This window comes from Megalobrama amblycephala, linkage group LG16, assembly GCF_018812025.1.
Source record: "Megalobrama amblycephala isolate DHTTF-2021 linkage group LG16, ASM1881202v1, whole genome shotgun sequence".
NCBI classification, from domain to species: Eukaryota; Metazoa; Chordata; class Actinopteri; order Cypriniformes; family Xenocyprididae; genus Megalobrama; species Megalobrama amblycephala.
The window spans coordinates 247,393-319,481 of NC_063059.1; the positions used below are offsets into that span (position 1 = coordinate 247,393).

The 72,089-nt window shown below is 39.6% G+C and overlaps 1 protein-coding gene and 1 long non-coding RNA gene across 4 annotated transcripts in view; both read left to right on the forward strand.

The window, feature by feature from the left end:
• Positions 1-22,525: 22,525 nt before the first annotated feature.
• Positions 22,526-44,060, forward strand: LOC125248450 (patched domain-containing protein 3-like). Of its 3 annotated transcripts, XR_007180312.1 has the most exons (6): positions 22,526-22,628; positions 26,347-27,116; positions 34,780-34,907; positions 34,988-35,133; positions 35,203-36,897; positions 43,999-44,060. XR_007180312.1 is itself a non-coding variant. In XM_048160326.1 (5 exons), exons 2-5 carry the CDS (start codon positions 26,421-26,423, stop codon positions 36,834-36,836), a joined length of 2,604 nt encoding a protein of 867 aa, XP_048016283.1. In that variant the 5' UTR covers positions 22,526-22,628; positions 26,347-26,420; the 3' UTR covers positions 36,837-37,307. The 3 variants fall into 3 exon arrangements, 2 of the variants coding, with proteins under 2 accessions (XP_048016283.1, XP_048016284.1); XM_048160326.1 differs by lacking the exon at positions 43,999-44,060 and having other exon boundaries at positions 35,203-37,307; XM_048160327.1 differs by lacking the exons at positions 22,526-22,628; positions 43,999-44,060 and adding an exon at positions 22,852-23,416 and having other exon boundaries at positions 35,203-37,307.
• Positions 44,061-70,276: 26,216 nt separating this feature from the next.
• LOC125249795 overlaps positions 70,277-72,089 on the forward strand; it is a 7,706-nt gene continuing 5,893 nt past the window's right edge. The window contains exon 1 of the long non-coding RNA XR_007180647.1: positions 70,277-70,779. This is a non-coding gene — a long non-coding RNA (uncharacterized LOC125249795). The remainder of the gene's footprint in view (positions 70,780-72,089) is intronic.

The following is a 72,089-nucleotide window of genomic DNA, read 5'->3' on the forward strand; positions in this document are numbered from 1 at the left end:
TAAAGAAAGAGAGTGATTGGGGATATAAAATGTTGCATATACAAGATTTGTATTTGTTATTTGTTGCCAGGGTGCAAACTATGGTGGAGCTCGGCTCCCTTAATAAGACATGGGCTCCCCTGAAAACATGATTTGTGAAATTTTGGGGGGGTCTCAAAAAATATTGACAATGTGTTATTTTGACATAATGTGATCATCGTGGATTATTATGTGTAAAATTGCAAAAATATTCATTCATGCATGACAGTGATTTAAACCTAATTCACTTCAATAAAGATAACTATACATGCTATTCTTGTCATGAGCATCAAGGTGTGGGGGCGCTGCGGTGCTAATTCCACTCATGTTTAGTGCATATTAACTCGAACAGCAAAGTAAACTGACCCCAGGCCTGTGTTAAGGTAAGGCATGTTATTCACAATTATATGTTGTGTCTGGGTTGTTATAGCTCTGCGTGACTCTCGATGTATTAGACCTAATTTAACGGAGGAATTTTGGTATTCTTCTGTAGCCTGACGAGTAACTTTAACCGTTGTTCTTGTGAACTCAAAGACAGCTGATGCTTTGTTTATATGTTTGCTTTGTCTATTTGTGGGTGGCTGTTTGTTGTTTCACCTATCAATGCTTAAAGGTGCCCTCGAATGAAATATTGAATTTATCTCGGCATAGTTGAATAACAAGAGTTCAGTACATGGAAATGACATACAGTGAGTCTCAAACTCCATTGCTTCCTCCTTCTTATATAAATCTCATTTGTTTAAAAGACCTCTGAAGAACAGGTGAATCTTAACATAACACCGACTGTTACGTAACAGTCGGGATCATTAATATGTACGCCCCCAATATTTGCATATGCCAGCCCATGTTCAAGGCATTAGACAAGGGCAGCCAGTATTAACGTCTGGATCTGTGCACAGCTGAATCATCAGACTAGGTAAGCAAGCAAGAACAACAGCGAAAATGGCAGATGGAGCAATAATAACTGACATGATCCATGATATCATGATATTTTTAGTGATATTTGTAAATTGTCTTTCTAAATGTTTCGTTAGCATGTTGCTAATGTACTGTTAAATGTGGTTAAAGTTACCATCGTTTATTACTGTATTCACAGGAGACAAGAGCCGTCGCTATTTTCATTTTTAAACACTTGCAGTCTGTATAATTCATAAACACAACTTCATTCTTTATAAATCTCTCCAACAGTGTGTAATGTTAGCTTTAGCCACGAGAGTCAAGAGCTCGGGGGGCGGGGAGCGCGAGATTTAAAGGAGACGCGTGCTGAATCGGCACATATTTAATGATGCCCCAAAATAGACAGTTAAAAAATTTATTAATAAAAAATCTATGAGGTATTTTGAGCTGAAACTTCACAGACACATTCAGGAGGACGAAGATAGTGTGCTGGATTGTGCATCTTATGATTACTCAGTGAAACTTTGAAAGGAAAAAACATTTTTAAACTATGTCAAAACATATATCACAAATTCCAAAAGATGGGAATATGGCCTTGATTTGCTTTTGGTTAATAGATGCTTGGAGTGAACATATGATATTGTGTGAGACATTTAATGAAATTTTGTTATACAAAAAGATGGGCATGGACTTTCCAACAACAAACTTTAGCTGCTGTATCAGTCCCTTAATGTATGAACATATGACACATAAGAAAGCTATTCTCAGATCAAAAAATGACATTTTTAGTCTTATAGATTGACATTTTTACCACTTTTTTATTTAGTTTATTTCAGTTGTTACATTGAATGACAGATTGGAAATGTCCAAGTATCGTACCAGAAGCTTTGGAAGAAAATTATCGTACGTTTTTAGTATAGATAAATGAATTAAATTAATAACTAATGATATTTACAACAGAATGAATCAATACTGAACTTACTTAAGCTGGACAATCACACTATTTTAGCTGCTGTAGGCCTATGGACAAAATTATGTTCCCTCTATATATCTGTAAGCTGCTTTATTGCAAATTAAATAACTAGCCGTACCTTAGTGGAAAACAACTAAGAGCCACAGCAGGGACATTTATTTGTGCTCGTGAGAAAGAGTCATTCTCCACGATGATTGGCCGAGAAGACGTAACATGAGATGAGATGGAAGACATACCTAACAACGTTCACGTTCTCCTTACAATCATGACGTAGAGGATCCACACAGCTAGATCAATGAGTTTAAGCCGATTAAAACGACCATCATTTGAAGTGTCAAAAATTATGGAATTATCGTACATTATGGGATTTTTTTCATTATTGATCGTACATCGTACAGAGGTCAAAATTATCCTACAAATACGATAATTATCGTATGTCTGGCAACACTGGTCTCACTAAACATACTGCAGTGTTTACTGACCTCTAGAGGCTAGACGTAGCATTGCAACAAATATACAAGCATTGCTTTGTGGTATACAAATGAAAAGGAGTTACAAACAAACAAATAAAAATGTAAATGTACAACTCAAGGGGGTTACAGTAGCATGCATAGTCTTTACGACCAGGAGACTCTTCTGAGTGAATTGGTATGTGGGGTGCTTATTTTGACTTGTGACGTAGCCTGTCACATGTCCATTTCCCTTCCATGTGACAGTCTCCACACTGTCAATCTCTCTGTGAGAGCATCTGCTTTCTCTGAAGATCAGTCCAGAGACTCTCTCAATCGATTCAAGTTCCACTTCGTAATTTTCAAGATGTGTGTCACCTTGTATCTCCTCATTGGGCATCTGATTTCAGCTCTACTGTATCATCCATGTTCTCCTCAAGTACTGTTAAATAATTTGTTATTTCTTGGGCTTCACTTTTTGACTTTCTCTGTGTCTTGGGATTTTTCCATTGTGCAGCTCATGTACCTACCTAGACAAAACAAGACGTAGTAGTCCTTGGACACACTGACACTCTCACACACAACCAGAAGTTGAAGACACACACACATTTGCGCACATACATTTCTTATTTATTATTATATTTCTTGAAATGCCATACATGGTAAGGTTTACATGGTAAGTCGTATGATTGGATGCTCAAGCCATCCTGGAGATTGTTGTTTGACCTATGTCTATAAATATGACCCTTCTTCCTGAATAAATCTGAGAATGCTTTGTACCACACTTGATCTGTGTCTGCTGGGTCATTCTCCCGAGATCTCGCACTGCTGCTGCCACACATCACAGGGGTTGAGGCGCCTGTTTCTAAACTGATGACTGAGACTACCTATTATTGAGATTTTGATCTAACAACTACCACCTTAAAGAAGTGAGTTGGCACTGCTTTATCTCCCCTATCTCCTATAGCACACCTCTTTTGTATCATCATGCAGGTAAAGTGGTCCAGTGTACACATGGATATTACGGATCTTATTTTGATATTTCCATATTTTATCTTGACACTGCTTTTCCAATTTTTCCCAGATGCCTTTGTTTAAGCTCTCATGCTGTGGAGTCATGTTGCTGAGCAAAAACGCGTCCTCAAAGGCTTTCTGACACCACCTGTGATTGTCAGCCATAGCAAGATGACCTTTATCATAGCCAGCAGTAACCTCTCTGCTGCTCTCAGCTGCTTGGTAGAATGGATGAACTGACTTATCCACGACCCCTCGGATTATATGGCTTCTCTAAAGTACTCATGTTCAATATCTCATACACCCATGCAGCATTCCTGGTTCGATTGTTGTATAAGAAAACATACGATTTTTTCCCCTTATTTCAGTATGATTAGGAACTCTGTCTATTAATTTATAGATAGGGCTTCCATTTTGAACTCTTACTGGCATATATTCTGATGCATTTCCAGTCATGACTGAAAGTGGGATCCGTATGTAGACAGTTTGAGGATCAGATTGGTTTGTATCAGACACTGATTCTTTGTTGGCTCCGTAATTTGTTCCTTCGCCTTTATTTCCACTGGAATCTGCTTCATTTTTTCACTGCTCACAGTTGTTAACTGAAGGGTGTAACACGGGTTAGAATTCAGTTATATAAGAAACAAAGTAAATAATATAATTTTGAAATAATTATAATTCTAATAAAATGCTGAAAATATTAAACATAAAGCTGATTAAAGTCATTGCAGTGTGAAATAATGAAATAATAAATTGATAAAGTGACAAATTGCTTAAATGATATATTTAGTCTAAATTGAGACCGCGCGTGACGTCATCGAGACGAGACGCGGGAGCAATGAGAGATACACGCATTGCTGATCACGAGAGAGTGAGCAAAGATCAATCTGAGGCAAATATCAAAATAATCCTTTCTAATATTCAAATAATATGATGTATAATATGTTGTAGACCTGTTATCTAACTATATTGGGTTATTTTTAGAATGTTATTGTTGATATTGCCGCTGATGACTACTAATTGAGAACCCCTTGTAAAATCCGATGCGGGATGTTAAAAGTATATTAACATACTTTTAACATACTAACCCCCCCCCCCCCCTCAATTTACTGAAAAAAAATGAATGTTATATATGTTTATTGATGTCCTGAAGTGTTTTATGTGTGTAATAGTTTCTGTAAACAATAGTAAAGTAATAGTAAACAGAGCTCAAAGATATAAAAAACGAAAAAAACAACAACAGGGCATTGAAAAGAAACAATCATTTCATTTGGTTTTATTTATTTTATTTAATTGTTATTGTGACTGTGTTACAATTGTTTTTATTATTTTTTTGCTCAACCAAAATACAAAGACATTTCCAGTTATTATCTGTGTCCTCGTGTGTCCCGGTTACTTACCCTCCTGTAACGAACCTAGAATCTGGTCCAACATCAGGTGCTTAGAGCGACCTGTCCCTGTTACAGTAACTTCCATGTTACAAGTATCCTTGTTCTCATTCTCCAATACAACATCCTTGGTTTCGCTGTTGCTCGAATTAGCAGTTGAGTTTACTTCAGCAGGAGAAGGAGCTGCTTCTGTGCTAGACCATGTTTTCTACTTATGTGAAAGGGGTGGTTGCATGCGATTTCACTTTTTTAACTTTAGTTAGTGTGTAATGTTGCTGCTTGAGCATAAACAGTATCTGTAAAGTTACAGTGCTGAAAGTTCAATGCAAACAGAGATATTGTCTTTTAAAGTTATGGCAGTTTAATGCCTACAAAAACGGGCGGTTTGGACTATAACGAGCTTCTTCCTGTGTTGGTGACATCATAAACCCTTGCTATTAACATAAACACTGCCCCCCGGGAACACGCAACAAAGTGGGCGAGGCCATGTCGAGCGGCATATGGAAGTGGAAGACTTGTTTACACCGAACGCAAGAGGCGCGGCATGACGCGACGTGACGCATCAAAAGATATAGACCGCTTTGGAGCAGACGTCACAATTACGTCACTTGCAGCTGCGCGCGCATACTGGTTGCAGAAAAATAGCGGTAGCAATTGGAGGAAAATGTGCAAAATCCACAGAATAAGAGAAAAACGTTTTGTTGTGCCTCTGGATGTTGGAATCGGAATGCAAAAAAATATAGTCTTCATTTTTAAAGAAAACCATCGTTGAAAACGTCCTTTGAAGCTAAATGGAGACGTTTCACAGACTGGACTGACGACACCTGCAAGGATTAGTCTACTATTAAAGCAGGAATTTGAAGTAAACAGTAAGTCTACATAATATTCACATATGCAGTTCAGAGGACATACATACATAGCAGTTACAGCATGAAATAATATTTAAACCTATAACATTTTACATAGATAACTTTTAAACATAGTCTATAAAATGTTCATTTCACAATTCTGACTTTTTTTCTTGCATTTGCGTGTTTATGACTCCCAGTTCGGACTTTATAACTCGCAATTGTGAGTTTATTTCACAATTCTGAGGGGGAAAATGTCAGAATTGCGGGATAAATTGCAATTCAGAAAAGACAGAATAACGAGTATATCTCACAATTCTGTTTTTCTTTGTAAGAAAGGTTTGCGAGAAATAAAAGTCAGAATTGTGAGATATAAACTCGAAATTAACTTTTTTTTATTCTTTTATTTCGTGGCTTCCATAGACTTCTACTGCTCAACTGTCATTTTCTGCAACCAGGTAGGCTCCGCCCATAAAAAATGTCATCGCTGTTTGCAAACACCACATTGGTCTATAGAACCCATTATAATCAGTGATATTTTCTACACTGGATGCGGCGCTGAAGAAGCTTCCAGAATCTACACGAGTTCAATGCTGGATTTGCACAAAGGCTTTCACTGAAAGATGAAGCAGTTCCCACTTTAAAAGCAGAAGCTGCTGTTTATTGGCTTCAAACTGTAAGTACGTTTTATTGTTTGTACATGTCTTTTAAAAGTAATGTTATAGTTCTGTTGCTATTTTTAATGCATCAAGGACATATACAAAGAGCAACTCGTTTTTGCTAGCCAGTTAGCTAAATTCTAGTGCAACAAACACCAACAAACTTTGTTCATAGACAAACAGTTGTTCATGCTATAAATTAAATGCTACCTTGACAGAAATGTGACTACTCAGGCATGCATTTACTACAGTAAAGCTTTAATCAGGATAAAACTGTATGAAAGCTAACAAACAGCAGTGACAGCATATCTAAACACTTTGACACAAATACTAAATGAAATACCATTCATAAACGTCCTTTAAAAGCTGCGATTACAGAGGTTCTGCTTGACCCTCTTCATCTGGGTCTGATTCGCTCAATTTGATACAGCAATATAGACGCCATTATTTACATTTCCTCTGAAGCGCTAACTACGAATGTTAAGGGGCGTGGCGTTTCCGGACGCTTCAGCGAATCACGATATACTGCGCCAGTTACCAACCTGCTAACCAATCTGAGCACACTGCGTATGTCGGAGGGAGTGGCTTCATAGAAGCAGGAAGTCAAACGAGCCGTTCATATGACAGTGGAAACAGAGGTGTAGAATAAAGGTAAAATATATGAAAAATACAGCGTTTTCAAAAAAACGAAGCATTAAGACATGTTAAACTGTGCCCCAAAAACACAATCAAGCCTAGAAAAAAACCACTGAATCACCCCTTTAAACACTCTTGTTTCACCCTTACCAAAACCTACTAGTCCTCCTTTTATTTGTCACGGCTTGAGCCGGTCGTGACACATAGCATACATTTTTAACATCGTAACCCCTTAACTGCCATTATATATATAAAACTATCTTTGTCTAAATATAAAATCATTTTGACAAAATATATATCTTTTAAAAGCTTAAAAATTGTAGTTTTCATATTGGCAGTTTTCTGATTTATGGGACAAATGACACAGGAACAATAATTTATTAATTTGCAACAACAATATTTTCAGACTCATAAGGCATGTTGTGACATTTATTTTGAAATAGCAATGAAAATGAAAAATCTTGTTCTTTTTCCATGTCTTTTATGTGATTGTTAGAGGTTGAATTCAAAACAAATACTGCCATTCTGCCCACACTACTTCTGAACAGGATATCATAAATTGTATGAACATTATGGAAATAAATGTTTCAGGTCACACAAACTATAGGCTATATGGAAATGGAGATTCCTCATGTGGTCACCAATGAAGCCTGGATTGTATCTAGTGGAAAAATTTGGTACTGTGCCGAAACAAATTACTTACTGAAACCTAAATTTTTGACATATCAACCTAAAATGTTAAACACAACTTGATTAGATTTTATCAGTATTCAAAATTTAAAACAATTTAAGTTGGGGTCTGTTCCCAAAAATGGGAGTGACAGTTATGTTACACAACATTATTAAAAAATTAACTGTTAAGCCATATATTTTATAAAATGTGAATGAGGGACAACATATTATTGTGTGTGTGTGTTGGATGATTGATTTGTAAGTAGGGTTGTGCCGATAGTCAGACATATCGCCGAGGGCTGATGCTTTTGACAATATCAAGACGATAATGGCTCGTTTTCCCATTAATCTATAGTATTATTACTATTACAGAGCTCAAGTCAAGTCAAATTTATTTATATAGCGCTTTTTACAATTGGTAATTGTTTCAAAGCAGCTTTACATATTAGAAGCACAGAAAAAAGAGAAGTGGTTAAAAATAAGCTGTACAAGCAAGCGTGGTAATATGTAACATATACAAGATGGTGCTACATTAAGCCAATGTCGGCTGACTCCCAGGGGTGGAAAAAACCCCCTAGGAGAAAAACCCAGCGTGCTAACACTGGGAAAAAAGTCCTAGGAGGGAAAAAACCCTTGGAAGATATATATAATATATGTAAATGGATATGGAGATCAAAATCTGAATTATACATTTTTATTATAGAGATTAAAAATAGATTATATATAAGTATATGTAAGCGGATACAGGAGATTAAAAATCTGAATTATAGATGCAGCCAGAACTGGATCTGTAGGCCCATTGTCTCCTGGGCTACGTTGTAGTCAGGTCCAGACACAGGTTCTCTAATATTATATTAATATTATTAAATTAACATTGGGGCCTACAATTTATTTTCCTTGCCTAAGTTGATGTAATTTGTTATTGTAATTTTATAATGACATTATGTACATAACTACACTTGTGACACAGACACGCACATATGAGGATTGAAGACTCCTCAAGGAAATGTTTTTTTTTTTTTTTTTTTTTTAAACGGACACCGCAGTTGCTTTATTTACATTACATTATGCATTTGGCAGACGCTTTTATCCAAAGCGACTTACATTGCATTATACTATACTTTTTTTTTTTTTTTTTTTGTATCTGAGTATGTGCAATCCCTGGGATCAAACCCATGACCTTTGGCATTGCTAGTGCCACGCTCTAACCACTGAGCTACAGGAAAGCTAAGGAAATGTTGTTAAAACAGAATACTGTAGTGAACATCAGACGTGATGGCACCAGAGCTTCGCAACAGACATCCCTTTGTCCCACTTTGATTCACCGCACGGATCTTCAAGCAGCCCAACTGCTTCTATAGAGGACTTTGACTCCTGACCTGCATAACTCAAGTACCTCCAACCTACAGAAGATGCTACGGACTGACCACCACCTGACCAACAGTTCTCAGGATTACACAAAGACCTCCAGCACTCAGTGCAGCTCTGCAACTGTTGGAAAGCAATCCCCAGATTCCCAGAAGGATGCCAGTGGACAACGTTTCCCATACCCAGACTGATCACCCAACCAAGTGAAAGCTAACCAAACCTTTTCCCAAAGGCCTTGGCATTACGTTGTTGCTAAATAAGATTGCTATTTGTGTAGAGACTGTTTATCTAGGTTCAGCGTACACAGATGGATACATTAGACACATTATCTGTGTGTTCTTTTATTTTATTTTTTATTTCTTTATTACAGGGACAATGCATATTAATAAACATTTCTGTCAATATGCCAGAGTTAGCCAGAAGGCTATTTTTCACCTGTAGTCCCTAGACAGATGGTAATAGTCACTCTAAAAGAGAGTAAAATTACATATTTAAATAACAATAAAACAATTACAATACATTTAGTAAAAAGTACTATTTAGCTATGATGTACATTAGAAACACAACAAACCAACAATCAGACAAACACACACACACACACACACTAAGCAAGAAACAAACAGGAGGCAACAAGAGCAGGGGCCCGTTTCAATAAGGAGGTTCAAGTTAAAACTTTGAGTTGACTTACTCTGAGATGGGAAACTCTTGAGTTTTCAGCTTCTATACAAAGCCATTATATATATTTATGTAGACTATAAAAAGCCATTATCAACGGAGCGCAGATATTATGATTCACCATGGCAACAGCACCCGGAAAAAAACGCTCTGCGTATTTTTCACCGGCTGAACTTGATGTGCTCATGCAAGCTTACAGTGAGCATGAGCACATTTTCCGAAAAAAAAAGCAACACGGCTGCAGCTGCAAAAGAGAGAGAGTTGGCCTGGGAAAAAATAGCTGCTCGAGTCAATGCGTAAGTTTACATTTTAGTTACTGTTATACAGTGATGGGTGTAATTAATTACTAAGTACTAATTTACTTTTTTACTTGAACAAATAAGGGATTGGCTACTCTTAATTTTTCTGTAATTTAATTAAAGTTACTTCTGATGCAATTGCATTAAATACTGATTTTTTTGTTGTTGTAAGAATTAAAAGTGCGGTTTACTGTCTATCCTTGTATTGTGGTTGAGGTTGTTATATATTTCTTATTATAAAGAAATTGGTAATAAATAATTAAATACTTTGTAGGCAGAGTAATTATTATATTAATCTAATAACTTTTTTTAGATTAACTTACCCAACACTGCTATTATAATATCAGAAGTGAAAGTGGAAGAACAGTACAATATTGAACCTAATTTTCATTTTCATGTAGGTGCAATCCTGCAGGCATAAAAAGGACGTGGCAGCAGCTAAAATGAAATATAAAAACATAATTCAATCAGGTAAGACTTGAGCATATCATGGGTGTAGGCTACCAGAATTAACAAACATATGACATATTATATAACTAAATGTCATCCAGTGTCTAGCAGTGCAGAAGCATTTTTGACATGGTGTTTTCAAACCATTAAATGTTCATTGTCATTTGACTTCTACTCAGCCAACAGAAAGAAGGCAGAGGCCCGTAAAACGGGGGGAGGACGTGCACCACCACCACTCACGAATGCAGAGGAGATGGCCCTGAGCCTGAACACCGGAGGGCCAGTGGCTGAGGGAATTCCTGGAGGGAGCTCATCAGAGCCAGTCACTCCCCAGGATACAAGTGCCTTCATAAAATGTAAGAGGCCTAGCTATAATTGTCATTAGTTTTGGTTGGCATGGGTAACCCCTATCTCCCAGCAGAAAGCCATCAATCTCTCCTGTAAGAAATGTAACATTGGTTTAGTGCTGCACAGAAGTGCCCCTGTAAGTGTGTAGTGCATGCATTGAAATAAGTGTACAGAGCATACATTTACTTACCACATTCCAGCCTGTTGCTCAGGGTGGACTCACGATATATTCGTGAGTCATGAACAGAGCCGGGCCACTTGGCCTCCACATTTGTGATGATATTTGCAGCATCACATGTGATCTTGACAGTGCAAAGAACTACACATATAAGTTATTGTGATGTAGTATTTGACCATTGGAATGGGCTAGTCAGTGCACCTGCACATTAATACTGTGGAAGGACTTCCTGCTGACATAGTCAGCTTCATTTTCAGAAGGTGCAATGATGGGAACATGTGTGCCATCAATGCATCCAACCACGTTTGGAAATCCTAAAGGGAATTCTGATTATTAATTTACAGAGGTCACAACAACATTTTATTAACTGATCATCATTTTTCAGATTAGCTTCATTAAACTGATTTACACCACTATCCTGCAATCCTGTGAAACTCCTCTTTGATGGCTCTCAGGGGTTTGTGCCCAGGAAACACCACACAAATTCGCAGAAAGCGCTTGAGAGCGAGGCACGCTTTTCTTACTGTTCTGCACACAGTGGCCTTACTAATGTGCTCTGCATCCCCGATGTTATAAAGAAAACTGCTGTTTGCAAAGAAACGCAAAGCAACACAAAGCATCTGCTCGGACGTAAGAGCACGGCCACGATGGCTGGTGTTTCTGATGTAAGGACGGATGAGATTATGAATATATCTAATTGACTGTAAAGAAAAATGCTCAAATAAAAATGCATGGGGATATGACAAAAAATCCACTCGGGGTCTCAAAATCTTCTCCCGATGTAAATGCAACTCTCTGCGGATTAATGCAGCCTCCTCATCGACAGGATCCTCCATAAAAGGACATGCCATTTTCACTGCGTGCAGGTCTCTGTATGTGCAATAAATGAATGTATCGAAAGAATGAATGAGGTATTTAAATACCACTTCCACTTTAAAAAGGGGGAGGAGACCGAAAGAAACTCTGGGTTTACCGAAGAAAACCTGCTCCCGACCAGGTTAGGTTCACAGTAGAGTAGAAGTTCCCTCTCTTTCAGAAACGGGCTTGACTTACCCTGCTTTGACATACCTCCCATTCTGAAACAGAAAACCCAGAGTTTCCCTCATTTCAGGGTTAACATACTCAGAGTTTTCACTTAACCTCCTTTCTGAAACGGGCCCCAGTTCATGCTGAATGAGCTTTTGTTCAGAAGATGAGCATCACAACAGCAGCAGCAATGGAGCTTCTTCTTTGGTGTTTATTGGCGGTTGGAAACCGAAACTTACTGGTGCATTACCACCACCGACTGGAATGGAGTACGATCAAGATACTTGCTTGTATATAGAATAGAAATAAACATAGAATAGAAAAAAAAAAAAAAAAAAAAAAACCAACCAAAACGCTAAATTATTTTATATAATTTACTTTATTTCACAAATTTAATAATATAATCATACAGCTTACTAGCTGTTTTCCCTAATAAACCTGACAAAGTAAAATCATGACGTTTTACTATCTTCAGTGATTGAAAAGGCGACGTCTCTCATTGTTATATTTCCTACAGTGGAGTAGCACATGCTCAACTGTTTCTTGTTGGCTACAGTGTGTGCATTCCCCAGCTGGATGTTTTCCAAATTTATTTAGGGGTGGTTTCCCGGACAGAGATTAGGCCTAGTCCTAAAATAAAATGGCCCTTTAAACCAGATTAACAGAAATCTGCTTTCTCTGTCATGGTTTAAAATAGACTGAGTCTAGTCCAGAGTTTAATAGGCTGATTTCCTGGAGGAAGACTAGAGCTACTCCAGGACTAAACTGAGGCTTAAATTAAACCTACCAGGAGGAGGTTTAACTTCAGATTAACACTGTGTTTCAAAGAAGACACATGTATTTCTTAATATATATCGATATTGATATACACTGTATGTGTGTGTGTGTGTGTGTATATATATATGTTTTTTGGAGATTAGCGTGAAGTGTTGAGCTTGTGCTTGGGTTGAGGACCTGCTGACAAAAATTGTCTATATTATATAATGAAGCATCCTAATTTGGATCAAACCAGCCCATTTCTACCAAATCAATTCCTAACAAACCAAACCATTTAGACTGTCAACACTGATCATCACATGTGTAAATAGTTATGTTTAGTTTGTTGCTATGTAAAGGACAAAACAAAAGCATTAATAATCATAGGATTATTATATATATAGATTTCCAGGCATTTCTTTTTTTTTTTTCCCCCTACAGTTGATGTATTTTGCTTGCTTTACAATAAATGTCTCTTGTTTAGTTTAGTTTTTATATTAAAGTCTTTTTCTGCTGCCATTGTTTTCCTTGGATTTGCTTCTCAGTTACATGCAATTTTAAGTTTTTCTTGGTTCATTCCATGTTTTACAGGCAGCCTCTCTCATGCTAATTCAGATTAGCACAGTTGGTTTAATTTAATCTAGTTTATTTTAATTCAGGACTCCATAGTCCAGGTTTTAGTAATCCGTACTTAATCTGTGTTTCAGAAAGCCATTTTTTAAGCCACGATTAACTATTCTAGATTAAGGCCTATCCTGTCTTAATTTAAACCCTGTCCGGGAAACCACCCCATAGTGTACTGTTGAGTCCAGTATGACCTATTCTCATCCGAGTTATGATCCTTCCTTCTCTTCAATTCCTGTTCTCCCTCCTCACAGCTTCAGCTTGATTTTGTGTATATAAATGCCTGCCTGTTTCAATGCCATCCCAATGTACCTGCCATACTGATTGTGCATATTTCCTGATGTGTGCTTTAGCTTCTGTTTTGCTTAATGGAACTTGTAGATCTATCTGTTTTAATTTTAGAGTTTGTTTAGCCAGAATATCCACCTTCTCATTCCCTTCCACACCGACATGAGCAGGAACCAAAATGAATTGTACTGATTTGCCCTTAGTCTTTAAATTATACATCTCATGGAATATTTCATTGATGATGTCCATTCTAAAAGATGACCTGCCAGATCTTATGCTTTCCAGCGCAGAATAACTATCAGATGCAATAACTGTGTTATTTCTTTCTTTCTCCTCTAACCACTGCAGGGCCAATAATATTGCCAATAACTCTGTAGCATAAACTGACAAATGGTTGGCAAGTCTTTTCTTAATATAAGAATCATACATTGGAATATATACAGCTGCCCCTGCATATCCTGTATCCGAATCTTTCGATCCATCTGTAAATAAAAACACTGAACCTTGGAAATGCCTCTCAAAATAATTCCTCGCTATACGCCACACTGGAATTTGTTTAGATTTGTCATTTATTTCCGTTGTATATTGAGGTCAAAGGCAGGCAAGAGGAATAACCAGGGAGGAATGGAGGATATTGGGACTGTATTGCTGTACTGTAATTGACTTAAACCTATATTCCTAGCCTTTGCATCACCTATCCACCCAAAACTTTGTCTTATGTTTCCAGCACTCTTTTAATACACCTTTGAAAGGATGCGAAACATTGTGTCCCTGGATATTAACCCAGTATGCCAACATTAACTTAATTCGTCTGATGCCTAAAGGCATTTCTCCCATTTCCACCTGCATTGATGATACTGGAGATGATTTAAATGATCTCTACAGATTCTTAGGGCTTGAGCTTGCAATACATCTAATTGTTTGAGGTTTGTTTCTGCCGCCGACATATAAGCTATGCTTCCATAGTCAAAGACAGACCTCATGAGTGCCCAGTATATATTTAGTAGAGATGCTCTACTTGCTCCCCATTCCTGTCCTGATAAACACTGAAGAATATTAATAATCTTTTTACACTCGTCCTTAATTTTATCTAAATTAACCTTCCATGTTAGTTTTTCATCAAACCAAACCCCAAGAAACCTAACGGATTTTACTTGCTCCAGAGGATTCCCATACGATTTTAAAGAGAGGGGTGTGACTTTATGCCGCCTTGAAAAACAAATGATCAGTGTTTTTGATACAGATAATTTAAACCCCCATTTATTAGCCCACTTTTCAACTTCAACTATTGAACCTTGATTTTTTTTTTTTTTTTTTATTAATATATGATATTACGACCTCTAATCCACAGAGCCCCATCATCTGCATATAAAGATTTTCCCATATTATGTTCAGCTTGAGAGAAAATGTCATTAATCATTATATTAAAGGTGCTAAAGAGGATCTTTTTGTCGACTGAGAAACTAAAGACTGTTAGTGAGTTTTTGAAATGAGCGCATGTGTAAGAACAACCCCCCTCCTTCACCGCTCATTTCGAGGGAACGCCTCCCAAAATTCGTGCGCGAGTATTGGAACACAAGTGTTTACCACCGGCATTCGCTGTGTCGTGTTAGTGGATTCATTATGTCGGACTCACCGCAGGTAACTCATAATCTGCAGTTGTTACTCCTGTCTCCTGACAAAAACATTGCATGCGGCGCCTGTGGAGTGTGGAAAGTTACTGGAGCACGCAGCCGCGCTCGTCTCTCACAAGGAACGTCACGGCAGTGATTGACAAGCCAGAGGGCCAATCGTTTACGCGATGATCGCTGATGGCTGATGTTTTTAAGGCCCTACCTCGTGCACAGATGTTGTATATTAATATTATTCCTTTCAGTGCACCTAATAAATAGTCTTTTATCAGTCAGTAAAGACAGTTTCAAGTAATATTGCAAAAATGTATAAAACAAAACATCCTCTTTAGCACCTTTAAATAATAACGGACTACATACACTACCTTGTGGTGTTCCATTCTCCACTGTATTCCTCACCTACTTTCACTTGTATTTTCCTGTCTAATAACAAGTCTTGAACCCTGTTATATATTCTACCACCAATTCCCAAAGACTTTAACTTTATTAATAATCCTTAATTCCAGAGCATATCATATGCCTTTTCCACATCAGAAAAGACAGCTACTACTACTTCTGTGTTGGTCTGTGCTGCTTTTCTGATGTCTGACTCTAGACATAATACAGAGTCCATTGTATTCCAACCCCTACGGAATCCACTTTCATAAGGAGATCTTTACTCTCTAGGAAGTTTGTTATTCTTTCTGTGATTATTCTTTCCATTACTTTACATAGATGGGATGTTTAGGCAATAGGCCTGTAACTAGTAGGATCCGATGGGTTTTTCCCAGGTTTAAGAATAGTAGTATTGTTGCTTGTTTCCAAACTGTAGGGAGTCGACCAGTATCCCAAATTAGATTAAATAATTTTAGAACTATTTCCAGTGTGTTATCTGTCATGCATGCCAACATTTTATAACATACTCCATCTCTCCCAGGAGTACCACTTCTGATTGCTCTTCTTAACTCAAACATGTTTAGAGGCAGGTTAAGTAAACTGTCTGACACCTCATCTTTCTTTAATAAATTAGGGTAATCCATTAATGTGCTACTCTGACACTGCCTGGCTTCTTCTGAACGATTATATGAACTTTCTTAAATGTTTGTACTAGAAGTTCAGCTTTATCTAGATTACTGACAGCCTTTCTATCTGCACCGATCATCACTGGCAACTCATAATGCGCTCAATGCACGTCAGCGTTCCGGATTGGCTTATACCGGCTGACACACTTCCGGTGACACTGACCACAAAATTCTAGCTCACTTGACCGTCAGACAGACCGTCAACCGGCAAACATGGCTCTCTTTTCCACTCGCTGTCTTCAAGAACTACCTCGTCTGACTATCAATGATGTGGACCGACTTGTCAAGAAGTGCCTTATGCAATCATTCGGTTGCACTTCTTTATCAGACTGCCCATTATTCACAGCTAAACATTCCTGCTGTTCTCCCGGTGCACAGCTGCACAGACACAGAGCAGATCTGGCATAAACCAAGGACACTGGTAAGTCATGTAACATGTGAACTGTACTGTTACTGTGCATATTGTAGCTATTGTAATGCCATGTTAAATGCGTCTCTGATGTTAGGGTGTTAGGCCAGGCCCTGTTGGAGAAATGGAGTTTCAAAATCCCAGCAATTCAACAACAGACTGTGTGAGGTGAGATTATCTTTACTATGTATCTCGTACATGTAACCCATTTTATGTACACTACCAGTCAAAACTTTGGAAATGGTTAGATTTTTAATGTTCTAAAAAGTGTCATCTGCTCACCAAGACTACATTTATTTAATCAAAAATACAGTAAAACAGTAATATTGTGAAATATTATTACAATTTAAAATAAATATTTAAAATATTTTAAAATCATACATCCTGATGCTCCATGGCGAGGTAGCTCTCCTGATGTAGTCACCTTTGATCCCTCTGAGAACCCACCATTTGCTCTCCTTGAGGTCAAATGCCCCAATATCCAGAGCTATATGGACTGCCCCTATCTAAAAATGTCCGGTGGTGCTTTGAAACTCAGGAGGCAGCACAAGTTCAAGGTCAGATGCTCTTGACGGCTAGAGTGGTGTGATTTTGTTGTTTGTGCTCAGGAAGACATGTCATTCGAGCGAATTTATAAAGATCTTGATGTAATCCACACCATTAGAGACAGAGCAGATCATTTTTTCTTTTACAACTACATACAGAAGTGTTTGCAGTAAGTCACTCCAATGGCCTTGGGCATAGTATCTTTCAATAAGTTTAATCAGTTTCAGTCAGTTCAGTGAGTTCAGGTGTTTATTTTTACAAATCTATACAGTATCTGAACTGATCTATTGTTCATTTTTGCGAGTCTATACAAAATGGAAATTGTTACTTAGTATAAAGTACACATACTGTTATTGTTTTACTGTTACACTGTATACTGCTGTTTTGCACAGATATTTTAAAACTGTTACATAACTGTCAGTGTAGACTGTCATACAATAGTAAAGCTTTTCCCAAAGTGCCCATGGACCATCAAGTCACTGTTGGTGGACTCTGAAAGGGATTTTGTGTACATATGTATGTATGTATGTATGTATTTATTTGCTTGCTTTAATAATTGTGAAGGAATGTTGTAGGTAACTATCATAATAAATGTAAATAAATAAATATAACTCCACATTCAAATAAATAGAAAAGGCACTTGAAAATACTGTATCTTAGTCTTGCAGAAGATTGACAGAATTAGAACAGTGTTGCAATTGCAGGTTTAACTATGGCTGCTCTGTAAGAACACGGCCAGGATTATCAGGTATCAACATAGGGGGAAGAAAACACATAATATCATTATTTGCAGATGATTTAATATTTTTTTGTGACAGATTTAAAGAATACGATTCCCAAATTAGTGAATTTAATGGAAGAATTTGGTGTATTTTCTGGATATAAAATCAATCATAGTAAATCTGAACTTATGTTTCTCAATGAGGAAGACAGACAAAAATCTACTCTAAAAATGCAATTCAAAATCACTACAGATGGGTTCAAATATTTAGGTATTAGAATAACCCCAGACTTGAACAAAATGGTTAACATAAATGATAATCCCCTAGTAGATGAAGTTACGGAAACTTTAAATCGCTGGTCAAACTTACCAATTTCAATGATAGGAAGAATAAACATCATCAAGATGTCAATCTTGCCTAAATTTCTGTACTACTTCCAGACACTCCCTCTGCCACTACCACAGTCCTTTTTCGATAATTTGAACAAATTGCTGAGCAATTTTATTTGGAACAAAAGAAAGGCAAGACTTCGCTTTAAACTACTTTATCTGCCTTATGTAAGGGGAGGTCTTCAACTTCCAAATTTTAGATGGTACTACATAGCAGTGCAATTAACAGCGGCAGCAAATTATTTCGGTACAAATACGCCTCCAACGTGGGTAGATACAACAACAATCCATCATAAATACACCAATTTATAGCTATCTCTATTCAGCTGATCTTAAATCACTAATAAAACATACAAAAAATCCGTTCTTGAAAAATACTTTAATAATGTGGCATAGAGCACATAAACACTGTGATGAGCCTATAACATTATCACGCTTTACACCAGTTTGCAATAATGAACAATTCCTACCTGGTAATATGGATGGAGGGTTTAAACTATGGAAAGAGAAATGTATTCAGACAATCAATGATTTGTATGGAGATGGAATATTGCTTTCATTCAGAGAATTGTGTGATAAATATCAAATTCCTTCAAAACATTTCTTCAAGTATTTACAACTTAAACATTTTATGTCAACTACAACCAAAAATATTATGCATATCCCTTTAATAGAAGAAATTTCTCTCGAACATCAGGGAACAAAAGGATTACTTTAAAAATATTATAATCTACTTATGTTCAATTCTAAGGAATCCGCAATTGATAAATTAAATGCTTGGAGAAACGACATCAATGAAAATATAGATGAATTTGATTGGAATGAAACCTGTTTGAGAGCCCAGAAGCACACAATTAATACACGTTTGAAATTAATTCAACACAAATGGTTGACAAGAGTATATATAACACCTGAAATTCTCCATCACATGTTCAGCAATATTCCTGAACACTCATTCATTGTGTTTGGGAGTGTTCAAAAATACGGGGCTTCTGGTCGGATGTAATTTAGTGCTTGTCCAATTTATTTAATGTAAGACTACCTCTTTGTGCCAAACTTTGCATTTTGGGAATTTATCCAAAAGGTTTATTACCCACTAAGAAATTAACAAAACTGCTGGACTTTGGATTATTGCATGCTAGAAGAGCTATTGCCTTGAACTGGAAGAAAATGGAACCACCCTCAAGAAAACAATGGATCAAAGAACTGTCAGAATGTATAGGACTGGAAAGACTAACTTATATTGCCAAAAGGAAACTAAAAGAATTTGTAAAACTTTGGGAACCTTATATGAACATTATATCTGGGAACTAAAATATTAAGAAGTGTATTGTATTGCAAGTATGTGAGTGAATGAGTGTGGGTATGTTCACCTGTTCTTTTCCTTTATGTGGACCTGTGTTATATGGTCTTTTTGTCTTTTGAAAAAAACAACAGTTTTTCAATAAAAATATTGGGGAAAAAAACTATGGCTGCTCAAACAAAGAAAGAAGGTCAAAAGTTGGATTGTAAAATTCTTTTTTAATGAAGAATGTTAATTATCAGGTATCAGTAATGAAAGAATGTTGGTACGAACTATATGTGGTGAGCCAAAAGACAAGCAAAAAACAGGCCATCATAGTAAGAAAATTAGACAGTTTCCAGACTATATTTACATTTCAATGTGCCAAATAATAAAGACACAGACAAGAATGACACTGTAGACTCACTGGGCCCATGCCTTGACAAGTGGTCCATTCTGATAGTTAATGAGAAGACATGACACCACAAACAGTTGATTAATGCTACCAGAAATGAACAAGGGGATGACTGTGTCAAACAACTTGCGTTCCTTCACCCGCTGGATCAGGCGTTCAGCATGCACCCTGAGCCTGGCCACAGACTGACTGTGTCTCACCTCTCCGATTTGTGTGACAAAAGCAGCCCTGTGGATTTTGCATGGTACAAGATTGTCAATTAAGAAGCCCTTGTCCACCATTATGGCCATGTCAGGAGTGAGGACGTCGATGATACCTGATTGCTTGAACAGCTCCCGGTCACTGATTGACCCTGCATACAGTCCAGAGACAAAAGTTACTGCACCATGAGGTGCCATTCCTATCAAAGCCTTGAAGGTGCAGTGAGATTTGTAGCTGGAAAAGACCTAGAAATTCTCAAATTCCTCAGGCAGGTAGGCTTGTACGCTCTCTTTCGGCAACCAAATTTTCACGGAATCTAAAAGAAAATAGAGGAAGTTAGCCCAAGTGGCTATGATGCGGCTCACTGTAGCCTGATGGACATGGAAGCGATGAAGAGGAAGAATTCATCGATTGCAGGAAGTGCCAGAGTCTTCACATATAGCCCAGTCTCCCTGGTGACTTTGGAGATGGTGACGCAAATCATCAATCTGTTCCCAGAAGGCCATCATGTGTTGATAGGTTGCAAATCTGCAAAGAAATAAATTGTTTCTTTTAAAACATTTAAGGCATAACACATGGTACAATAATTAGGTAATTACTACCGTCTTAAACTGATTCTTAGATTATGAAACTACACTGACTTTACACACGCCTATAGGCGCCGATCCCGTGGTTCGCGTAATTCGCCGATCGAATTACGAGATATTCTCCATGGATTTTAACAAGAAAAAAAATCGATTGCTATTGCTATCAGAAACGATCCTTATATATATAGTTTATTTAAGGCCGATTCAATGACGTTATTTTAATGGCAAAAGTCGAGAGCGCGTCCAGTGTTGAGCGAGCACAAATCTCAACTCGGATTTCCATCACTCTCGCGCTCGCTCAGATTCAGAATCAGAACTTAAAACTGTCCTTGCCCTGTCCCTAAAATGGTCTTCTTTCCTGGATTTAAAGTTGACAGAAGCTTTTAACCACCTGACATTCATGACTGACTGACGAAATAACAGTGTAGGCTACCTTTAGGTAACGTTACTGTCTGATCATCAGATTTCAACGAGAGCACGACAACACTCATGAAAAGAATGTGCTTGTTTTGGGTCGAATTCAAATGAAACATCCAGTTGACATTCATTTGAGTTCCCTGGTATTGATATACAATCATAAATAAACTTCTTTGATCTTAATGAGAGAAAAAAAACTATGCGAGGGCGGATTCGAACCGCTGATAATTAGAGCACGGGAGAATTTCTGACTGTATTAACGATAACTCCACCACGAGACCAATGGGGAATACTAAGACAAAATGCGGATTTGTCTAAAATATAATAGTAGTTCGATACTTATATTGTAATGTAGCTATAAGAATGAAACTATAATATTTACTGGGCACCCACCGGCAGAAACATAAATCGGCGCCTATGCACACGCCCACCCCTCAACCCTCCACACACCTCCTAACACATCACACTACACAGAGCCGCAAATCTCTGGAGGCCAAAGCGGCTGTTCATCTCGGCCTGCTCCAGCTGTTTCCGCAGATCTTCGGTCTCTCTCTTCAACTCCTCATTTTCACATAGTGATAAGTCCAGAGCTGCATTTCACTAATTCCATTCAAAAAGTGAAACTTGTATCATTCATTACACACAGACTGATATATTTCAAATGTTTATTTCTTTTAATTTTGATGATTATAACTGACAACTAAGGAAAATCCCAAATGCAGTACCTCAGAAAATTAGAATATCGTGCCACACTCTAAGTAACTACTAAGTACTACCAACTACTAGTACACTACTAAGTAACACAATCCACCATAAAACGTGCAAGAAGTAAATAAGGAACTGCTTGAAGCAAGCTAGTGGTTTGCTGGACGCTGGACACTACTTCCGCATTTGTCCACGACACTGTTGTCATGTGGTTTCTACGGTAACAAAGGGTAACTGACGTCATTGACAGGCGACTGCACTGCCCCGTGTCACTGTTTAGAATGGGAATTTTCTCATGATTTACAAGTAGTTGAAAACATTAGAGATATTGTTAGTAATCAGCTGGACAAAATATATAACACTAGCCTAGTGGTTTTTGGATATTTTACTGCGAATATCTTAAGGATTGTACCTTTAAATCCATCCCCAATGTTTAAGGTGCTTATAGTGGAATTTGATTGTTTTATGTCTTTGAAAAAATAAATAAATAACGTTTAAAATATTATGATATAATTTTTGGACCCCTGATACCAATTGATTTCGCAAATAAAAATGGTGTAGGAAAGTCTTTCCCTTTCATTGCACTTCGATACTTAACCACTAGAGGGCACATGTATTTCCTACACAGCTCTCCCTGTCAGATGCGCACAGGCGGTGTCACGGTGAGCGTCTGAACTTCAGAGCTGCGTGAAGAAAAGTAAGTTTATTTCTCATGTTCAAGTAGAAACGAGCACGTTAATGGTGTTGATGTTATTATGATGATGTGATGTTATGATGAAAATCTTGCATGTTTTTATTTGTACAATATGATATTATTCTATGTTGGGAAACTGAAAGTGAAAGTGAGATGTGAAGGCGTAACCCACACTCTGAATGTGTGCTCTGCGCTTAACCCATCTGGTTAGAGCACACACAGTAGGAGTGATGCTATGACTCACACTCACACACACACACACACACACACACACACACGCCTGAGTGATTTCAGCCTGTCCTAGAATAGATGCGCAACAGATCGGAAACCACGTGACGCGGGGTTAGTTCCACTGCGGCTATTAGATTAATGTGCTCTTTTCTCAAATGTCGCTTCTTACCTTTTCTGATTTGTCTGTTTTCCAAGTTACTGTTGTATAATCTATAAAGAAATTAATTTCTGCTTGTCTGTAGCTTACACCGTTGCTCTATAATTTACCGGCGGGTGGTTTTAATCCAGAGCTGCACAGCTGCTCGTTCAGACACTCCCTGCTCGTATCACCGAAAGACTAACTTTATTTATATCATTTATTCATAAAAACTGAGCTCCCAATATATGCTTCAGTGCGGGATATAAAGTCGTGAGAGATACATGATATTGTCGCCAAGACCGTTCAAGCATTTTCATGACATTAATTCATAAAAAGACTTTGATTCCCGAACTGGTTCTGAGGCTCGACTATCTGTCACCGGAAAACTTTTATCCGGCGTGTTGCCTCGTTACCACAACCTGTAAGTATGTTTTATTTTTTTGTGATGTGTTTTCCATTTATAGTTTCTATGTAATAGTTATTTTTATGCTGTAGCAAAGACGTAAACAAATACAGTTAGTATTTATAATTCAAACTTATTCGACAAACATCTTTTTAAAGCACCAGGGAACTACGAATGCTGATGTTTGCTGGAGTTCATGTGATCATTGATTATTCTTTGATTAACGCTTTTATGTAGTGTTTACCCACATGTTCGTTTGACTACAGGCACGATAAACACTGTCCTGTGTAAACATGGCTCTTTACTGTAGTAAAACCATGATTATTAGTCTCATAGTTCTGGCAGCAGATATTCGGCTACACTCGTTCAATAAAGACAAGACTTGCGCTTCTATACCGTCAGTATGATCACTGTAGATCAGAGTCAAATCATGTAGTATCATCTGTTAGAACGATTATATGAAATATAAATATAATATATATATTTTTAACGTTGGCTATATGAAGCTTTGTTTCTGTGGTCTTCATATTAATATCCAATATTTCAGTTTGTTATTTCTTTTCTGTATAAAAATAGTATGTGAGTACACTAAGTTCTGTTAACAGACAAACACATGTTACTGTTATAAATTACTATATATAACAATTACTCTAGATTTGTTTGCTTTATAATGTGTGTGTGTGTGTGTGTGTGTGTTTTATTGTATAATTAAATGTTCAGAGTTATTTTTATTGTAAGAAAAAAGTTATTAAACCTGTTTGGAAGACAATATTTTATTCTAACCTAATTTAATACATGATACCATATAGGCTTCCATGATAAAAGCTTCAGCAATTATCTTTAAATGAAAATTTGATACTGTCACATGCCTATATATATTGTTTAAAGTAGGACTATAAATAATTACATAATTATTAAAAACAGTTTGAAGCAGAAATATTTAAAAACTTTGTGTACTTTTAACTGTCGTTAAGCTAAAACACATTTGAAAAATTGCGCCCCTAAAGTTTTTAAAGCCTTCTTAAATTTTTCAACTTACGAGCACATGTGCTCCTTGGGAAAAATGTAAGCGTCAAGCCATGCAAGCCCTAAATACAATCTAGCTAGATCTAGATCCGTAAGATATCGGCCAGCTCTAAAAGAACACTCTTAGCCCGGATTTTATATTTACTTAAAAATATAATTACAATATACTTAAAATATTTAAGTTTGGTTGCATTACTTATAAAATATAAGTAAATTCTACTAATTTGTGGGTGTATTTGAATGTGTTAATAAATGTAAGTTAAATGCACTTAAATTATGAAGTTTTTCTCCTGACCACGCCTCCTACACACTGGTTTGCGGCAGGTAATGACGCCATTTTGTCGTGGTGTGTGTGAATTCAAGGAGCTGTTGATGAGCAGTTGGAACATTTGTTTTGGCTGCTCTACAGACATTTTTTCCTAACATTTACCTTTTTATAGTTTTTCACCAAAGGAGAAAATCACAATTTTTAAGTTACCATCATCGAGGTCAGTGTTTGTTTTAGTTGAGCTCTTGACCCTTGACTTTTTAATATTAGATTTTGATTGGGCAGTTTTAACTGCATTAAAACCATCCAGACAAGCAAAGTTAAAAGATGATCAGGTGATGTTGGTTATGTTTTCACATAATCATTATTCGATCTGAATCACTGAACTCATTTAGAGCCCAATCTCTGAGTTAGATTTACATTATTGATTACAGCAGCACTGTGATTCTACAGCACAAGATCAACTTCTAAAATACAAATTTTTTTTTAAAGTTGTCCTTATCACAAAAAAAAAAAATTATATTTTAGGCACACACAGACATCAAGAATCAGCCTGTGAATCTCAACGACGGTGACAAGCAACATATTCTGATAAACAGATCAACTCTGAACATTAGAAAACAAGCTACTAAAAAGTCACAGAAAAACAGCAACATTTAAATAGTGAGAATAAAGAAAATTACTAAGACAATTCAGCTCATAATTTATTCATGCAGCAATGCATGATGGGAGGCATGGATGAATTTTGATTGGTGGCAAGTTAACTTGCTTAGTACATTGAACTTAAATATACTAGTTGTAATAACTACAAAGTAATTAATATTACAAAACTTTTTAAGTTAAATGAACTCGAATTATTAAGTTCACATTACTTAATCATTACTTAATTTTTTTATGGCAACCAGTTTCCTCAAATTTTTTAAGTAAATTCAACTTATCCGGGCTAACAGTGAAGATAAAGCACTGAGGCATAAGAAGCAAATGACTTTCTGTTTTATAAAAAGCAGCATTTATGTTCAAAATCTCAAAAACAGGAGGAATATTAGTGCTGTTTGGTGGAAATAAAATGTAAAATGTTTAATCTCTAGCTGTAACAGTCATAACAAACATATAATCAGTGTATAGACCTCAGCAGTTTTAATTAGTAATAGGAAAAGTATTGTTTCAAGTTTTGAAGCTTAACTCTGCAGATGGCAGTAAAGATATATAGTGTTACGTGGAGTAACTGATTGCATATGCAAGAGAGATTTATTTTATTATTATTTTATTATTTTTACCTCCAAGACTGAAATGATAGAGGGGTAAGAAACTGAATGAAGACAATTGAGAGTTGTAAATAAAGTTACATATGATTAATTTGTGTTACTTTGTGTTTAACAATAAACAATACTGCAAAAAAACTGCTCTTGCAAATCATGTCATCTTATCACCCGCCCCAGCCCTTAATGTTTCGGCCCTGATGTGTTTAAATCCTAGAAATGCCCGTGTCTGTAGCAGTTTCACAGAAGGATTGTAATATTCTTTACATCTAATTTGTTTCAGACCACACACACACCAACACCCTTTTTCATGTTTATATTTATGCTATGCAATTGCTCACAGACGTGACCTGTACTTTTGTGGCCAACTTATTAAAGTTTTTTTTTTTTTGTAGCTTCACCAGTTTTCAAGGAGGATCTGGTGTTGCTGGGGCTGTGCAGGACGAGACTGCTGAAGTGAATCTAGAGGATGGCGAAGTGTAAAACAGACTGCATCGAGAGGCCTCTGTCTCTGGCATTTGAAAAGCTTGGTCGTGTTGTTGGTAGATATCCGTTTGTGTTTCTTTTATCAGCTGTATGTGTAGCTGCTTCCCTCGGAGGTGGTTTCAAGTTTCTTCAGGAGAGCAAGGCCAATGATATTGAAGAACAGTTTACACCTGTCAATGGACCTGCCAAGTTGGAAAGGGCGATCGTGGTGGAAAATTTCCCACAATCTGAAGAGTTTTCTCAGTTTCGGCTTGTGTCTGAAGGCACTTTTGCCTCTTTGATCATCACAGGCTTGCATGGTGAAAATATATTAACTGACGCTGCTTTTAATGACATTATAGAGCTAGACAGACGAGTGAAAAGTATATCGACAGGACTGAACGCTTTTGACAAGCTCTGTGCCAAAACAAAGGGAAGGTGCATGTCAAATGCGGTTTTAGACATTATAAATTACAATGCTACTGAAATCGTTTCTTCAAACATAAAATATCCAATGAATAATGGCATGTTTTTGGGAACAACCATCGGCGGTGTGGAGCTAAAGCCAAATAGCTCAGAGATCTCCAGTGCCAAAGCGGTCAGGCTTTTTTATTTCTTAGATGAGAAGAAGACAAAAGAAAACTCTGACTGGCTTGATGGCTTTCTAAAACTCCTCTCAAATGCTACAGAGCAGAAAACGGTAAGTAAAATACATTTTGTGAGTTATATCTAAACATACAGATGCCTAATGACCAGGGTTTGACACTGACAGTGTGTGTGGATTTCAGCAGGGCTTCGTGTAACTCCTTCTAGCCACTTCGGCAGGTTGAATTATATTGTAGTCTTTTAAAAAGGCATTTGAAATAAAAAAAAACTAATGCAACGTAGTGTTGTCAAAGATTTTTCAATACATGTCGATACTAAAATATCTGAAAGGCTTCCAATCCTCATTTCCCACAGAACAGACACACGATACCAGCTGCTCTTGCTCTCTGTTACAGCCCTGCCCCTGTTTTTCTTTATTTTTTTTGTTGAGAGATTGCAGGGACAGAGGCTCCTCTTTGATGGGCGGGACTCCAGTGCTGATCATGGGCTGCACCTGTGGCACTCCTATTTAAGAGGCTCATGGAATTGAGTTCACTCTCTCTCATTTTTGTTTCTGTGTCTTTGTTTGAAGAGTGGGTTGATATTTTGGTGTTCCCATTTGTTTCCACAACTCCACAAACCCCACTGTTATTTGATTTGTTGTTTTTTTTTTTATTATTCTTTAACATTTTGACCCTAGACATTAGTTGATTAACCTGAAATAAATTTATATTTTCTTTATTGAAACTTATGTTGTCAAGTGTCCTCTTTATGTTGTGATTTTGAGCCGGGTCGTAACATAAATTGGAGCCTCGTCCGGGATCAAATTCTGGCTTGGAGTTGGGGTTCTGTTACTTGTTGTTCAAGTTTTTTTTGAGAGTGGAGTGTGGAAAAGGTTTACAGTGATTGGATTATTGGAGGACTCCGGTTAGGTAGAGTGGTCCAGCTGGGTTGCTAGTCAATCCTTCCAACGGAGCACTGTTTGTTTTGTTAGTTTGTTTTGTTAGTTTGTTATTTTTGAAGGTATCCCGGGTGGAGATTTAATCTCTGTTGGGGGTACGCTATTCAGGGCCTGGTTTTTACCAGGTGACATGAAGTTTAGCGTTTAAAGTTGCTCCGAGCCTGGTAACCCTTTACTTAGATTAGAGAGGTTAGTTTTTTTTGTGTATAGTGTTTCCGGAGTTGTTCTCTAATATATCCATGCCGATTGGTGTGGTATTTAGAATCAATGACTAATGTTGGGAACTTGTGAAATATTTATTTATTTTGTGTGTGAGAGAGCAATTTTTTTTCTTATCCCCACATTCTTCAAATTGGTAAGTAATTTTACACCAGTAACTAAAGTAGGTAGGCATGTCAATATATTAGGTAACATGCAGTTTTGTGGTAACTATGTTGTTGAATGTTGTCAGCAATTCAGGTATGATTGTGTGACTTATGAGTTAGTCTCTTTTTGCAAGAGTACTATATTGTTAACATGTTACCTGTAGAGAGGGTTTTTGTAAACCTTTTTGAAATTATTTTTCTCCATGGGGGGGATTGATTTGTGACTTGTTAGTTGGTGTAGATTAAATTACCTTTGAGTAGCTTTGTGGAAATGGAGTTGTGTGTAAATTAAATTCCTTTTTTTTTGTGCAGTATATTTGAAGGATGTTGTGGTGTTAAGTGTGAACTCCTAAAGTGGCTATTGGTTTGAAAGTTTAGAGTTTTTAGCCATGGCTTCCAATGTGGAAGAATTTCTGAAAGAACCTTCGGAGGAAGCACTTGAGAAGTGCACTAAAGAGCAGCTTTTGTTGATTGCCGCTCATTATAATATAGAGCTCACTAGTAGTGATAAAAAACTTAAGGAGTCTGTCATAAAGAGTTTGAAGGGCACTTTAGAGGAAAAGGGAGTTTTAGTTGCAAAATTACAGGATCCAGGTATTGTTGACAGTGAAGTAAAGCTAAAAGAGATGGTGTTACGAGAAAAAGAGTTAGACCTGGAGGTAGTGAAGTGTCGCCTAGAACATGATAGGATAGCTTTGAAAGAAAAGGAGTTGCAAAGAGAACTAGAGTTGAGGAAACTTGAGGGACAGGAAAGAGAGCGTGAGCGTGCTTTTGTCCTTAAAAAAATGGAGTTGGATTTGGCAGGTAGGACACCTGAGGGACAGCCGCCTGTTTCACCTTTTGTGGTACCCTCTGAGTCTTCTCGAAGGGTAGAGCAAGTTTTTGATATCGGTAAGCATATTAAAATGGTTCCTCCCTTCTCTGAAAAAGAGGTAGAGAAGTATTTCTCCCACTTTGAGAGAGTTGCTACTTCATTGAAGTGGCCAAAAGACATTTGGACGTTGCTTTTACAGTGTGTGCTTACAGGTAAGGCTCAAGAGGTTTATTCATCACTCAGTTTAGAACAGAGTGCTGTGTATGATACAGTTAAAGCTTCTATCCTTCATGCTTATGAGCTAGTACCTGAAGCATATCGTCAACGTTTTCGAAATTACACCAAAAGCGACAGGCAGACGTTTGTAGAGTTTGCTCGGGAAAAGGAGAACATTTTTGTTAGGTGGTGTGCTTCCAAGCAAGTTGAGACTAAAGAGCAGCTTAGGGACTTGATTCTCTTAGAGGAGTTTAAAAATTGTGTCCCAGCAGTTCTGGCTACTTACTTAAATGAACAAAAGGTTTCCAAATTGTTTGATGCAGCTGTAATGGCTGATGAGTTTGCTTTAACCCATAAAGGGTTATATGGAAACTGTGACCTAAGAAGGAATTATCAGGGTCATAGTAAACCTGTTGTAGCAGGATCTGACTCTGTTCCAACTTCCTCTAGTAAGCTTAGTGCTGTTTCCTCCAAGGCAAATATCATCTGCTTTTATTGTAAGAAACCAGGGCATAAGATATCTGAGTGTTTTGTTCTTGGTAAGAAAGCGAAGTCAACCAAGCCAGTTGGATTGACTGCTGCATGCCATTTTCCTGTACCAAAAAGTGATGAGAGTCTTGAGTTTCAATCTTTGGAGTCGAGAGACTTGGGAGATTGTGATTATGTAACAGATTATGCTCCTTTTCTTACAACAGGAGTTGTGTCTCTACCAGGGCAAGAAAGTGGTGTTCCTGTGAGTATCCTTAGAGATACTGGAGCCTCGCAGTCATTACTACTTGAGGGAATTTTACCTCTCTCTGACCAGACTACTACAGGAGCTCATGTAAGAGGAGTTGAAATGGGTTGTACTGTTGTTCCCCTACATAGCATTGAGATAAAATCACCTTTAGTGTCTGGTCGGGTAGTGGTAGGTGTGCGGCCCTATTTGCCAATTGAAGGGGTTTCCTTCATTTAAGGCAATGATTTGGCTGGTGTTAGAGTCACACCTAATCCTCAAGTTATTGAGGTGCCGGTGTCAAGCGGGAGCTCTGATCTGTCTCAGTCTTTTCCTGATGTTTTCCCAGTATGTGCAGTGACCCGGGCTATGGCTAAACAGACTTTTAAATCCACAAATGAAAGAGGTGCAGATTTTAATTTTGATCTGGCTGATACCTTTTTGGGGGAGTCTGGTGGGAAGGAGGTAGATAAGGATGTGCCCATGGAATTTTCCATAGTGATGGGTAAGGAAGAGCTAGAAACATCCCAGGAAATTCCTCCTAAAGAGTCTTTAATTACCAGAGATCAACTCATTTTAGAGCAGAGTAAAGATTCTTCTTTATCTTCTCTGTTTGAGTAAATGGGCACTGAACAAGAGGTAAATGAGCTGTCATCTGGTTATTTTCAGAAGGATGGGGTCCTAATGCGAAAATGGCACCCACAATCATTATTCAGACAAGATGAGTGGAGCAATGTCTTTCAGATTGTGGTACCTCAGCTTTTTCGTGCAGAGATTCTCAAGTTAGCACATGATTGTAGCATGGCAGGACATCTTGGTGTGAATAAGACATATAATCGTATATTGCAAAATTTCTATTGGCCTGGTTTAAAAAAAGATGTAATAGCTTATTGCAGGACCTGTCATGTTTTCCAGGTAGCTGGTAAACCAAACCAGACTATACCCATTGCTCCTTTGCATCCTATTCCAGCTTTTGAGGAGCCATTTGGTAGAGTTTTAGTAGACTGTGTTGGTCCTTTGCCTAAAACCAAACATGGCAACCAATATTTACTGACTGTTATGTGTGCTTCTACTCGCTTTCCAGAGGCTATTCCTTTAAGGAAGATAACAGCTCCTGTGGTAGTGCAGGCCTTGTTGAAGTTTTTTTCAATTTTCGGGCTTCCTAAGACTGTTCAGTCCGATCAAGGATCCCATTTTATGGCTAGGATTTTTAAGCAGGTGCTGGATCAGTTAGGAATTTTGCATTACCATTCTAGTGCCTACCACCCAGAGTCCCAAGGGGCTCTTGAGAGGTTTCACCAAACCTTGAAAGCAATGTTAAAAACCTACTGTCTTGAGTTTCAGCGGGACTGGGATGAAGGGGTACATCTCATGCTTTTTGCAGCCAGAGAAGCTGTGCAGGATTCTCTGGGGTTTAGCCCTGCTCAATTGGTCTTTGGGCATGATGTCCGTGGCCCTTTGAAGTTGTTGGAGAAGTGGCTGGCTGAAGCAACAGATTCTTCCAACTTACTGGACTATGTTAGCAACTTCCGATATCGACTTAGTAAAGCCTGTGAAATTGCTCGTTCAAATCTCGCTGGCTCACAGAAAAGGATGAAGGCGTGGTATGATAAGCGGGCTAAAAAGCGATCTTTTTCAGTAGGAGATCAAGTTTTGGCTTTGCTTCCTGTCCATGGTTCTTCGTTGCAGGCACGTTTTTCAGGGCCATACACAGTAGAACGCAAGGTTAGTGATCTTGACTACGTCATTTCTACTCCAGGTAGACGAAAGAAAAATCGTCTCTGTCATATTAATATGCTGAAGGAGTATTTTGTTAGAGAGGGTAGTTCTGATTTAATTAAGAATGTGGTGTTACCTTGTGCTTCAGTTATTTCAGAGGAACTCTGTGAAGTGGTGGTTCCTGCACCCCAATTGAATAATTCTGAAATTCTTTTTAATCTTGAGGCTCATCTTTCTTATTTACCTCAGGTTGAAAGGTCTGTTCTCGAAGAGCTGATTAGTTCCTATGTTCCCTTGTTTCCAGATGTGCCTAGCCAAACTAATCTTGTTGTGCATGATATTGATGTTTCAGGAGCTGCTCCCGTGAAGCAACATCCCTACCGGGTTGGTCCTGAAAAGCGTGCACTGTTGAATAAGGAAGTTGCCTATATGGTTGAACATGGAATTGCCGTACCAAGCCAAAGTGCCTGGAGTTCTCCTTGTATTTTGGTGCCAAAGTCTGATGGGTCCATGAGGTTCTGTACAGATTTTCGTAAGGTTAATGCTTTAACCAAAGTAGATTCTTATCCTTTGCCCCGATTGGATGACTGCATTGACCGTGTGGGTTCTGCCAGGTATGTAACCAAGTCAGACCTTTTAAAAGGTTACTGGCAGGTTCCCCTCTCTGACAGAGCCAAAGAGATTTCAGCGTTTGTGACTCCAGATGGGTTATGGGAATACCGGGTTATGGCTTTTGGAATGCAAAATGCCGCATCTACCTTTCAGAGGTTAGTTAACCGAGTGATATCTGGGTTAGACAATTGTGAAGCCTATCTGGACGATATTGTGGTGTATAGTCCTGATTGGAGTAGTCATGTAGCTCAACTTAAAGCTCTTTTAGACCGTTTGTTGGCTGCTAACCTGACTGTTAACCTAGCCAAGTGTGAGTTTGCCAAGGCTACCATTACCTATTTGGGCAAAATTGTGGGGCAGGGTCAAGTTCGGACTGTGAGGGCTAAAGTTGAAGCTATAGATCGTTTCCCTGTTCCTCAGTCTCGTAAGGATCTAAGGAGGTTTTTGGGTATGACTGGCTATTATCGTGCCTTTTGTCCCAATTTTGCGACTGTAGTGAATCCTCTTACAGATTTGTTAAGTCCAAAAACTGACTTTGTGTGGACAAATAGTTGCCAGCAGGCATTTGATAATGCCAAGGCCCTGTTGGTCAATGCCCCCATCTTGGCAGCGCCGAATTTCGAAAAGGCTTTCAAACTGGCAGTAGATGCAAGTGAGACTGGTGCAGGAGCCGTTCTTCTGCAGGATGACGATCAAGGTATTGAACATCCAGTTTGCTTCTTTTCTAAAAAGTTTAATTTCCATCAAAGAAACTATCCGGTAATTGAGAAGGAGGCTTTGGCGTTAATCTTGGCAATTCAGCATTTCGAGGTTTATTTGAGTAGTGGCAACCCAATTGAAGTGATGACTGATCATAATCCATTAGTCTTTTTGCAGCGGAGTTGCAACACGAACCAGCGTTTGATGAGATGGAGTCTGTTTTTGCAGTCTTATCCTTTACAGATTCATCACATTAAAGCAAAGGAGAATGTTTTAGCTGACGCACTGTCTTGTGGGTAATATCGTATTATGCTCCTGCCTTTTTTTTTTTTTTTTTTCAACAGTTTCTACCTGTGGATTTGTTTTTTGTAAACATGATACTTTAGGAGGTGTCAATTTTGATAAGTAGGTATATATATTTGCTATATACATTGATTTATTATTTTTTTTTGTTTTGACTCTTTAACATTCAATGTGTTAAATTTGAAATTATTTAACGTTTTGTGGGTGGAGGTGTTACAGCCCTGCCCCTGTTTTTCTTTATTTTTTTTTTGAGAGATTGCAGGGACAGAGGCTCCTCTTTGATGGGCGGGACTCCAGTGCTGATCATGGGCTGCACCTGTGGCACTCCTATTTAAGAGGCTCATGGAATTGAGTTCACTCTCTCTCATTTTTGTTTCTGTGTCTTTGTTTGAAGAGTGGGTTAATATTTTGGTCTTCCCATTTGTTTCCACAACTCCACAAACCCCATTTCCAACAGTTATTTGATTTGTTTTTTTTATTATTCTTTAACATTTTGACCCTAGACATTAGTTGATTAACCTGAAATAAATTTATATTTTCTTTATTGAAACTTATGTTGTCAAGTGTCCTCTTTATGTTGTGACTTTGAGCCGGGTCGTAACACTCTCTCTCATCTCTCCGACAGCGAGACGACACACAAACCCTCCTCTCACTCATTTCATTTGCTCCGGATAAATATTGTTGGTGTTACAGGGCTTGAATTTCAGCGTGGGATTGCGCCTATTGCGCATAATTTTACTCATTCCTGCAGATTTTGTTCTCACACCCAAAGTGCGTGAGCATAGACCGCCTCGTAGTACTAAACTGAGCCCTTTTCGCTGCTTAAACAGTCAAATACACACAAAATAATGTCAAAATGCTGATCTCTGTGAGTATTCATGTAAACACAGTCAGCTTTGCTTTAAGTGAACGTAAACAGTTGAGAAAACGCATGTGTATCAGTATAATGGATCCGTGCATCAGGTCTTAAAGTGACAGCAGCCTAATATACCTGCTGCCAAATTATGAGATAATTTTAAAAATATCTATATGGCATGTCAGAATTGTGGCCAGTGAAATTGCTGAGTGGCTTGTAACTTTGGAAAACCACTAAAAGTTGAATGTCAAGCCCTGTTAATGACCAATGTATGTGCAAATGTACCTCATATGACATTAATATACAGTAATCATTTCCAAAAGTCATTTGTACAGCAATTGAAAGATACCAAGATAATGAACTATATTTGTTGGATTTTTCTGCCTTGTCATGTCCTGTCATAATTTATAATAATTAGTTCTGCATTGTGAATCCACTCAATGAAACACATTTATGTATACAGTAATTATACTGAACAGTGTTTTATTATTGTATTTTTTTCTTCTTCATTTCTACAGGTCCATGTGTCTTACTTTACATCAGTATCAAGACAGAATGAGCTCGAGACCAATTCAGACTCCATCATCCCCCTCTTCTCTGTTACGTATTCCCTGGCCATTACCATTTCAATTATGTCTTGTTCAAGGTATAAAGACTTAAAAATAATCACATTATCACATGTCTCTAGCACTAGCTATGTCATTTATCCCTCATCTCCTTCCACAGGTTAGACAGTGTCAGGACGAAGGTGTGGGTGGCCACGTTCGGCGTCGTCTCCGCTGGTTTGGCCGTGTTGGCCAGCTTTGGACTGCTGCTGTTCTGCGGGATGCCGTTTGCCATGACCGTGGGCTCAGCCCCCTTTCTGATCCTTGGTAAGTTCATTCATTTCATCAGTAGGAGGTGTCTCACAGCTGATGCTCACTGTCTCTGTTTTCCTCCAGGTGTTGGTGTAGATGACATGTTCATTATGATCTCCTGCTGGCAGAAGACTGAAGTTAATAAAGCTGTTGAGGTTCGTTTAGCAGAAACGTATAAAGAGGCCGGCGTGTCCATCACTATCACCACGCTGACAGATGTGATGGCTTTCTACATCGGTCTCATGACGCCCTTCCGCTCAGTCCAGTCTTTCTGCATGTACACCAGCACAGCTCTTCTCTTCTGCTACATCTTCAACATCACCTTCTTCGGCGCGTGTCTCGCACTCAACGGACGGAGAGAGAAAGGCAACAGGCACTGGCTGACCTGCATGAAAGTCCCAGAAGCCACTGGTGATGGTGGAGGTTGTTGTGTCGGTGGGGCGTATGATAAAATCACACAGAAGGAATTCGAAATGCCAGTGGATTCATTCTTTAAAAACTATTACGGCCCTTTTCTGACAAGAGCGTGGGTTAAGACACTCGTGTGTGTGATCTATGCCGGGTATTTGGCAGTGAGTATCTATGGATGCTTCCAAATGCAGGAAGGTCTAGATCTGAAACATTTAGCAGCAGACGGCTCATATGTTGGCAGTTACTATGACAAAGAAGATGAATTCTTCTCTTCCTATGGTCCCAATGTCATGTTAGTTATAAAGGATGAAGACTTTCAGTACTGGAACCCAACTGCTCGCAAAAGTCTCGACTTGTGTTTGGAGAATTTTCAGAATCTGACAATGGCTCGTTCAGGCATTCCGCCTGTTTCTTGGCTGAATTCATACATGCAGTTTGGACAGAGAGCGGGTGTCAATTTAGACAATGAAATGCAATTCAAAAGCTATTTAACTGCATTTCTAAATCAGTCTGGATTTAGTCAAGACGTTAATTTCACTAACAGTCAAATTCATGCATCACGAATGTTCATTCCGACTGTGAACATCCGCACAGCGGTCGATGAGAAGAACATGCTGAATGCATTTAGAGAAACCGCAGAAAAATGTGGGAAGTTGCAGACGCCCGTTGATCTGATAGTGTACCACGCTGCTTTCATCTATTTCGACCAATATGCCGTCATCATCAGCAATACAATCCAAAACTTAGTGGTCGCTACATGTGTGATGTTAGTCATTTCACTCCTGTTGATCCCAAACCCTCTCTGCTCTCTCTGGGTTACTATTTCTATCGCATCTGTCATTGTGGGAGTGGCCGGATTCATGGCATTGTGGGATGTTAGTTTAGACTCCGTATCCATGATTAATCTTGTTATTTGTATCGGGTTTTCTGTCGACTTCTCTGCTCACATATGCTATGCTTTTGTGTCGAGTGAACAGTCCTCAGTGAATGAGAAAGCCACGGATGCCCTCACTAAACTGGGCTATCCCATCATTCAGGGGGCCGTGTCCACTATCGCAGGAGTGGTGGTGCTCTCGACTGCCAAAAGCTACCTCTTCAGGACCTTCTTCAAAATCATGTTCTTAGTCATTCTGTTCGGGGCCGTCCATGGCCTTGTGTTCATACCGGTGTTCCTGACCTTCCTCAGCACTTGTAGTAGCAGTCAAGAAAAAAACAAGACAAATCTTCCGAAGCAAAACCACATGACTGCTTTTCCTCAACATTCACTTGTGAGTCAGAACGAGTCTGCCGATCCTGACTGTTACTGAGCGTATACTTTTCAGAAAAAATTCACCTGCAGAATTTATTCTTCAAGCTGAATTTCTCAATATACTATTGTGCTCTCGTATTTTGTGTATTTAATCAAGTTTATCTTTTTATTTTCATCCTTGTCAGTATTATTTTCATCCTTGTCAGTATTATTTTCATCCTTGTTATCAATATTATTTTCAATGCAGTTCTGCTGAATTTGCACATCTATTCGTTTTAACTCATGAATACTGACACAACTTCACATTTGTAATCCAGTTACGCTCAAGTACATTGATTAAACCACATTACTAAACATTGGGAATTTATGTTTGGAATTAAAAGAACAGCGTAACTGTCACTGAAGTGAACGAGTGAGTAATTTATGACAGTATTTGCACGAATGCATAAACACCTCTGCCGCTGATATTCTCTGCTGTCTCTGCTTGTTTGCAGTGTAAGAGTAAATAAAAAACTGGTGCTTTATATTAGGACAGTGTTTTCTTTATTTAAAACACAATGTGTGTTTGAGGAGAAGAGTGTCTTTGTCTGGTATTTGCTGTCAGTCATTGCCAATACAGCCTGTGCATAACACTTTGTCTTTCATAACAAGCTTTTGGTCAAATATATTAAAGTAAAAACAAAGTGCCTATAATAACCTTTGTGACCTGTAAGTTGATAACTTGCACTTACTGCCTCATACCTCTAGAAATCTAAAACATTCACTGGTGAAACACCTCCTAACTCCATTAGAGCTTGATTTTGGTGAAATGTTCATAATATAACACAAGTGTCTGACCATACAAGCCACAATACTAACTTTGACAACAAGGTTATGGAGTCCATTTAAAGCCATATATCGCTGCAAAACAATAAAGTATTGAGAAAAAATAAATAAATAAAGGATTGCAAAAGAAAAATAAAGTAGTGCAAAAATAAAGATATAATTAATTGCAAAAATCAATGATTCTATTTGATCTCTGGACATGTTTTCCACGGTCACACCTACTCATTCATTTACAACGCTCCTTTTGTTCTGTGTTTCAGTCAAGCGTGATCTCATGATACCGTTTTCCCTCACTTTTCTGTGTTTTACTTCATGGCACTGTTTTGACGAGGGGCGTGTTCAGAGGGCCTGGCCACGCCTCCCTCGATTGATGTCATCTGCTCAAGACGCAGATCAGCACAGATGATGAAGGCCCTATAGCTGAGAGAAATAGAGTGCCCCAGGGATGACGCATTTTTATAGGCAAAATCCAGAAGCGAGTTAGCATTTTAGGACTTCTGGTTCCATCGCCGTAAAGTCATTGGGTTTTTTGAATGGGTTTTTGCTAAATCGCCTGAAATAAGGTCTGTGGTTAACAAAGCCTCTAAATACTTTCAGGTTTTGATCTATGACATAAAACACACCAGTTATAACCCTCTTGTGATTTTTTAAACCTTAATTGTATCTTAAAATCGGCGGTTGCTAACAAATTGCTAAAAGGGACTACTTCCTTTGGCGGGGACTTTAGACGTCATCATGACAAACAGGACATTTGGACAGCATTTCTCATGAAAAAGTGGATAAGTATTCATACACAGCGCAGATCATAATCATGTTTTTAAATAAAGTTGTTTTCTAAATAAAGTTTGAGGAAGTTTGGTGGTGGTGACGTTGATACGTGACCATGGTGTGCTGTAGTCTGTTTATAGCCTACTGTTAGCTTTTAATTTCTGACCACTTTATTTAGGCTTCAAAATCTATAAATGTTGTGTTAACTTGTAAAGATTATCTTGATAGAAAAAACGTGTAAGTGTCATAACCCTTTGTTAAACACAGAGCTTATTTTCTGCGATTTTCCAAAAGTCTATGGGAAAAATGAATAGGCTTTCAGTCGAGGGAACCCGTGCACCGCTAACTTCCGGGTTGGCCTACAAAAACGCGTCATCCCTGGGGCACTCTATGCGGGTGGATCGTTTCCTTGTACTCACACTTTTACTAGCATTATAATGTGCATGATTTTATTGTGTTAACTAAATGTCTATTAAAAGCGTTTGCTTTAGTTAGAGATTGTGTTAAAGTGGTGTTTATTATTAGCCATAGTCTACTCGCTAACGTGAACTATCTGAAATAGCAGCATCTGCTGTTCTTTTCTCTCAGTGTGAGTGTGCACACTTTTATAACAGTAAAATGTTTATGGTTTAATTTTGTTAACTAAATGTGTATTACCAGTGTTTGCTTAAGTTAAGGAAGTTAGGGATCAGTTAAAGTCTTTGAGGATACTCCTGAAATAGCAGCACCTGCTGTTTATTTCTCTCAGTGTGCAGACTCCTGTATGTCACTGTAATCGACTTTACCTTCATTACAATCATCATCCATCAAAACTGAATTAACAACACTGGTTTTCTTTCTTTCTTTCTTTCTTTCTTTATCTAAGTGAGAGATGCGCTGCCTTTCTAGTGACGTTAAGGGCAGTATTTTTGATTTTCTGTCGTGATTGTGAAAAATGATAATTTATGCTGAATGGAGAATTGCAGCAGAAGCTCACATCATCATTCAGGGGAAAAACTGGACTCTGTAATACAATTTTCATCTTTTCTCTGTGTAAAAACACTAAGGGAAGCCGGCTGAGGAGGTGACGGGGAGACGCCGTACAGCAAATCTAATAATGTCACTGATTGAACCCACTGCCTATAAAATAATCCCACAGCTGAGTGTTTTTGAAAGTGTTGCGTTTCGTTTGGTTCAATAATTAGCATTATATTTGCTAGTATGACTCTCAGTCGGCTTGAGAATGAGCAGAAGGGTCAATATGACTATAAAGTGCCTTTTAGTCCTCATCAGAATCACTCGGTCATCATGAATGTGATGCAAAATAATTCAGTTCTGAGGTTTGATTAGAAATGGCCAAACATTTACACACAATGATAAGTCTCTTGAAATGTGTTTTTCTCATTTTAAACCATTTTCTTTGATTGGATGTGTGCGGTTTTGACATGTCAACATTTGGCAAACCTTTTGTGTGATTTCTTTATAAAGTGAAGAGGGACAGTTAATATTGCTGGAAAGTTTGACCAGATCTCGTATAACGCATGTAAGCCTTTCTGCATGTTTGGTGGAGTGATGAATGTGTTCATTCTTGACATCAGAAGAGAGTCATTATTTCATAGAGTGAAGAAGACAGTATCAGGATTGCTCAGGGCAGACACTGGTCAGATGAGTCTCCACTGCAGGACTTCAGTTGATCCCTCTGTTCAAATCTCTTTCTGGGGTGTTGATGGTGCCCATAGAGGGTGGATGGTGTCCCCTTGGTGGTTAGTGCCCTACGCAGAGCACACATTCTGCATATATGAACAGTGGCAGAGGAACCATTGTGGAATGAAGCTTTTACTGGAAGGAAATTTTTTTTTTTTTTTTTTTAAAGCCAAAAGATTTCTAAGAAGAATAAATACATTTATTGATCTGCCATAATTTTGTGTGATTTCCTGTGAGAAAATGAGTTTATTGTTAGTTAGTTTTTCCCTGTGAGGGAAAATTCTAATTTAAAGGTAAACACAGTCGTGTTTTTTATTTTATTTTCTTTCTAAATAGAAAACATAAATCTGACACTGTCAAGTGAATATCTGAGATCTGGGTTTTGTGATTAATAGAAATGAAGTGAATTTAGAAATGTGTCTCTCACCCATCATTCCCTAGACATAATTCTCACATTTAAGCCATATTTATTGGTGAGAGGGCTGCATTTAGTATTTATTTTAATGTTTAATTCTGTGACTTTAACTTCTGGTTTAAAAAGCATTTTTTAGATTGTAATGTTCTAATGTTCTTAACCATAAAAGGAACTACAGCTGCCAAACAAAACCAGAGAGAAATGTATTCATATATTTTAAAGCAATCTAATTCAATCTTGAGCACAAAACATTTAGTCAGGAAGAAAAGAAAACCTGTAGGTTACACACACACACACACACACACACACATATATATATATATATATATGAGAGAGAGAGACTAGAGCATAGATTCCCAGAGGTCTATATTTTAGTAAATATGGGCCTTGGAAAAGGCTAGCTGACTTTATTGTGCTTTGACTACAGTAGGCAGTTCCAGTGTGGAAAACAACCATGTCACTTCTGCAGGCTTCATATTACTCTGTCACTCTTTTCACAGCTTTTGCTGTCTCTGAAACACTCACCTGGTGTTTCTCCTGCTGTTTGTCTAGCAAAAAAATCCCTCATCACTAAACGAAAGCTTAAAATGAAGGCCTGATTGAAGACAAAATAAATATTTATTTATTTACTAAGTAAATAAAGTATAAACAGTATTAATGAACAAAGCCACATATTTGTACCAGACGTGTGTGAAATTAATGTGGAACAAAAGAAATTCCCTGAACCCTAAGCAGATTTACACAAACTGAGAAAGTCAAAAAGCGTTAGGTTGTGCCCTGTTCTCCCCTACTCATTTATGCTGTGTGTATGTGTATATATATATATATATATATATATATATATATATATATATATATTTTATTTATTTCTGGACTGATAGTGGTTAATAAAGTCAAATAATTGACTCTCAGCACCTTTCTGTGCCCCGTACGGTGAACATCAGGCATGTCGAGATTCTCTATGCCATGATCACCTCTTACTCTAATTAATCAACCGTGATCATGCTAAAAATAATTATAACTGAATAAATGCAGCATTTACAACATTTTCCTGTCAAAGCCTTCAGTTTTGTTTCCTCAAATAAGAATAGTCAGGATAGTTTACCCAAAATGAAACCTTGTGTTGGCATGAGGGTGAGTCAATGATGGCAGTCTTTCTCCTGTGGCAAACTAAAAATATTTTGGAAGATGTCGGTAAGAAAACAGTTCCTCCTGGTCAATAGATTGGAAGTCAATGGGAACTGAAACCGTTTTGTTACCAAAATATTGTTTAAAGGAAGTTATATGGGTTGAGAAACACACGAGGATGAGTAAATGATGACCAAATGATCATTTGTGGGGGAACTAACCCTTTTACATCATGCAGAGATTTTATTTAGACACCCAACTAAAACTCTGAAAACGTGCAATTTCAGCTCAATTCAGTTTAACGCTAGAATGAGCAGGTTAACTGAAGAACTAGACACACACACTCATATAGTGCACACGTGTATTCCTCTGCAGTAAAACATTACACTTCAAATGTGTATGTTTCATATTCAGCTGCTGCTGCAAATATTGTTTTAGTTGTTTATTAAACTTCCTCAGTGGAAATCGCAAATGTTCACTGGACTGCTGAAAGAAGCCAAGGCCAATGACAGATTGTTGTTTGCTGCACTTAGTTACATGATCTTTAGAAAAAATAAACAGGATAATAGAAGTGAAGAAAGCTTGTTCAAGCTGACTTTGTGTTGACTTATGTTTTATAAGATATTATTATTATTATTATTATTATTATTACCTTTCTGGAAAATCCATCAATGCCACCAAAGTTGGTACTGAGGACCCTTTTTTCTTTGTCTGATTCTTTGTCTTAGAAAACTAGCATTAATCTATAGTTCAGGTACTACTGATCATACTATGGTGGCAACACACACACACACACACACACACAGACACACACACACACACACACACACACTCGTAATTATAGTGTAATGTAATTTTAATGGATATAGCCAGTGTGGTGTAGGGGTAATACTTCATTAATGTCTTGACTCAGATATTCTGACTCAATTAACATATACCCCATTGACTAAACAGCACTGATTTTGACATTGAAGTGTAAAATTTGCTTTGGTGACTTTCACCCCCACAATCAAAGGAAAAACATGGCCATCATCTGTTCCCAACAGACTGAAAGGAGCCAGATACCCAGAATTCAACAATCTGGGGTGAGATATAACCCCATAAATAGACCCATATATCTAACTATAAATCCTACAAACCCTATATCTCACTGACACTCTTGACCTGCCAATCAGGGGCACAACACCCATAAACTCAGCAATAAAAACAGACATTGACCACCACTGGCCTGCCAATCAATGCTCACAGCACTCATGAAACATATTTGAGATCCACTGACCAGTCAGATTGAGTGACAACACACAGAAAATTAGGGGTCATAAATTAGGGTAATAAATCATCATTCTGACAGTCTATGATACTCTACTGACGTAAACCTAAGCCTGTTGTGAAGCTCAACGTGAAGTATGACGTATTACAGTTTTTTCAGTTGCTAACAAGTGTTTAGCAATACTTAAAGTACTTTTTCTAAACTCTTAACACAGCAACACACATTCATCACACAGTTAGCCAAATAGTTAATTTTCTGCCCTAAACCATATTTTGTTATATAAACACAAACTCCACATTTCAAAACGCTAAAAACCTTTTTCAACACATACTAACTCTATCAAAACACAGCAAACCTGATTTAAAATCGAGTCGTTCTGTCAAACACTAGTTTTGGAAAATTTTCAGAATCTGACAATGGCTCGTTCAGGCATTCCGCCTGTTTCTTGGCTGAATTCATACATGCAGTTTGGACAGAGAGCGGGTGTCAATTTAGACGATGAAATGCAATTCAAAAGCCATTTAACTGCATTTCTTAATCAGTCTGAATTTAGTCGAGATGTTAATTTCACTAACAGTCAAATTCATGCATCACGAATGTTCATTCCGACTGTGAACATCCGCACAGCGGTCGATGAGAAGAACATGCTGAATGCATTTAGAGAAACCACAGAAAAATGTGGGAAGCTGCAGACGCCCGTTGATCTGATAGTGTACCACGCTGCTTTCATCTATTTCGACCAATATGCCGTCATCATCAGCAATACAATCTAAAACTCCTCTCTGGGTGACTATTTCTATCGCATCTGTCATTGTGGGAGTGGCCGGATTCATGGCATTGTGGGATGTTAGTTTAGACTCCGTTTCTATGATTATTCTTGTGATTTGTATCGGGTTTTCTGTCGACTTCTCTGCTTACATATGCTATGCTTTTGTGTCGAGTGAACAGTCCTCAGTGAATGAGAAAGCCACGGATGCCCTCACTAAACTGGGCTATCCCATCATTCAGGGGGCCGTGTCCACTATCGCAGGAGTGGTGGTGCTCTCGACTGCCAAAAGCTACCTCTTCAGGACCTTCTTCAAAATAATCAATTCACCTGCAGAATTTATTATTCAAGCTTAATTTCTCAATATACTATTGTGCTCTCGTATTTTGTGTATTTAATCAAGTTTATCTTTTTATTTTCATCCTTGTCAGTATTAATTTCATCCTTGTCAGTATTATTTTCATCCTTGTTATCAGTATTATTTTCAATGCAGTTCTGTTGAATTTGCACATCTATTTGTTTTAACACATGAATACTGACACAACTTTAGTTTTGGAACCCAGTTACGCTATATTACTAAACATTGGGAATTTTTGTTTGGAATTAAAAGAACAGCGTAACTGTCACTGAAGTGAACGAGTGAGTAATTTATGACAGTATTTGCACGAATGCATAAACACCTCTACCGCTGATATTCTCTGCTGTCTCTGCTTGTTTGCAGTGTAAGAGTAAATAAAAAACTGGTGCTTCATATTAGGACAGTGTTTTCTTTATTTAAAACACAATGTGTGTTTGAGGAGAAGAGTGTCTTTGTCTGGTATTTGCTGTCAGTCATTGCCAATACAGCCTGTGCATAACACTTTGACTTTCATAACAAGCTTTTGGTCAAATATATTAAAGTAAAAACAAAGTGCCTAAAATAACCTTTGTGACCTGTAAGTTGATAACTTGCACTTACTGCCTCATACCTCTAGAAATCTAAAACATTCACTGGTGAAACACCTCCTAACTCCATTAGAGCTTGATTTTGGTGAAATGTTCATAATATAACACAAGTGTCTGACCATACAAGCCACAATACTAACTTTGACAACAAGGTTATGGAGTCAATTTAAAGCCATATATCGCTGCAAAACGTCTCGGTTACGTATGTAACCCTCGTTCCCTGAAGGAGGGAACGGAGACGTACGTCAGTAGTGACCGACGAATTGGGATATCGCTTAGAGAGCCCTATCAGCTTCGTGTGAACTAAAACAAGCCAATGGAATTGGCGTGCGATATTTGCATACTGCGCACCGCCTCCGACAGGTGTATATAAATAGGAAGCAGATGCAATCGCACTCTGTTTTTCGCTGAGGAGACAACTGGTGTCCGCACATCAGCGAGGGTACAGAAACTGTGGCGACGGGACGTACGTCTCCGTTCCCTCCTTCAGGGAACGAGGGTTACATACGTAACCGAGACGTTCCCTTTCAGTCGGTCACGTTCGACGTACGTCAGTAGTGACCGACGAATTGGGATCCCAACTAAAGCGCCACAGTTACGAAACCTCTTCCAGTGCTCAACGCGAGCTCTGGCCGCCCATAGCACCGGAGGAATGGAGAAGGGGGCGAGCTCACGCCGAGGAGTTTACTGCTGTTTTACCTAATACCCACTAAGTAAACTAGACTACACTGGGGAAGCGAACCCGTAGGGGACGCTGCGGAGGCCACTACCTACCCAATGGGGGAGGAGTTTACGTGGAGAATACACATATGGACTGGCCCGGGGGGCAGTACACATATGGAGTCCCTGGGATGGCTCCACCTGGGTAGGGGGAGACTCATCTGACAGGTGACAGCAGAGCTGGCTCTGCTAAGGGAAAGACACGGACTCACCGTAGGGAGTTTTAAACCGTGGACAATTACACATATGGGACCGCTCACGTAGAGGGTTCACGACATATGGACCCCAGCCAACAGACAGCGTCAGCGACGGATGTAGGCCTGGCATCAGACACTCCGCAATGTCCGAGCCGAAGGGGGAGGCGGAGGAACTCGACCGGGTTCGCCAAGCGGGGAACGCGACTGGAGTCAAAATATGCGCGCATCCGGCCCAGGGGGCGGGAATGGCATTGCAAGCCGACACTTAGAGCGGGTTCAACGCGTCTACCGGCTAGTGGAAGCGAGTACACGGGAAGATACCGGCTCTACATGTAGGCTATAGAATCTAGCGAACGTGTTAGGTGTCGCCCAGCCCGCAGCTCTACAGATATCTGTCAGCGAGGCACCATGAGCCAACGCCCAGGAAGAGGCCACTCCTCTGGTGGAGTGGGCTCTCAACCCAAGCGGACAAGGCACGCCTTGGGAATCGTAAGCCAAGGCGATGGCATCCACTATCCAGTGGGCCATCCTCTGCTTGGAGACAGCCTTTCCCTTCTGCTGGCCTCCGTAACAGACAAAGAGCTGGTCTGAGGTCCTGAAGCTTCGCGTTCTATCCACGTACACACGCAGAGCGCGGACGGGACAGAGCAAAGCTAGGGCTGGGTCTGCCTCCTCCGAAAGCAGCGCTTGCAGGTTCACTACCTGATCTCTGAAGGGAGTGGTAGGAACCTTGGGCACATATACAGGCCGGGGTCTCAGGATGACGTGAGAATCACCGGGCCCGAATTCTAGGCACGATTCGTTGACCGAAAATGCATGCAGGTCCCTACCCTCTTAAGGGAAGCCAATACAACCAGAAGGACAGTTTTGAGAGACATTACTTTCAGGTCGACTGATTGCAAAGGCTCAAAGGGATGACCCCGGAGAGCTGTAAGAACCAGGGTCAGATCCCAAGAGGGTACGGAGGAAGGGCGAGGAGGATTCAGTCTCCTCGCCCCCCTCAGGAACCTGACGATCAGATCGTGTTTCCCCAGGGACTTACCCTCAACTGCATGGTGATGTGCAGCAATAGCGGCGACATACACCTTGAGGGTGGAGGGAGACAGCCTTCGCTCCAAGCCCTCTTGCAGGAAGGAAAGCACAGATCTGACCGAGCATGATCGAGGGTCCTCTCCGCGAGAGGAGCACCATTCAACGAACAGGTTCCACTTCAGCGCATAGAGGCTCCTAGTGGAAGGAGCTCTAGCGGAAGTGATGGTGTCTACGACCGCTTGCGGGAGATCACTCAGAACCTCCGCATCCCGTCCAGGGACCACACGTGGAGGTTCCACAGGTCGGGACGCGGGTGCCATAGGGTGCCCCGTCTCTGAGTCAGGAGGTCCTTCCTCAGAGGAATCGGCCAGGGAGGGGCTGTCGCGAGGAGCATGAGGTCCGAGAACCAGGTCCGAGTGGGCCAGTACAGTGCCACTAGCAAGACCTGCTCCCCGTCCTCCCTGACCTTGCACAGGAGTTGTGCGAGAAGGCTCACTGGGGGAAACGCATATTTGCGCAGACCCTGGGGCCAGCTGTGTGCCAGGGCATCCGTGCCGAGCGTGCCGCCGGTCAGGGAATAAAACCACTGGCAGTGGGCAGTTTCTGGGGAGGCAAACAGGTCTACCTGGGCCTCGCCGAAATGCTGCCAAATCAGCTGAACCGCCTGGGGGTGGAGCCGCCACTCGCCCGCAAGTGGAAGCTGCCGTGAGAGCTCGTCGGCTGCACGGTTGAGCACACCTGGGACATGAGTGGCCCGAAGGGACCTCAGATGCTTCTGACTCCACAGCAAGAGATGGCGGGTGAGTTGCGACATGCGACGGGAGCGTAGACCACCTTGATGGTTGATGTACGCAACGGCCGCAGTGCTGTCCGAGCGGACCAGTACGTGCTTGTCTGACAGCAGCTCCTTGAAGCGGCCCAGTGCAAGACGTACTGCTAGCAACTCCTGGCAATTGATATGCCAATGCAGCTGAGGCCCCGTCCAAAGACCCGATACTGCATGCCCGTTGTACGTGGCTCCCCATCCCGTGGCAGAGGCATCTGTGGAGACCACAGCATGCCTGGACACTTGTTCGAGGGGTAATCCGGCCCGCAGGAACGAAGGATCCGACCACCAGATGAGGGTGCGACGGCAGCTCGGTGTCACGGGGACACAGAGCGTGCCGCGCTGCCACGCCCATCTCGGGACCCGGCCGTGGAGCCAGTGTTGAAGCGGCCTCATATGGAGCAATCCGAGCGGCGTGACCGCGGCTGCAGATGCCATATGCCCCAGGAGCCTCTGAAAATCTTTCAGTGGGGCCGCTGTCCTGCGCTTGAGCGAGCTCAGGCAGTTCAACACCGACTGGACGCGCGCCTCAGTGAGACGCGCAGTCCGTGCGACCGAGTCTAGCTCGAGACCGAGATAAGAGATCCTCTGCCCGGGGGCGAGTTTGCTCTTGTCCCAGTTGACCCGAAGACCCAACCGGCTGAGGTGAGCTAAAACCATGTCCCTGTGTTCGCACAACTGCTCTCGCGAGCTGGCCAGGATCAACCAGTCGTCGAGATAGTTGAGAATACGAACGCCTTGTTCCTTGAGGGGAACAATGGCCGCCTCCGCAACCTTCGTAAAGACGCGGGGTGACAGGGCCAGCCCGAAGGGTAGGACTTTGTACTGATATGCCTGACCCTCGAACGCAAACCGCAGGAAGGGTCTGTGTCAAGGCAGAATCGAGACATGAAAGTACGCGTCCTTCAGGTCGATCGCTGCAAACCAATCCTGGGGACGGACGCATTCGAAAATGCGCTTCTGCGTGAGCATCTTGAACGGCATCCGTCACACCTACTCATTCATTTGCAACGCTCCTTTTGTTCTGTGTTTCAGTCAAGCGTGATCTCGCAATACCGTTTTCCCTCACTTTTCTGTGTTTCACTCATAGACTGTAAAAAAATATGGACGTAGTGTCCGTGACGTCACCCATAGATTTCTGGGGTGAGTTTCCCGAAAGCATTGTTAGCCAACTATGGTCGTAAGTCCCATTGAACTCTATTGGTAACGACGGAACTTGCGACCATAGTTCGCTTTGGGAAACGCACCCCTGAACAGCACATCACCGCACGTCACTCCCGGATAACTGAAAATGGGCAAAGAGGCGGGGAGGTGGTTTGAGCTGATGTGACTGGTTGCTGAAACCACGCCCGCCTAGCGCGACGTGATCATGTTAGCAAGCAAAGGAGCTATCTATCTATCTTAGATACGATCTAAATTATTAATGAAGATAAGTTTTATCATCAGAAAGTTCTAAAGGTTTACTGTCAATCTACAGTGTTTTTTTTAAGATATAGATGCTCCAACACCAGTAATTTGTGTTGGGTGTGCAAATAACAACATGGAAAATTAAAATGGGACTTCATACCTTTATAATAGAGATCGCGAGATGAATCCAATCTGTGGCACTTGGGTAAAATATAACAGTAAAATGTTTATGGTTTAATTTTGTTAACTAAATGTGTATTACCAGTGTTTGCTTAAGTTAAGGAAGTTAGGGATCAGTTAAAGTCTTTGAGGATACTCCTGAAATAGCAGCACCTGCTGTTTATTTCTCTCAGTGTGCAGACTCCTGTATGTCACTGTAAACGACTTTACCTTCATTACAATCATCATCCATCAAAACTGAATTAACAACACTGGTTTTCTTTCTTTCTTTCTTTCTTTCTTTCTTTCTTTCTTTCTTTATCTAAGTGAGAGATGCGCTGCCTTTCTAGTGACGTTAAGGGCAGTATTTTTGATTTTCTGTCGTGATTGTGAAAAATGGTCATTTATGCTGAATGGAGAATTGCAGCAGAAGCTCACATCATCATTCAGGGGAAAAACTGGACTCTGTAATACAATTTTCATCTTTTCTCTGTGTAAAAACACTAAGGGAAGCCGGCTGAGGAGGTGACGGGGAGACGCCGTACAGCAAATCTAATAATGTCACTGATTGAACCCACTGCCTATAAAATAATCCCACAGCTGAGTGTTTTTGAAAGTGTTGCGTTTCGTTTGGTTCAATAATTAGCATTATATTTGCTAGTATGACTCTCAGTCGGCTTGAGAAAGAGCAGAAGGGTCAATATGACTATAAAGTGCCTTTTAGTCCTCATCAGAATCACTCGGTCATCATGAATGTGATGCAAAATAATTCAGTTCTGAGGTTTGATTAGAAATGGCCAAACATTTACACACAATGATAAGTCTCTTGAAACGTGTTTTTCTCATTTTAAACCATTTTCTTTGATTGGATGTGTGCGGTTTTGGCATGTCAACATTTGGCAAACCTTTTGTGTGATTTCTTTATAAAGTGAAGAGGGCCAGTTAATATTGCTGGAAAGTTTGACCAGATCTCTTTGTTGATGGACATTATTTAGAAAAGAAAGTGCAACTATTGCATATTTTATAGGGAAACAAATATTTTCAGTAGTTTCATTATTATCAGAAGACTTTAATTAAAATGTATTGTTGAGAAAAGGACCAAGAATCTTACTGAAAATCCCTATGCAATGAAAATATCTTTAAACTACTTTGATTTTGTCCATGACAGGGTGGACATATTTTATGGTTTGCTCGTATGTCGTCTGATCGCAGTTAATTTATAAAAAGTGCTGGAGCTTGACCAACATGCATTTCCAACAGCCCAAGGTCTCCTTAACACCACAAATATGAAGTTAAATGGAAATCTCAGCTTTTTATTTTGGAAATTGTGACTCTCAAAGGCACTTCATAGTAATTTTGACCCATAACTCATACGCAGCCACTTCAGAACTGTTCACAAGCTTCTACGGGTTTAATTTTGGTTGTCATTTGTTGAAATAAATAAAAACACAATGTGTCGTGTCTGCCATAGACTGTAAAGGGTGTCTGTCCACTGAATGCCCTCCGATTCTCCTCCGTGGTCATATGGGAAAGTGAATATAAAACTACACTTACATTTACACCCTTCCAACAGAGACATGGATCGACTCTGTCAGCTTGTTGAACATTTATTTATTTGGACATTTTCTGCCATATGATGCTGAAGCAGCAGCGCGTGACACTGTTTCCACGGTAACAGATCAACATTGTGAAACAGAATTCTACAAAACTGAAGTGAAAACACCAAATGATCATGATAAAATAGCTTCTCTTCCCTGCAAACGAAACCATGAAGAATGAGAACATTTAACCACATCAAAAACAATAAGGGTAAGCAGTGTCCATATTCATTTCAGCATCAGCAGACACAAACACTATAAAAGGAGACAACTTTGAAAGTTAGAAAACTAGATAAGTTAAACCAGTGTTTCTCAACCGGGAGTCTGACGTAATGCCAGGAGTCCTAATAAAATATCTGAATATAAATATTTGTATATTTTGACATTTGACATGTTCCCATAAAAGAAGATAATATATGTATAGTATTTGATGACGATAATTGGATGAGTCAACTAACTTAGTAAATTATATTTGATTGCATTTTGTCGTCACAAAGACATTAATGATACCAATGAGCCAATATTATTCTGGGGTCCTCAAGGACCAGTTACAACCAGTTACATAACCCTAGCAACCACCCCATAGACTTCCATTGAAAATAGATGAGATGGGATGAGATGAGATCTCTGCATCAGAACATCGTAGAGACATGGGGGTTGGTTCATTAGACTCATGCTAACAAACTGGACTTCAAACATGCTACAGTGAATAGCTACATGCTAACAGTGATTAGCTAAGTGCTGAATTGGGCTAAGAACATACTAAGAACGCTATAAAAACTCCATAGTAACCATCTGTAACAACTACCAACCACCTAGTAACACTATAGCAACCAGCCAGGTTACCATATCAACCACCTAACAACACCTTAGCAACCACCCCAAGTACCTTAGCAATTGTCTAGCAACACCCTAGCAACCATCCAGGTTACCATAGCAACACCCTAACAACCGCCTTAGCAATTGCCAAGAAACACCATAGCAACCGAGTGCGGAGTTTTGCCACTGCAAGCACCATTCACATTTTCTTCAGGAAATGTACATTCTAGTTATCAATGGTGCTTGCCATCATTATAGTTCTCTTGCATACTTATTAGTGGTGCTTGCCAAAATCAAAACATCATTATTGTTATTGCTTATACTTATTATTAATGTTGCTTGCCTCTGGCAAAGCATCGTTATTGCATACTTCTTCTTCTTCTGGACAAAAGTCTGATGCGCTACTCCTCCCGCACCGTTTGTCATAGACCCATGAAGTGTCAAATCGTGCCGATTATTGAGGAATGGTGTGTTATGACTTTTATAAGACGGGACACAATAGGAGCGCAATAATTCTGACATTAAAATATACATTTTGCTTAAATGTTTGATGCTGGACATTAAATGTGTCTTATGTACAATTTAAAACCTGACAATTAAGTGTATTTGTATGATAGCAGTAACTGTAAATGGACTGTTGTAATGTGTGCTGGAACAAGTTTGATGTTACAGATTTCATATTTTGTTTAACACATTTAATTGTTTAATGTCTGCAATTCCTTAATGTGATCCATGGCACTTATTTTCCTGTTCACTTCATTTATGGTTTAGAGCTCCATCTAGAGGCAAGTTTGACGTTGCTTTAATTCTGTGATTTTCCTTGAATCAGGAAGTAGTGAATGCTCCATGCGGGCAGTGGTAACGATGGCTCTCTTTAATCGCCATATATCTTTGTGATCTTTATCCTTGCAACAGCATCGCTTGTAAGTATTTATTTGATTTACATAAATGTTCTATACTTGCATATAAATGTGAATTGTTGGGTTTAAGATAATTATTAATAATTTTCCATCCGGCTATTGCATTAGCCACATTGTGCTTTAGTGTCATATCACAGTATTCATTATTTACATTACAAAATGTTATGTTTATTTGCACACATTATTGTGGATGTTTATATGATGCTGTAGTTGTTGGTAATTCCTGGACATTATTATTGAAATATGTTTGTTTATTTGTAGTTTCACTCCATACCCAAGATCATTAAACCTGTGGGCAAACGAACTTCTTGTCTTCAGAGTCATGTGAGGGAAGGGAGTTTAACTGACTGTCAAAACACTAAAACATGTTGAGGACAGTACAGTGAAAAGCGGCTGCAGGAAAAGTTTGAGAAGATTCAAGTAAATTGAACAAGTATTGTGTGCGCAATGGAGTCCACACCCTCACTCAAAACCAGATCATATTTGTCATGTTCACGATCAGGCAGCTCCTCTACAAATGCTGCAGCTGCAATGGCCAGAGCAAAAGCTGAAGCAGCCAAAGCACATTTAATGTATGCAGATGAAGAGGAAAGAATAAAGGTGGAGAAAGCCAAATTGGAGGCAAAAATGGATAAAATGGTGTTAGAGAGAGAAACTGCTGCAGCCGTAGCCGAGGCAGAAGCTCTAGAAGCAGCTGTTGACACCAGCGTCCACAGTAAACATGATCCTCCACTGGTAACAGCTCCTGTTGATGTTATACAGCGGACATGTGAATACGTTGAGCAGATGAATCTACATGCAGTCACAGAATCAGCATCAAAAGCAGAGCCACTCCCTCCAGATGAAACCATACAGCCTCACACAGATTGACCTGTCAGAAATTCCATTCCTGCTACACGTTTCAAGGCAGAGAGTTGCTCAGACAATTCTGAATTTGAACATATGCAACCAAGGAAAGATTCTGCTCAACCATCACAATTCTCACCAGCCATGAATCATCCTTCTGGTAGCACTCAAGATGATAACCAACACAGAAGGCACACACGTTTAGCCCAAAGCAGCACATCTCCTTTCCAAATGGCAAGTCCAACACTTCAACCTTCTCAACAAGACAAGACAGACATTTCAGACTTTGTCAGATATTTTGCTCGCCGTGAACTTGTTAACACTGGTTTAACATAGTTCAATGACCAACCAGAAAGCTTCAGAGCCTGGCAGCGGCCATTTCAAAATGCTGTAAGTGGTCTGAACTTGACGCCTAGTGAAGAAATGGACTTGTTAGTCAAATGGTTGGGAAAAGAATCAGCTGAGCATGCTAAACGCATGAGGTCCGTACATATTAATCAGCCATTGAAGGGTCTTGACATGATATGAACTAGATTGGAAGAGTGTTATGGTGCTCCAGAGGTTATCGAAAGAGCACTCTTCAAGCGTATTGAAACTTTTCCAAGAATTTCAAGCAAAGACTACTCAAAGCTTCACGAATTGAGTGATCTTCTTATGGAGATAGAGTCAGCCAAAGCTGATGGTTACCTTCCAGGCCTGTCATATCTGGACACAGCCAGGGGTATCAATCCCATAGTTCAAAAGTCTAACCTGCCATTTAATCTACAAGAAAAATGGCTGTCACATGGTTACAAATGAGAGGTATGGTGTTTCATTTCCCCCCTTCAAGGTCTTGGTTGACTTTATAAGTCAGCAAGCTAGAATAAGGAATGACCCAGGGTTCAACTTTTCTACTCAAACGGATTCACTTCATAAAGCAGACAAGGCTGGTTGGAAGAGAAGTCTCAGTTAACAAGATAAGTGTATCTTCCCCTGTTCATTTTGACACAGATAAAGGTGAATGGATAGCTGAGGATGCTGAGAGACTTTGCCCTATTCACAAAAGACCTCACTTACTGAGGAAATGTCGTTCCTTCCGTGAGAAGCCTTTGGAGGAACGTTTTGCATTTTTGAAAGAAAAGAGAATCTGTTAGCCACCACACACACAGCTAAGAACTGCAGACTAAATGTTCAGAGTGTGGAAGTGAGAAACACATTTCTGCACTGCATCCAGGCCCAGCTCTAAAAGCTCAAGAAGTTGCCTCCTCATCACAGCATGGCGGGGAGGAAGTTTCCACGGCACCGACTGAAGTGGAAGCTCATTGCACTGAAGTTTGCAAAGGTGACTTTAGCAATAAGTCATGTTCAAAAATCAGCTTGGTGAAATTCTACCCCAAAGACCATCCTGAGAAAGCACTGAAAGTCTATGTGATCCTTGACAAGCAGAGCAATAGGTCGTTAGCTCGTTCTGAATTCTTTGATGCCTTCAAAGAAAACGCTCCAGCTTCTTCGTATACCCTTAGATCTTGTTCTGAAGTGACAGAGACCATCGGTCGAAAAGCATCTGGCTACCAAATCAAGTCTGTAGATGGAAAGGTAATCCTCTCCCTACCAAGTTTGCTAGAGTGTAACAGCATTCCTGATAACAGGACAGAGATTCCCACACCCAGCGCTGCTCTTTATCACTCTCACCTGAAACCTATAGCTCCATTCATACCAGAGTTGGACCCAGATGCTCCTATCATGATTCTTCTGGGTCGTGACATTATCAGAGTCCATAAGGTTCGCAGACAGGTAAACGGTCCTCAAAACGCTCCTTATGCACAAAAGCTTGACCTAGGTGATAGTTGGCAATGTTTGTTTGAACAGCATTCACAAGTCTACTACTGTGAGTACATTCTTCACTAACACAAAGGAACAACGTCCATCCATCTTTGATCCCTGTCCAAATGTTTTTCATGTGAAAGAGAAAAACAGTAATGATTGGAAAAATTACAATGGAATGTGTTCTATGGAGCAACTTGTTTACAATCACAAAGATGGTCAGTTTGGTCAAGAAGTGTTTAAGGTTACCTGTGATGACAACAAAATGGGTCCATCTATCCATGACCTGTCGTTTCTTTACATTATGGAACACGAGCTGAAGAAAGACGAAAGCAACAGCTGGGTAGCGCCATTGCCTTTCAAAGCTCCAAGGTGCAGACTCCCTAACAACAGATGTCAAGCCATGAAAAGGTTGTCAACCTTGAAACGTAATCTTGATAGAAACCCAGAGATGAAACAGCACTTCTTTACTTTTATGGGAAAAGTTTTTAGTTACAACCATGCTGAAGAAGCTCCCCCTCTCATGGAAGGAGAAGAGTGCTGGTATTTGCCTCTCTTTGGGGTATATCACCCTAAAAAACCCAGGAATATAAAGCGTTGTCTTTGATTCCAGTGCCCGACATGAGGATGTCTCGCTGAATGATGTTCTTTTAACTGGACCAGACCTGAACAACACCCTTCTTGGGGTGCTCATGCGATTTCACAAGGAAGCTGTGGCCATAACAGCTGACACTGAACAAATGTTCTACTATTTCCTAGTGAGAGAGGGTGACCGCAATTTCCTAAGGTTTCTGTGGTTCCGTAATAATGACCCATCTGAAGACATCATTGAGTACCGCATGCGGGTTCATGTGTTTGACAACAGTCCATCTCCTGCTGTGGCCATCTATTGTCTCCGGCAGTCCGTCAAGGATGGTGACCCTGAGGTCAAGAACTTTGTGAACCGTGACTTCTATGTTGATGATGGTTTGAAGTCTCTTCCTACAGTCAAGGAAACAGTGGACCTGCTCAAAAACACACAGAGGACTTTAGCTGGTTCCAACTTACGACTTCACAAGATCGCTTCAAACAGCAAAGAGGTTCTATAGGCCTTTCGACCTCAGGATCATGCCAGTGATCTCAAAGATTTGGATCTTGGATCTGATATGCTTCCTATGCAGCGCAGACTTGGAGTCTGAAATCTGACACCTTTACTTTCGAAATAGCTACTGACGCAAAGCCCTTTACTCGTCAAGGTGTCCTATCCACCATTAATAGCATCTTTGATCCCCTTGGCTTTGTTGCTCCAGTCACAATCCAGGACAAATTCATCATGAGAGAGCTTAATAACCAGAATGATGACTGGGACTCTCCTCTTCCCAAAGAAATGGAAGAAAAATGGGACATGTGGCGACTTTCACTTAAGGATTTAAGTAAGCTCCAGATTCCAAGATGCTAGACACACATATCACCTTCTACAGCTACACGAAGGGAGTTGTTTGTCTTCTCTGATGCATCAACAAAATTAATAGCTGCAGTGGCATACCTCAGAGTGACAGATTCATGTGGAATCAACCATGTCGGCTTCATCATGGGTAAAGCAATACTCAGCCCAGAGCAAACGGTTTCCCGTCTTGAATTGTGTGCTGTGGTTCTGGCAGTAGAACTGGCAGAGTTCATAACTTCAGAAATTGACATACACTTGGATGACACTACCTACTTTACAGATAGTAAGGTAGTGCTGGGCTACATATGTAATGAGACCAGGCGCTTCTATGTATATGTCAGTAATCGTGTTCGCAATTCACCTGTTTTAAATAACAAGAATGGTTTGAAAACCACTAGCTTAGGCCAAAATCTGCTACTACCTATTGTTGGCTACCTACCTGGAAAAATTGCCTTCCATGTCTCCTAGCTGAAAGAGCGTTTAGATCTACTGTAACTGGAGATTCACAAAACATTCGCAAGTCTTCACATCCAAATCAATGGAAGTATGTGCACACGGATGAGAACCCAGCAGACATTGCAACAAGGTCTGTCACTGCTGCTCATCTCCAAGACACCAATTGGCTTCATGGACCAAAATTTCTGAAAAACAACCAGACTCTACCTGAAGAGAACACATATGAGCTTGTGGATCCTTCTTCAGATACAGAGGTACGTCCACAAGTCTCCACACTGAAGACCACAAGGCAAGGCAAGGCAATTTTATTTGTATAGCACATTTCATACACAATGGTAATTCAAAGTGCTTTACATAAAGAATAATAATAAAAATAGAACATAAGGAATAGAAATAACAGTAAAAACAGAGAATTTTACCGCAATATTTAAAATGCTTTAAAAGTCAGAATCAAGATGATACATAAAAGATATAAAATACATTAAAAATGAAATAAAAACAGGAAAAGGAATTTAAAGAATAAAAAGATAATACGTATAAAATAAAGTGCAAACAGTTCGGACATAGCACAGTGCTCAATCAGCAAATGCATAGATAAAAAGATGTGTTTTGAGTCTGGATTTGAATGTGGTTACTGTAGGAGCACACCTGATCTCTTCTGGAAGCTGGTTCCAGCTGCGGCTGGCGTAACAGCTAAAAGCAGACTCTCCCTGCTTTGAGTGAACCCTTTATTTATAAACGAGTAACAGTACTTTAAAATCAATTCTAAATGCAACTGGAAGCCAGTGCAAGGACCTGAGGACTGGTGTGATGTGTTCATGTTTTCGGGTTCTGCTCAGTATCCTGCCAGCAGCGTTCTGTACGAGCTGCAGTTGTCTTATGGTCTTTTTGGGAAGGCCAGTGAGGAGCCCATTACAGTAATCCACCCTGCTGGTGATGAAAGCATGAACAAGTTTCTCTAAGTCTTGACTGGAGACAAAGCATCTAATTCTTGCAATATTTTTGAGATGATAATATGCTGATTTAGTTATTGTCTTTACATGGCTACTGAAACTCAGGTCTGACTCCAGAATCACACCAAGATTCCTGACTTGATTTTTAGTTGTTTGACCCTAGAGTGAAGGTACGTGTTCACTTTGAGAACTTCGTCTTTGTTTCCAAATGCAATGACTTCAGTTTTGTCTTTGTTTAACTGAAGGAAGTTTAGGCACATCCAATTTTTAATTTCATCAATGCATTGGCACAGGGAGTCAATGGGGCTGTAGTCGTTAGGTGAGAGGGCTAGGTAAATCTGGGTGTCATCTGCATAGCTGTGATATGCAATTTGGTTCTTTCTCATTATTTGGCTCAGTGGCAGCATATATAGGTTGAACAGGAGGGGTGCAAGTATTGAACCTTGAGGGACTCCGCATGTCATGGATGTCCACTCAGACTTATAGTCACAGATACTCACATAATAACCTCTCCCTTCTAAGTATGACCTGAACCATTTAAGGACCATCCCAGAAAGCCCAACCCAGTTTTCGAGCCTGTCAAGAAGAATGTTGTGATCAACAGTGTCAAACGCAGCACTGAGGTCGAGTAAAACCAGCACTGATAATTTACCTGAATCTGTGTTTAGGCGAATATCATTTATTATCTTTATGAGTGCTGTCTCTGTGCTGTGATGCGGTCGGAAACCAGATTGAAAGTTGTCAAAGTATCCATTCAAGCTTAAGAACTTGTTCAGCTGATTGAAAACAACTTTTTCAATGATCTTGCCTATGAAAGGAAGATTTGAGATTGGCCTGTAGTTGCTCAATATGGTGTTATCCAGATTGGTCTTTTTCAGGAGGGGCTTAACAACTGCAGTTTTCAGGGATTTTGGAAAAGTCCCAGAGAGAAGTGAGGCATTTACCACTTCTAGGAGATCTGCTTCTAAACAGTTAAACACTCTTTTGAAAAAAGATGTGGGAAGTGTGTCAAGGGTGCAGGTTGATGTTTTAAGGTGCTGTACTGTTTCTTCCAAAATGTTACCATCAATTGCTTCGAAATCAGACATAATAGCTACTTTCTGAGGTTGTGATCTGATCTGTTTTACCCCAGTGCAGCTCAAGGATGTGCTGATCGCCTTTCTGATATTATTAATTTTCTCAGAGAAGAAGGAAGCAAACTCACAACATTTGCTGTCTGAGAGCATTTCACTAGGAATCTGACTTGGGGGGTTTCTTAGTCTCTCTACAGTAGCAAAAAGAGTGCGGGTGTTGTTTAAGTTTCTGTTTATTATATTTGAGAAGAAGGTCTGTCTAGCTTTGCCTAATTCCACATTGAAAGCATGAAGAATATCTTTATAGATGTTATAATGAATTTCAAGTTTTGTCTTTCGCCACATGCGCTCAGCTTTTCTGCATTGTCTTTTCATATTTTGCACTGCTGTTGAGTTTCTCCACGGTGCTTTTTGTCTGCCACTTTTCTTCCTGACTTTCACAGGAGCAATGTTATCAATAACATTCTGTACTTTTGAGTTAAAAGAATCAAGGAGAAAATCAACAGAGTCTGCAGATATGCTTGGTGTTAAAGATATAGCCTTCATAAACAGTGCACTAGTATTCTCATTTAAGCATCGCTTTTTGCCAGAGACAGATCTAGCTTCAACAGTCGGACAGATCAATATTTCAAAGAAAATACAGAAATGATCAGATAGCGCTACATCCTTAATGACAATGGATGAAATGTTTAGACCCTTACTAATAATTAAATCTAGAGTGTGTCCACGATTGTGTGTAGGTCCATGTACATGCTGAGTCAGATCAAAAGTATTCAGAACAGTTATGATTTCTTTTGCCATATTGGATTCTGCATTTTCTATGTGGATGTTAAAGTCCCCAGTAATAACAAAAACAGTCAAACTCTGAGGAAATTGCTGATAACAGTTCTGTAAAATCCTCCACAAAGGCTGGAGAGTATTTTGGAGGCCTGTAAATAACTATAAGTAGAATGCGAGGAGCACCTTTTAACACAATACCTAAATATTCGAAAGACAAGTAATCCCCAAATGACACTTGCTTGCATTGATAGTGTAGTGAATTCCAGGGCCCAGTTTACGGCCGGGCCCCTCTCGCTCCATAACAGTGGACAAAGGTTTGCTACATTTTGATTGGATCTTGGTGGACTAACACAAACAAACTGTCCAACGCCATCAGATAAAGATGTAAGGACAACATCCAGACCTCTCTTAGAGGGTAAGAAGAAGACCTCTTGTACCAAGCCTGGGAAGGACAAGACTTCTCATTGGTCCACAGGCAGTTACTGCCCTTCACCCATCTAGTCACTACTTCCTAAAGTTGGCCAGAGACTGCCATAAAAATTCCTCTGGACCTTAGCAGAAATGGGTGAAACAGAGAGATCACAAAGATCCATCCAAATCCATTCAAATCTATGTTTGAAAACCTTAGAACTGATGCAAACTACACATCCATTTGATACTTATTCACAGAAATAAGTATTCTCAGTGACAGCTATTTGTAGTGCAACATCTGATACAAATTAAGCTGTTAATGTACAATTGAATGACAGTTCAATCTTTTTCCATCATGTTTAGTCTCTATTTGTTTAGAATATTGCCAAAGGTATTCTGGTGGTGGTTTGGAAAGTGAGAAATGCATTGGTAAACTTTAAAGACACTGTAAAGACTTCCAACTTTGTGCTTTATGCAAATGAGTTCCACAGGGGAGAGAAGGGTGGGCCACACTCTGTGTGTCCCCTCTGATGCCAGCAGCCAATCACAGCACTCGAATGGAGAAGCGCCAAAATGTAATCTCCTCCTCATCGGAAAGGGATAAAGGTACCCTTTCAACAGACACTCCTTGTTCTGAGTCTGCCCTTGAAAGGGGGAAGACAATAACAGATATACCGTTCTGAGCCTCTGGTCCATCCAGAAGAGACAACAACAGATCCCATGATCTGAGCCTACAGCTTGTGAGGCAGCAACAGAGATGACCACGTTCTGAGCCTCTAGCTTGTGAGGAAAGAGACATCAACAAACACTACGTTCAGAGTTTCCGTCCAGCGAGACAGTAACGACATCTGCAACAAGGTTAAGCTCAGGAGAGCAAACCATCACTTCAAGGTACCTTCGTCTGCGTGTTCCAGATTGTTAAGGACCTTCTGCACCTACACCAGGGCCTCATCTGCGTGTTCCAGATTTTAGGACCCTTTGGTGCTCCAGGAGATCAGCATCCCACAGAGCTTCGTGTTCAAGACTGTTGAAACAGATTCTGGCTCCTCTCCCCACTGCACTGTCACCCAGCACAAACAGTGGAAGACGTCACCATCATCGGACTCGACCAAGTGGAACGTAAATATCACTTAACCAAACCTCTTTCCAGAGACCTTGGCATTGTTGTATATTATCAGTATATAATTTCCTAACTTCCATTAGATGTAATATAGCTGATTTTAGTTAATAACAAATAATCGTTTGTTTATTTGTTTGGTGCATAATAAGGTTCTCCACCTTATTATTTTCAGAGAAACAGTTTATCTTTCCATAAGATAGCGTAACTCTTCCATAGCCACACCCAACTTAACCACTTGTATTCTATGTATCTTATGCACTTTATTCCTTTATCATTCATGGTATTCATTTAGTAGTTGTGTTAGTTATTCTTGTTTATCTTTTTCTTAATAAAATTTATTTTATTACACTTGTGTTTTCCTTGTGCTGATAATACAGAAAAGGTTCTACAAGTTAGCAATTTCACCAATCTTTCAGATAAATCAGCTGACCACTTTACATTAATTCTAAATGAATGAAAGCCCCTGTTGGGAGTGAAAGACCCTGACTAGTGCCCGGAACTAGGGAAAGGGGGGGAAGTGGTCATCTGATGTACTCATAACCACAACCTTAAGAGACGTGTGTCCAAAAATCACAACGTCAGCGGTGACGTGAGTACCAATCCCTATTTTACTTTGTGTCCTTTGATGGACAAAGTAAAAATCACTACAATAGACATCTTTAAATAGAGCAGCAACACCTCCACCTCTCCTAACAGCTCTGCAGACACTCATAAAAGTAAAGTTAGGAGGGGCTGTTTCATTCAGGATTGTTGCACTGCAGCTGTCTTCAAGCCATGTTTCATTTAGAAGCATAAAATCTAGGTTGTTTGTGGTTATTAAGTCATTGACTAGAAGTGATTTATTTTTAAGTGAGCGGATGTTTAAAAGTGCTAACTTAACAGTCTTACTTTCTGTCTCTACAGTAATCTTAGTTTGACGTGTAATAGGTAGCAGATTAAATGGGTTTGCCAAACGGTTTGAAAAGGCCTTAGGCTTTCTATAACGTAATAAAACAGAAATAGAGAAAGCTACAGGCACACTGGGTTCCCGCTTGTTCTGTAAACAATTGGTAAAGTCACTGTTATCGTAGCGGGGACCCGACACACATCACTGAGAGCTGTTATCGGTTGTTTTTGATTCACCTAGAACAGATGGAGGAGGGTGAGGGCCCTGGCGTTGTGGCAGGGGCCGAAGAGCTCTCGCAGGAGGAGGGGGTGGCCGAGCTGGGCCCACAGGCTTTGGTGGTTTCGGGGCTTGACGCTTTTTTGTTGATATCTGGGGGCTCGCAGCAAAAGAGTGGGAGAGTTTGGTTCTAGCATACACCAGTTCCTCCATTTTCTCTGAAAAGCACAGAAGAGGATATGCTGGAGAGAGGGATAACGTGTCCGGTGAGAGGGGCTGTTGCTCTGGTGTTACCGGAGGCTGTAATATGCTGTCCTGGCTTCCCTGGCTGTTTTCCCAAAAGTCGTCCTTGGGTGCTGAATCTTGGAGCAGTTCTAACACGTCACTGTCTCTCGGTGAGCTCTGTGGGCAGGGCTCAGTTAGGATTGTGTTCGTGAGCAGTGGTTGTTGTGGCTGCGTGGTGTTATCATTGACCTTGTGGGAAGTGTCAACCGCATGTCCATTCAGCTGCTGAAGTGAAGTCCTGTGGTCAGTTGTACTCTGTCCAGGTGTGTTTGTGCCATTCAGGTTGAGTGGATTTGCACACACTGCTGAAGGATGATGGAGGCAGAAGTAGATATTGTCCTTTAGCACACTTGAGCCCAGTTTGTTTGGGTGCAGGCCATCATGAGTGAACAATTGTCTCTGACTCCAGAACAGATTGAAGTTGTCGATGAAGTTCAGTCCTTTTAAGTTGCAGGTTTTTTGCAGCCATGTGTTAAGTCCAAGCAACCGTGTAAATCTATTTGTTCCTCTTGCTGGGAGTGGTCCACTGATGAACGACTAAACTTTTAGTCTTTTAAGCATTTCAAAAAGTTCATTGAAATCCCTCTTAAGGAGTTCTGACTGCTCCTTCCGAATATCATTCTTCCCCACATGAATGATTAGTCGATTTGCAGTCTTATATTTCATCAGAATACTCTTAAGTTCCCTGTTTACATCAGAAACTGTTGCTTGTGGAAGCAGCATGTAGTTGTATCCCTGCTGCTAATGTTTCTGATAATAGAGTCACCCACTATCAGAGTCCTGGGCTCGGCTGCTCTCTGAGCTGAGTGCCGCTGTCTGTTCAACCTTGAGCGGCAGTTAGCATCGGTGTTAGCTGCTGGCTGATTTGATCTGTGTCCGATCATGTTTGGGGATTCCTCACCCACATTCATCAAGTCTGGAGATTCCTCACCCACATTCATTAACACTTCAAATCTGTTCTTCAGATGTATTGGCGGTGGTAGGGAGCTAGTGTTTGGGGTAGAGGATGCTACTGCATTAATATGTGATACTCGTGACAATCTAATGTCTCGAGTGCCTTTGGGTCTCGCTCCCTGTGTGTGCCATCGATTAATGTGCTGATCAGTTCCGGCACTCAGTACGGTCTGTTTAGGGGCATTAGATTCATGGGACTCACGGCTTTGTGCTGAGGACGTCCATGACGAAGCTCTGTTGTGTGTTCCTTCTGGTTTGGTAGTCCCGCAAGTAACTTTGTTTCAAGAATTGCAATCCTTTGTAGAAGTCTGTGGCAGTTTGTGCAGCAGGTAGATTCTTCAACCAGAAGAGGCATATTATTTCTAATCCTTTTGGATGTAGGCAGCTGTGTTTTCCCTTCTCCGGAATGTAAGCTGATGGCGGTCAGTGGGAGGCTGGTTGGATAAAAATTCCCCTTTTTTTGTAGCAATTCTTCCAGTTAAAAAGATTGTTGTTGCCAAGATTTGTCGTTTGAGCACTGTGCCGATTTGCTGTAGTTAAAATTAGGAGATAAAATATAAAAGCAATAGAGCAAAGTGCGGAGCTGTAAGCAAGAGCGTCCGAACAGTAGCGAAGCAGGAAGCATTGATGAGTAAGAGTCTTGGAGCACAACGCTTCACCAAATTTTCCACTTGTAAGTCTATCACTCATGCCATTGCACGTCTTCTTCATATATCTCGTCAGTTTCATAAAGGTTCTACAACAGAAACATCAAGCTGCAAGGGCTGGCATTACTGTTCCAGTGCTCCAACAGTTGAAGAACTCTTATGTGCTGAAAAAACGATCATCAAAGCAGTCCAACAGGAGACATATGCCCAAGAGTATAAGAGCTTGGAAACAGGGGACAAGCTCTCCAAAAAAAGCCTCCTTAAAGGCTTAGACCCATTCATAGATGCAGACAGCCTGCTAAGAGTAGGAGGATGATTAACAGAAGCACAGATTGAGCTTGATGCAAAAAAGCCCCTTATCATCCCTGGAAAACATCACATTGCAACACTTTTAGTTAAACATCGTCATGAGAAAGTGCGACACCAGGGACGACATTACACAGAGGGTGCAGTGCGTGCTGCTGGTTATTAGATAGTTGGTGGTAAGAGACGTGTTTGCAGTGTCATTCATGAATGTGTCACTTGCCGAAGAATACGAAGGGAACCACAGACTCAAAAAATGGCTGACCTTCCAGCAGATCGTGTATCCACTGACCCCCATTTACAAACGTGGGACTAGATGTTTTCGGCCCATGGAGTGTGGCAGCACGACGTACCAGAGGTGGTCATGCACAGAGCAAAAAGTGGGCAGTAATATTCACCTGCATGAGTGTGAGAGCTGTGCACATTGAGCTTATTGAGTCTTTAGATACATCTAGCTTCATAAATGTCTTGCAGCGTTTTATTGCCATTCGAGGCCCTGTGAAGCCCATCCACTCTGACAGAGGAACAAATTTCATAGGTGCTTGCAAGGAGCTTAACATTTCTTCTAATCTTGACAATACCTCTGTCAAAAAATTTCTCGTGGATCAAGGCTGTATCTGGCAGTTTAACCCACCTCATGCATCTCATATGGGTGGGTCCTGGGAAAGGATGATTGGGCTTGCTAGAAGGATACTAGATGCAATGTTCCAACAGCTTGGACCTTCAACACTCTCACATGAGACTCTCTCCACTCTAATGGCAGAAGTTGTTGCTATAATCAATGACCGACCTCTTGTCCCAGTGTCAAATGACCCTGATGACCCATTCATACTCACACCCAATGCACTCCTAACTCAAAAGGTCACAATGCTCCTGCCCCAGCTGGCGATTGGGTCAAAGACCTTCATAACGGGCAGTGGCGCCGGGTACAACACTTGGCATGAACCTGGGATAAATGGAAAAAGCAGTACCTGACTCTTTTGCAACCAAAAAGAAAGTGGCTCTCTAGTAAGCTTGACATTGAACTAGGAAGCATTGTGCTCTTGAAGGATGAACAAAAAAATGGAATGAATGGCCTATGGGAGTTGTTACTCAAGTCTTTCCAAGCAAGGACAACAAGGTCCGTAAGGTGGAAGTCAAGGTCTTTAAAAAGGAAGGCCCAAAGGTCTTCATACGGCCTATCACTAAGATAATCCTTCTCCTTACTCCTGAGAAACTTGATTAGATCTATCCAAATGACTTGAGAGTAGTGGCGTGTTGTCCACTCCAGGTGGGGAGTGTGCTGGAACAAGTTTGATGTTACAGATTTCATATTTTGTTTAACACATTTAATTGTTTAAGCTGTAATAGTGCAGTTGAAGTCACAGACAGACAGGCATTGTGATTGGGGCGTGTATATTATGAGAATCTGTTTGTTTATGCTAGAGAGTTTTATATTAATGGTACTTTATGATAGGAGCACTCAACAATTTTTTAGAGAATCACAAGGCAGATGCTACTGTAGGAAGAGAAGCATCAGAGGCAAGCCCCAGTCCTAACTGTAAGTGTTTACTTCTTGTTTACAGCTTTAGCTATATAGAATAGTTTCAAAAGGGTTTAAAATGGTATGTGGCAATGCCATGTCTGTTTGTATGAGCATAAACAGGGATGTTTCCAGGCAGATGTCCTATTATGACATTATTGACACTTTTGCAGCCATTAAGTTTTAGGCGTGTCCACTTTTAAAGCTATTGAAAATAGTAAACATATGCTCAAATATGCCAAGGTCAATTAGTTTTAAGTCCTTGTAATTGTTTACCAGCTACTTCCTTTGAAAATGGATGTGCTATTGTTTTATTGAAAAATGGAAACTGTGTATAACTGAATAATAATAGCTGATAACCAGGCCTGGACTGGTAATCTGGCATACCGGGCAAATGCCCGGTGGGCCGACGCACTTGAGGGCGGGGCCGCTATATGATATGATTTTTTTTAATAAACATAAAATTTGCCAACGACTGGCCCATAAAGCAGGGACAGCGGCCCATTGGTTCATTTTCCATACTGACACTGGGCTGGCCCAATCACATCTCTTAACAGACTCCAGCCCGTCCCCTCTGTTTCGCCAGAACATCTGTGGATTAGGAGGATGGAGAAACAAAAGCGCAAGTGCAAGGGGGGTGCGGAGAAGTTGCGGGCAAAAAAATAAAAAAATTTAGAGGTTGATGCCTCAACGTGCAAAAATTACTGGCATGTTTAGTGCAGTTACTGTAGCTTCAGTTTCCAAACCTACAGTACCTGACGTGCAAAAACAGGTGAACATAGAAGAACATGGAGGAGACACCTGTAAGGCAGAGGAGCAGCAGGTGTCTGACAGTGAAGCCAATGAGGGACAGAGTAAGCAGGAGAGTATAATAGAAGCGGTAAGCAGGGTAGTTACATGATTAACAGCGAGGGACTCATGATGCGACGACGACGACGATGATGCTTAAATGAATGAATATTATAAGACAACATAATCGTCGTCGTTATTATAAAGTCAGACTGTCACCTACTGCACTGGTCACTCAGTCAGCTAAAGTCAAATAGCACAGCAAAAGTTATTTTTTGTAGTTAGCAGTGCCCTTGTAGCTATCAGAGTTCACTTATGCAGTAACGGCCTTTCTCATAGAAAAACCTGAAATGATGCAATTTGATTTTTCAAAAAAAAAAAAAAAAAAATTCAGGTTATTATTATAATGTAATATTACTGATGATGTGTTTATTTCACAACGAGACTATAGGTGTCTATTTATAGCTGTTAGTCGTGATAATGGTCTACTAGATCTCACTTTTCAGCTATAAAAAGTTATGTTTTGTAGCTCTTGTACCCTATTACTCTGGTATGAACACTTGGTTGTTTATGGCAAGTGAATAACATGAATATCATTTTATTAGGACGTTTTTTTGTGAGTAATTTGGTAGTTTTATTTTTCATTGTTTTTAATGGGGAGTATCTAAACAATGAGAGGTAAATATTTGACACTTAAACAGGGGTTTGTGCTCTTTAAAACAAAGTATATTTGTAATTGTAAATTATAGTTTTTCTGCTGTCTGTTTCATTGGAATTTTTTTTTTTTTTTTTTAATTCTTTACAGAATTATCAGTATTCTACATCCACGTTCTAAGGGTTAACTAGCTTTTATATCATGGAGCACATTGTCCATCTAGAAATCCTACTCTTACTAAGTGTACTTTTAATAACTCTACCAATTAATTGTAATACTCTGGTGGGTGGTGTCCAACCGATTGTGGTGGGCCGGTCTGAGCAAAAATGCCAGGGCCATTTTTTTGTCCCAGTCCAGCCCTGCTGATAACGTAACATATTGTGGGGTGTGTGTATGGTGTAGGTTTTCTGGCACCATGCCAGTCTGCCAGATTATTTATTTATTTATTTATTTTATTTCTAGAAATCCAGAAATTTTACGTTTTCAGGCACTGTGCACTTTGCAAGACTTTTTTGAAAAAGACATCACATTGTCTTGAATAAATACAAATACTGTGAACAAACACTTTTTTGCCTCTTCTGTTATTCATAGGTCTACATCAAATTGCCTGGCGATGAATAGAGTAGGCTTTTTCAGAATCATTGTTTCATGATACCATCAATATAATGGATAAAACTGTATTACGAGTACATTGTAGTTGCGAGTACACCAGAGTCCTATGCAATTATTCTTGCCTCACTGAATGCCACAAAGTTTCCTTCTTTTTAGTGTTATGGAAATGGCCACCCTAGGTGTAGGTGTGTGTGTGTGTGTGTGTGTGGTTGGGGGGGGGTGTCAATAGGGATCTCCTAGGGTGCCAAAAAGGCTAGAAACGGCCCTGACCGTGATCATGCTAAAAATGATTATAACTGAATAAATGCAGCATTTACAACATTTTCCTGTCAAAGCCTTCAGTTTTGTTTCCTCAAATAAGAATAGTCAGGATAGTTTACCCAAAATGAAACTTGTTGGCATGAGGGTGAGTAAATGATGGCAGTTTTTCTCCTGTAGAATACTAAAAATAGTTTGGAAGATGTTGGTAAGAAAACAGTTGAGTCATTCTACGAAACGGGTGCCATTTGGGTCCGCAACGTTTGATCAGATGCATAAGGCACAAAAATGTCCCAAAGTCTGTTTCCAAAGCTTAAGGGTATTAATTCAAGTGTTCTTTTTAACATGATATATGATAAAAATGCTTTTTTTTTTGAAGATTAGCATACTATTTTTAATCATTTTTCATTATTACATAGCCAATTTCACATGTGTTAACCAACATGACATTTGTATCTAAAATATCACCAAATAAGTTATATATTATTTTTAAACATACTATTTTCAGGATTATATGTTTGTCCCTGTTTACACAAGATATACTTATTCACAATAAACCTTATTTTTTTTGTAAATATTTTATGATTTGTGCACGTCCCTCAGTTTGACTTGCCACCCCGTCACACTAACTTGTTTTATCTATAAATAATGCTCTGTTCCTTTAAATGACATCACAAAGCCTAAGTGACATCATTTGAGCCTTATAGCCACCAAGAACAAAAGAAGGCAACTATGTAAATTTTTTTTACATTGTTTATTTGTTGCTTTTTCATGTTAGGCAGGGCCCGTCAAGCTTAAACTTACCACCCCGTCATGCACAATAGATAGGGAAAACTGTTTTTTATTATTCTTTTACATTATTAATACAAAGATAATTGAATTTCAGATTGAATGCATATATGCTAGGTGAGAAACTTGACCACATGGGAGATTTGCTGACATTTTGGGATGAAATTTACCACCCCGTCACGTTTTTGTGATGGGGTGGTATGTGACGGGGTGGTAAATTTCATCCCAAAATGTCCCTCGATAAAAATCACATTCTGGGGGGTAAAACTTTTTCTTTTTGGCAGGGTTCCCTTGGTAAAATGTGCATTCCAAGGGCTAAATATCATGTTATTTGGGCTCGCTTCAACCAGTGGACATGAAAAACAACCCACTGCAACAGTGTAAAAGTAGCCTAGCCCAGTTTCGCAGGAAAAATGCAGACTTGGCAACACTGTTTGGTTTATTAATTCATTAATTCACTCACTCATTATATCACTCACACACTTTTTAGTCAATTTGAAGGTCTGGCCTCCCCCAGTTTTTAAAGTTTAAAACCAGCAGATCATATAGAGAAACACTTTGTCCATACCACCCCGTCACATTTACCACCCCGTCACAGGGTCATTTTGTTAAAACTTTATGGAAAGAAAATGAAATAGTACATAAATTAATGTTGAATGATGTTCTTGTTGTGTGGACTAATGAGATAAATGTAACTTTATTTGTATTTTTTAAGTGAATACATTTTTTCAGTACAAACAATGAGGCCATTGAAAGGTCAAATTCATATTTCAAGATTAAAAATCTAAGAATAAAAAAAAAAAAAAAAAAATTACTGATGGTTTTTTGATGGTAAAATTATTGATGGTTTCCAAAAAAGGGACATTTTTCTATTAGGAAAACATTAGATTTTAAAAATCTATTTCTTGTTTTACCACTCCAATGGCATACATATTGTCCGTGACGGGGTGGAACAAGAATGGCTTCCTTGCCTGAATAAAAAGGATAATATTAATAAAGATTTTGTGCCTGAGGTGTGAAAATATGTTTTTTGGAAGATTAACATATCTTTCATTTTGTAGGTTTGTTTAAAAAAAAAAAGTTTGTTCATAATGAAAATTTTGAAAAATGCAAAGTGGAAATGGCACCCGTTTCCTAGAATGAGTCAGTTCCTCTTGGTCAATACATTGGAAGTCAATGGGAACTGAAACCACTTTGTTACCAAAATATTGTTTAAAGAAGTTATATTGGTTTAGAAACACATGAGGATGAGTAATAATAATAATCTGTTATAATAATGTTTAGAAACTTTTTATTAGAGAATCCAACAGTTCAGCAATCATTATGCATAGCTTTTATGATTCCTCATTATAATCATAAAGAAGAAACAAACACAAATAACAATACCTCATTATAATCATATACCTCAATAGAATCAATACCTTATTATAATTCCAGTAAGGACTTTGGTGTTCTTCCAAAACTGTCTAGAAGTAAGCTTTGGGAGTGCGGAAATAATTGAGAAAACGCTTTTTGATAAACTGGACTGCTTCCCTAAAATCAACAGCAAAGAACCCCAAAAGCTAAGAGAACTTGCAGATCTGCTCAAAGAAGTGGAGTCAGCGAAGCTTGGAGGCTACCTACCCGGGCTCTCTTTCTTAGACACAGCGCGGGGCGTGGCACCTATTGTCAACAAACTTCCTCCTAGCCTCCAAGAGAAGTGGATGTCCCAAGGGTCTCAATACAAGCTTCAGTTCCAGGTACCATTTCCTCCATTCACATTTTTCACAGAGTTTGTATGCAGGGAAGCCTACATGCGTAACGACCCAAGTTTCACATTCCACTTATCTTCGACTGCCCCTGCAAAGCCAGAAATCTCAGTAAAAAGAAGCGGACCACTGAAAAGCTTCATCTCTACTCACAAAACTGAGATTGCACAAACAACCAGCTCTACCGATTCACTGATTAGTAAGCCAGATATCAACAGACAATGCCCCATTCACAGGAAACCCCATACCTTCAAAAGGTGCAGAGCCTTCAGAGCCAAGAGCATTGAGGAACGGAAAATGTTTTTGAAGGAGCATAATATTTGCACTGTAAAAAATTGCTGTAAATTTACAGCCAATTTCCAACAGTAAAATACCGTAATTTCAATAAACAGTTAAATCCTGTAAATTTACAGCTAATGGTCGGTAAATTAATTACTTGCAGTAAATTTACAGCACTTAACAGTAAAAAGGTTTGTTCCTGAGAAAAACGGCCTAATACTGTAAAAAAAACAGCACATGGGGGCTCTTGAGATATTTTTGGCTGTTGGCGCGAATCGCGTGTTAGGCTACTGAAAGACAGACGACTGTAAAAGAGACCGATAGACAGTTATCAACGGTGAGGCTTTTCAGTAGTTCGTGTTCTCCAAACTCCGATTTTAACGTTAGGTTTTGGAATAACTGACGACGGGCCGCTGAATTATTAGAAAAAACAATGCATGGGCCTATCCGAGATTGTAATGCAGCCACAACTCGAAGCGGCCCGTCGTCAGTAACGTTATTCCTCCTCGGTCACCACACCTCAAGATATTGTTCAGATGTTGTATTTCAAGACATTTTTCAGGTTTTTGTTCTTAAAACGATATTGTATGTAATTATTTATTAAACATCTCATCCCAGTCCTCCGTTGCTAATTCAGATCGTCATTTTACAACTGCCAGATTCTGGAAGATAAATTCTTCAAACAGTGGTACAAGAGGATGTGGTGCTGGTCCTTCAGGAGTCACTCTCAATCTGTCTGTCTATAAAGCCTATAAAAACCCAGTCTTCATGTATTTTATAACACTTCAGCTTGTGATTCTTATTAAGAGCGGGTCATTTTTTAGGATTCTTTAGCTAACCTAACTAAGTCTCTGAGATCCTGAGACCTTGCACTTCTGGAGACTCCAGGTAGGTTGCAGTTCTGGAAAATGGTGGCGCTGGAGACTAAAAGGTTCCTGATGGTTTCACACTTAACTCTTCACCTTAATTCTTCAATCTTTTGCAGTTAACATGTGTCTTTTCTTTTCCACCTGTTTTTGTAT

Excerpts from the sequence above, each read along its gene's own strand:
- LOC125248450 (XM_048160326.1), top strand. The coding sequence starts at position 26,421 with ATGGCGAAGTGTAAAACAGACTGCATCGAGAGGCCTCTGTCTCTGGCA. Across the intron at positions 27,117-34,779 it reads ATGCTACAGAGCAGAAAACG|GTCCATGTGTCTTACTTTAC; the intron begins GTAAGTAAAATA and ends TCATTTCTACAG. Across the intron at positions 35,134-35,202 it reads AGCCCCCTTTCTGATCCTTG|GTGTTGGTGTAGATGACATG; the intron begins GTAAGTTCATTC and ends GTTTTCCTCCAG.